The sequence below is a fragment of the Thamnophis elegans genome, chromosome 1 (assembly GCF_009769535.1).
Source record: "Thamnophis elegans isolate rThaEle1 chromosome 1, rThaEle1.pri, whole genome shotgun sequence".
Lineage (NCBI taxonomy): Eukaryota > Metazoa > Chordata > Lepidosauria > Squamata > Colubridae > Thamnophis > Thamnophis elegans.
The window spans coordinates 182502502-182554098 of NC_045541.1; the positions used below are offsets into that span (position 1 = coordinate 182502502).

General features: G+C 41.7%; 2 protein-coding genes across 2 annotated transcripts; both read left to right on the forward strand.

The window, feature by feature from the left end:
• The first annotated feature begins 2753 nt into the window (after positions 1 to 2753).
• LOC116506735 (vomeronasal type-2 receptor 26-like) lies at positions 2754 to 10023 on the forward strand. The gene is made up of 5 exons (XM_032214628.1): positions 2754 to 2965; positions 3712 to 4003; positions 4848 to 5558; positions 6584 to 6802; positions 9072 to 10023. The coding sequence occupies exons 1-5, from the start codon at positions 2754 to 2756 to the stop codon at positions 9927 to 9929; spliced, it is 2292 nt and encodes a 763-aa protein (XP_032070519.1). The 3' UTR covers positions 9930 to 10023.
• LOC116506741 (vomeronasal type-2 receptor 26-like) lies at positions 10005 to 32478 on the forward strand. Its single transcript, XM_032214639.1, has 9 exons — positions 10005 to 10010; positions 12181 to 12399; positions 19549 to 19622; positions 19750 to 19767; positions 21309 to 21600; positions 22207 to 22440; positions 24534 to 24752; positions 30834 to 30891; positions 31574 to 32478. Exons 1-9 carry the CDS (start codon positions 10005 to 10007, stop codon positions 32476 to 32478), a joined length of 2025 nt encoding a protein of 674 aa, XP_032070530.1.
• Positions 32479 to 51597: the final 19119 nt, after the last annotated feature.

The following is a 51597-nucleotide window of genomic DNA, read 5'->3' on the forward strand; positions in this document are numbered from 1 at the left end:
TATAGTCAAATAAAGGAGGGATAACGATGACAACCTATATACATATATATGAGTATAATATAAGGAAACTAGATGAAAATTGTCAACAGCGATTTGGAAAGGAGGATTAGAAAAGTCTGTTATTAAATATTATGGACGTTTAACTAGAACAGGACATAAAGATTCAGTGTTATTTGAGGATTTTAGAAATATTAAATGAAATGCCATTATTGGGTTATGTATTAAATTTTGGTATATTTTATGATGAAGGATGTTTAAATAATTATAGCCAAATATAAATGGAGGTACAAGGGTAACATGTATAAATATATGAGTTAAAATACTTGAGTTAATATGAATTATGCCTGATGACTGTGGAAGAGATGCATGAAAACCTTTTGTAACCAACTGATACAACTTTCTACAGTATGTAAGGAAGGAAGATTTTATGTGTTGTGTTTGTTTTGGAAAAAAATAAATATATAAAAAAATATCCAGATGCATCTTGAATACCTGAACACTATGCCCCATCTAACAAAATGAAATTCAACGTAGAGAAAAATAAATTCAATTCATTTCAATTTAATTTATTAGATTTATAGGCCGCCCAATCCCGGAGGACTCCGGGCGTAAGTGTAAAGTCTTACACTTAGGCAAGACAAACCAAAAATGCACATATAGACTGGGTGAAACCAGGATTAATAGCAGTAATTGTGAGAGGGATCTTGGAGTCTTACTGGACAACCAATTAAATATGAGCCAATGGTGTGTGGCAGCAGCAAAAGAAGCCAATGCAATCCTAAATTGCATTAACAGAGGGGTGCAATCAAGTGAGGTACTAATGGCACTCTATAAAGGCTTTCTAAGGCCATACCTAGAATACTGCATCCAGTTTTGGTCACTACACTATAAAAAGATGTTGAGATTCTAGAAAGATTGCAGAAAAGAGCAACCAAGATTATTAGGCGACTGGAGGCTAAAACATACATTGAACGATTGCAGGAACTGGACGTGGCTAGTCTAGTGAAGAGAAGGAACAGGGGAGGCATGATAGCAGTCGTCCAATATTTGTGGGGCTGCCACGGAGAGGACAGGTCAAGTAATTTTTCAAAGCACCTAAAAGCCAGACAAGGAATAATGGATGGAAACTGGACAAGGAGAGATTCAACCTAGAAATAAAGAGGAATTTCCTGACAGTGAGAGCAATCAACCCATGGAAGAGAAGTTGCTTTCAGATGTAGTGGGAGCTTCATCACTAGAGACTTTCTAGAAGAGACTGAACTGCCAATGGTCAGAAATGGTGTAGGGTCTCCTGCTTGGATGGGGGTTGGACTACATGACCTAAATGGTCCCTTCCAACTTTGTTAAGCTGTAATTTGTCTATGGAGATTCTCAGTCATCAAGGTCATGGTTTTACCAAACGTGGTTTTTCAAGAGACAGATGAACTTTCTGTTTTTTTCCTTTGAAGACATTTCCTTTCTCATCCAATAAGATTCTTCAACTCTGGATGGTGGAGAATGGAAGGTTCTATATCCTTGCATTGGATTCATATCTTTCCATTCCCTGCCATCCAGTCAGAGCTGAAGAAGCTTCTCTGATAAGAGAAGCCTCAAATGTCTTCAAAGAAAAACCCAGAAAGTCCAGTTGCCTCTTGAAAAAGCACCTTTAGGACATGAGTTCCTGCATGTGTTCATCTTAGTTTTCAGCCTCCAGCCATCTAATCTCTGCACTCTTTCTAGAGCTCCAGTATCTATTTTATGTGATAGCAAAGTTGGATGCAGTATTCCAAGTGTCTTCTTAACAAGGTATTATAAAGTGGTACTAATGCTTCGCATGGTCTTGATTCTATCCCAAAGATTGAAACCATCAGTGTCCCTCCCCATCCAACAGCCTTCGTCCATGAGGGCAAAACTGAACAACTGAATATCATCAGCATAAGAAAGATACCTGATGTCAACCGAGAAGGCCTTATTCATACACTCTGAAAGATGGTGGATTGGGCTCAATCTCTTCCCATTAACCAACACTGAATGGGTCCACCTTCGGATGAAGGAGAGAACCACATAACAGGATGCACAAATTCTCTGTTCCTCCCGCTTCTAATTTCATCTGCTACTCTGTGGTGACAAATAAACTAGTTATTCCCAGTTACAAAAGTATATGTGTCAACAAACCCCCCATTAGCACTCATACTAGCTGACCAACTATGGCCCAAGCCAAACTCCATCTTGTATGCAGGAGGTCAGTTTCATGGAGGTCAAATTCACAACTTCACCATGACTCCATCTGCTCTGTGCATTACAAGAAACACAAACATGCTGTTTTTTTTCATTCTGGTGTATGAGAAGCTATTGCTACTTGGGTAGAACAATTACTTTCCCTTGCAATTATCAGAAGTACAGTAATTCTTTGGGTATCCCCTGTGGATTTCTTGACACGCATTTATCTCTTCTAAGATAAAACCTGCTTTAAAATATATGTCTGAGTTCTCCAAGCGGGGGCAAAACATGTCACTTTAGCTGTCTTGGAAAGAGCTCACTCCTGGGTTTGAAGAGACTCACACGACGTTTTTTCCTCTATGGTCACAGCCCAAACACAGCTAAGAAGAAGCATTGTTGATATAAATTTGTCTTAGTGCCATTCAGGTGGCACAGGTGGTGACTGCTCTGCTAAAGGTCCAGTGAGATGTCAGAAGCAACCTTCAAATCAGTTTCTGCATAAACCCTGATTTCTGTTCTAGGAGGGAAGGTGATAAGAATGACAGGCAGGAGTCATGCTGATGCTGATGCTGATGCTCTTCTGGCTCCTGGCTCCAACTACACTGAAAAGGCTACGCACCATATGTGTCTGCAGGAGTTTTATCGGCTTAGATGAAAGCTACTATAGGCCTGGTGATCTCATTATTGGTGGGAATTTGCCCTTGGGAAGCATTTTAGAGTCTCCTGTCACAGACTTTAATACACTCAATCTTCTTTTCAATAATGCGTAAGTTTCAGCTGGAGGGAAAACATGCATGATAATTATTCTCTTTGCTTTAAATTTAGGGACTTCTTTTCAGAAATACTTCTAATATTTGTACTGTCCTGGTTTAGTGCACATGTTCTGCTTTTCTCAATAAATTACCAAGCTCTTAAAATCGGTTGGAATTCTCAGTCTCTTCATCAGGAAGATGATAAACCACAAAAATGAAGAGGGAAGCTGTGCTGGCCTAGTGAAGAAGTCAAATTATAATATTAATCTGAAGAGTAACTTGTGGTAGAAAATTCAAATAAAAGCTCAGCACTCTTCAAGTTTTGGGGAGTTGCAAAAATCCATCTCTGTTTGGAATCAGCCGTGCTGATGAATAAAAGCCTTCATTAAATCTATGAGGTGACCCCCCCACTGTAGTCCTGTGCTCAGCAATCCTTATCCCACCTGGAGAAGCTGCTCCAAGAGAGCAGCTTAAATAATTACGGTGAAAGGGGGCAATTGGAAAGGATTGCTGCCACTGCAGCAATGTGAATATAGCAGGGATGATCGAGACTATAAAACAATCCATAATATCCATATAAAGGCTTGTCTCCTTTCTCACAAAGTCATCCAACTTTAGCCAAAGGAAAAGCTTTGAAAAAATCCCCAACCAATAAAATTTGGGAGTTTCTTCCCCCAAAAGTCCCCCCAAACAGTGAAGCAAATTCTATAGCCATGCACAAGATTTCCTGTCATGTTCTCCAATGTTTTTCTCATTACAGGTACATCCACAGTTACTACCAGCAGTTCCTTGCATTGATGTTTGCTGTCTCTGAGGCCAATAAGGATTTTCTTCTGCTCCCCAACATCACCCTTGGCTTCCACATCTATGGCCATTACCAGAGGGAGATATATATTTCCTTAAACAGTCTCTCCATGCTCTCCTCACGAGGCCAAGGGGTTCCAGGTTACAAATGTGATCATCCGGACATTCTGCTGTCGGTCATTGGTGGTCTCAGTGCCAAATCCTCACAACTGATGGCCTCCATCTTCAGCATCTTTAAGGTCCCACAGGTAAGAGAGCTCTCTTGGATACAGTATGGAATAGACAAAGGTCAAAAGCACACAGAGAAGCCAAAGATGAAACTAAAGGTAATTTTGGGGGGGGGGGGGTTGGGGAGCATATAATGAACTTTAGACTCTTAAAGGGTAGCCATCATTTTAGTGTCATTTATTTGATGTATCGGGTTGTTGGTTTCTTCTCTTGTCTTCCAATGTATCACAACCAATGAAAATAGCTAAGAAGGAGAGCCAAAAAGAAAGGAAAAAAGATTAACAAGTCAATAGACCACTACAAAACTGGAAAATGTTTAAAAGATAGAAATATGAGATAGACTACACTAAATAAATATTATACAAAATGACTTAAATGTAGTAAAAAGTGTCATATATAGAATATATAGATTATTATATATAGAATGAAAACAATGTATGAAATAATGTAAATGCACAAATATACAAAGCTATAGTTATAAAAGGTTTACTTGTATAGATAAAAAAAATCACAACAGATATGTAAAAAAATGTAATGTGTTGCAAAGATATGAAGTTTGTACAAACAAAATAAAATATTTTTTTAAAAAATAGCTAAGAAGGAAAGAAGATTCAGTGTGACTGCGAGGGTCATGTGTCAGTGAGTCAGTGTGACTGCGAGGGCCATCAACTACACAAGGGTAACTACTAAAATCAGCATAAAACTTTTACTTTGTCTTTGAAAAAAGAATCTCCCTTTCTGCAGCTTGGTGTTGGCTTTGAGTTCTCTGAGGGAGAGAGAAGAGTTTATCCTTCCTTCTTCCGGATTAATCCCAAGGAATCTCTTCAGTGTGTGGGTTTAGTCCAGCTGCTCCTGCATTTCCAGTGGAACTGGGTTGGGCTTTTGGCCCCTGAAGATGACAATGGAGAACGTTTCATTTCAACTCTGACGCCGATGCTCCAGGAGAAGGAGATCTGCCTGGCCTTCACTATAATGCTGAAACTAGATGATGTTCAAATCACGATGAAAAAGTTTGTTCTCAATTTCCATACCTGGTCTAAAGCAGAAGTGTTTATTATGTTTGGAGACTTCACTATTACCAGTAATGTAGTAATGACGGTACATTATTTTGGAAAACTCAGAAAAGTGTCCTTAATTAAAGTTTATATCTTCACTTCACATTGGAAAATTGGCGTGGAAGAATCTGAAGAAACATTGCAATTTATAAAGACTTTGCATGGGGTCCTGCATTTTAGGGACCATTCTGGGGATGTCTCTGAATTCAGCAAGTTCCTCCTGTCTTTAGACCCCTTGAACCCCCAAGGAGACGTCTTTCTCCCTCAATGGTGGGAAAGAGTCTTTGGCTGCAAGATCCATAAATCAGGAAAGATCCCTCCAAAGGGGGAAAAACAATGTACAGGAAAGGAGAATCTGCAGAATATGCCCAATTACACTTTGGAAACAAGAATGACAGGTGAAAGTTACAATATCTACAATGCCATTTATGCTCTGGCACACGCTTTACATGCAATGCATGGATCCAGAGTCCGACCAATGAGGCTTGGAAAGAGGATCTCAGACATCCAGTCATGGCAGGTAGTTTCTGTGGCTTTTGACTCAGTCCGCTTAGTTCGGAAGCTCCCCATATGAATTTCTTCTGCTCCTGATTAAATGTCTTCATACTCTCATAGCAATTCATCTGAGACCCTGCCCTTTTTACCATTCGTTGTGCTACTCAGCTTGCTGTGTGAAAAGAGCTTCAGATTAACAACGGATGGAAATTAATCAAGGAGAGAAGCAACGTAGAACTAAGGGGAACTTTCTTAATGAACAATTTGCATTTAGAAGTCATGGGTGCCCCATTTCTGGAATCATTGAAGAAGAGGCAGGATTGCCACTTGTCTAAAACTGTAGAGGGTATGTTGCTTGAGCAGGGGGTTGGACTAGAAGACCTCCAATGTCCCTTCCAATACTGTTACTCTGTTTCTATGACAACCACAGCACAGAGCAAGATTCAAAGTGATCCTGATGGGTTCCTGGTCTGAAATTCATCAGAATTCCCTGCATAAAAGGCTAAAATGTTGGACCTCTCTGAATAGTAAAGTGACCAACCAGGTCAGATACTTCCTTCCACAGGGCCCAGTGGATCAAACCTGGTTCCAGCTGGATCCTTATTGCCTTTGACAATAAGCTGGAGAAAACCAGTGGAATTTTCTATGGTTCTAATAGAAATGATTTATTCATTTCAAACATTCATTCATCAGTTAACAAGTCCTTGGGCCAAGTAACTATTTGAAAGTCTACGTGGCCATGCCTCACAAGGGGAAAAGCCTAAAATTAAATTTAGATTGTGGAACTAAATTTTTTGTTTTTTGGTGAAATTGGAGATGGAAACCATGACAAAGGGGAAACTTTTAATTTCAGAGTTACATACACCTAATTCCTCAGATCACCATCAAGAGATGGAACTAATTTATCAAATATAAACCCATGTTCTCAAGATGGCCATCATGTTATGATAGAAGCCATGATGTCTCATTTGTAGAATCACAGTATTGAAATAGACATTGGAGGTCATCTATCCCAAATACTCCAATTTCTGAAAGTCTCCTTTCTTTCAGATTCTTGCCTATTTGAGGACCATCCAGTTCAACAACAGTGCTGGAGATGAAGTCTCCTTCTCAGAAGATGGACTGGGATCTGCTCGTTATGATCTTTTCAACTGGGTTCTCTTCCCCAATAGATCCTTTGTCCCCATAAGAGTTGGGCATGTAAATCCTGAGGCTCCCCCAGGTCAGAATTTCACCATTAAATCTGATGGAATCATTTGGGCCACCAAGGTGAGCTGAAAGGAAATGTTGTAAGTTCAGGGAAAGATTCATTCTCTTCCTGAGATGCAGAACATCTTCCTAACTTGAAAAATTATCAATTGAGTCAGAAATTATGGCAGTTGTTTGGTGAAAAATCTCCTATGCATGTAACACATTTAAGCTCTGATGAATGTCATTCCACAAAGGTTTAGGCTTGGGAACACTGTTTCCTTGAAACATAGGATTCAATTACAGCCAGCAACAATTATTTCCATGGACCACTGTTGTATCATCGCAGTTCTTTCTTTTAGAAATCCTCTCATCCCATCACAAGCCTTCCTGTGCAGGCAGAGACTCCCCATCCAATCTCCCACATCTATGGGTGTGTCAGGAATGCTCCTGGCCTGGTTACCCCAGGACTGTTCCTGATTTCTGATAGACAGTGGCAATGTATTTCTTTAGAAAAGATTCTGATCATAGAAGTAGGAATAAGGAAGGGAAATAGGAAAGGGAAAAGAATGGATGCAGCAGGTTCACGGCTTAGGTCATCTCAAGTATTTCTCTTTTCTCTTTCAGAAGGTGCCCTTTGCCAGGTGTGGCATGAAGAGGTGCCATGCAGGAGAGAGGAGAAGAGTTCCAGAGGGCCAACCGGTTTGCTGCTATCAGTGTGATGCTTGTCCAGAAGGGACCTTTTCTAATCAGACAGGTAGAGCAGACTTCAAATGTTCATCTTCCATAATCAAGGAAGGCATTCATTAAATCAATATATATATTTGTTATTGAATCATTTTTGATAAGATCGACAGGCACTCACACTTTTCAGTAGAACTTTCAGTTTAGAGATCTGTTCTGACCTGCTCCTCCATCCAGTAACGAATGCCGAGACAAGCATAACTGGAATGTACTTTAATAGCAAGAAACCAAAACCTTGGTGGCTGAAAGCCAAGCATAACAAACAGATAAGGACCTTGGCAGCAACTCAGACAAACCTTGGCAGCAATCCAGCCTGCCAAGCTAGTTACCAAAGTTCTCCAACTTTTAGTCAATGTGTTGACTTCTGCAAGAGGGGCGTGTGCCCCTCTTTTTATAGTCTGGAGAGGAGCCTAATGACCACCGGCTGGGTGCAATTACCTCCTGTACTTGCGCAACTGTTCCTGATGCCTATTAGCTCTTCTGTGCCGGGCATCCAGGAACAACTCACTGCTGGCATCCAGATCACTCTCCCTTGTCTCCTCCCAACTGGTCCAAGGTTCAGGCACCTCCTGATGGCCAACCAGCCTCTCTGCGCCCTTCTCAGAGTCGGAACCCTGTCCAGGGTCCTCCACATCCTCCAGAGCCGACTCATAGGGCCCCTCAGTGTCGGAGTCTGGTGGCAGCTCCAACAGCTCCTGCTGGGCCACAACAGAGATCTAAACTCCCCTGACCATAGAGACCACCTTTCCTGGCCCTCAGCAAGGGGAGTTTGAAGGCACAATTTATGAGTCCCCAACATGAATTTATTTTTCTACTTTCACATCCAATTGGGAAACCAACTTCCAATCTTTTCCTGAGGAAGTGGGGTGTATAGTCCACACTTTAATTTTTATTATTCAGAATATGCTTCTTCCTCAACACTACCAACCTCTGAGGAAATAGACCTGCCAGGGAAAGAGGACATTCAACAATCTATGTCCCTTTGATAGAGCAGGAGGGATCAAAAACATCTGAATGAACACATTTGAAGATTACAAATCTTCAGTTTACAAAGCAAAGAGGTTAAGGCAGGGGTAATGTACACATAAAGAAAACAACAGCATTCCTGGATAACAGATTTGTTCTTCTTCTGTGGGTTCCATTATGAGGACCCAGATTGTTGGGGGCAATATGCTGACTCTCTGTAAACCGCTTAGAGAGGCCTGAAAGGCCTATGAAGCGGTATATAAGTCTACTGCTATTGCTATTGCTATTATAAAGTGTGGGGGAAAAACAGGCAGTAATCTCAAACTAAAACCCACATTATTCATGGAAATGCAGTGGATGGATAGTTGGTACTGAAGGAATCCTTGTCTCTGGCTAATCTATCCCCAGGATCATCATAAAGAAAGGATGATTTGCTCTTTTTGATGCCCAATAAATTGCTCAGTGGATTCTTTCATCACTCCCTTTGTGGGTAGGTCATTAAGAGAAAGGCAACACTCGTATCATTTATGTGGGGGGGATAATGTGCATGGTAGTTGCTGAATAAATTCTTAGACAAAGATTTTTGATTTCAGATGCAGCTCACTGTGAAACCTGCCCAGAAGACCAACTTCCCAACAAGGACAAGGACCAATGCATTGCCAAGAAGGTCCACTTCCTTGCCTATCAAGACACCCTGGGATACATCTTAGTTTTTCTTGCTCTTTTTCTCTCAGTGATCACATCTGCAGTTCTGGTGATTTTCTATAAACACCATGACACACCAATTGTCAAGGCCAACAACCGAGACCTCACTTACATCCTCCTGGTCTCCCTATTGCTTTGCTTCCTCTGTTCCTTCCTCTTCATTGGTCAACCAGGGAAGGTCACCTGTCTCTTCCAACAATCTGCCTTTGCAATTCTCTTTTCCCTTGCAGTTTCCTCTGTGTTGGCAAAAACTGTCATGGTGGTTCTGGCTTTCATGGCCACCAAGCCAGGGAACAGGACAAGGAAACTCTTAGGAAAACCACTGACCAACTCCATTGTCTTAGCTTGTCCCCTGATTCAAGCAGTTCTTTGTGCCACCTGGCTGGGAACCTCTCCCCCTTTTCCTAACTTGGACTTCAACTCCCTATTTGGAGAAATCATCTTGGAATGCAAGGAAGGCTCAGCTTTAATGTTCTACATTGTCCTTGCCTACCTAGGTTTTTTGGCTTTCATCAGTTTCACAGTGGCATTTTTAGCTAGAAAATTGCCTGACAGTTTTAATGAAGCCAAATTCATTACTTTTAGCATGCTGGTCTTTTGCAGTGTTTGGATCACTTTCCTCCCCACCTACCTGAGCACCAAAGGGAAGTCCATGGTGGCTGTGGAGATCTTCTCCATTTTGGCATCTGGGGCTGCTCTCTTGGCTTGTATCTTTTCCCCAAAATGCTACATTATTCTACTGAGGCCGGATCTAAATTGTAGAGAAAATATAGTAAGGAACAAGAATTTCTAACTAATGCAACAATTGGCCTCATTTATGTTTTTGAGGCATATTTAGAATGTGATAAAATTTCTAAACTATGATAACATGGAGGTATGTGAGAAGGAGGGGGGGACCGAGGGAGAGAAAGGACGGGGAAGGAAAGGAGGAAAGGAGAAAAGAAAGGAGGGAAGGCAGGGGAGAAGGAAGTAAGGGGGGGAGGGAAGAAAAGAGGGAGGGAAAGATACCTAACCTTTGATGTTTATAATGATTTGATAGTATGGGAATATCTCGAAATGTAGTTGTATTGTTTGTTACAAGTTATGGATGTTGTATTTTCTTTTTACCAATAAAATCTTTAAAGGGAAAAAAAAAAAAGAAGATAACATGGAGGATGAATTTTTCCATTAAAATATTTCTATCAAGTGCTGTAACTAGTTGCAATATACCTGTGGTCAACAACAATCATTCAGCCTTTTTATTTTATACTTCCTTATTTTGTCTGGCCTCCAGAAAACCTCTTCCTTGTTTAACAATAAAGAAATCTCAAAAATATGATAGACTCAAAAAGAATCACTAGGCTGTGACTTTAAAAGAGTTTCTTTTAGCTAATAATAATCCCAGAAAGCGATTAAGAAATGAAAGTTTTGACTTAGTGTCCATTTGAAAAACAAATTCCAAAATGGCTGATTTTCCAACAATGAAGTGAGCGGCGCTCTGACTGCTTCAAAGCACAGCTCCTGAGGCTTCCTGCAGACCTCTGCTGTATGGAGGGTCATGTGGGGTGATTCTAGCACTCTCCCTAATGCAGGAGAGTCATAATAAAAGGAAGGAATGCCTTTTCCTTTTGTTAGTAAGTTGAAAACACCATAATCCAGAGAAAACCCCCTTAGGGAACCTCCCTGATCTAGTCATCAGTCAGCCAACTTCACCAGAAGTCCTGCTTTCCTACTGCCATCTGCACAGCTCTGCAAAAAGCTCAGAAGCTCTGGAAAATCCTCAAAAGATAAATGCACAAAGGGTGATGGAGGTAGGGAAGGGGCCCAACCCTTGTGGAAACTTGGGGAGCAATAAAAGTCCTGCAGGTACCTAGTATGGGGGGGAAAGACCCAGCAGACAAAGCAAGATCAAAAGATATGAGGGGGTTCCATGGGGGACAGGAAGCAGAGAACAGAGCGACTCGGAGTGAGGGAGGACTGGAAATCTTAGTTTTCTCTTTATTTATTTTCAGTCCTGCCACTTCTCCATATTCTTCTATTTTTTATTAATTTAGGCCGTTTCTTGTGGATCTTCCAAAATAAAAACTAAGTCATCTGCAAATGCCTGTAATTTATACTTTTCCTTTTTTTATTTCCATACCTTTTATCTCTGTATCTTGTCTGATATTTCTATTTAATACTGCCAGTGTCAATACAAATAATAGCGGAGTGAATTAGAGAGTCAGCATCTTGCCCCCAACAATCTGGGTCCTCATTTTATCGACCACAGAAGGATGGAAGGCAGAGTCAACCTGGAACCAGTCAGGATCAAACTCATGGCAGTGGGCAGAGTTTGCCTGAAATATTGCATTCCAACCACTGTGTTACTATGGCTCTGGTTCCTGCATTCTTCTTTCTTTGTCTATGATAAAAAGTCAGGGGAATTACACAACATTTTGAAAAAATCTTTTTTCCTTCTTTAATCTTTTTTAGTGTGTAGAATCAGGGCATCTGAATAAAGCAGAGAATTTGTTGGCTGGATGCCCTTCCTGATGCCTATGCAGAGTTCACAGCAGATATTTTCTCTTTGTGCCCTGATAGAGAAACATCTGTCGCTGCCTTGGATTGAACTCTCAACTTTGGGAGTGAGAGGCAAGCATCTTCACCTCTAGGCCACCATGCCACTCTCTTTTTAAAGTGATCATTGAATCATTCCTAAAATGTATTTATCAGTCGCAAGACAAATTTACATGCAAAGACTTTAAAACCTTTAGAGTCAAGTAAAACATGAAGAAAACCAAACAATGAAATTTGGAGTTTGGCATTAAAATCTTTATGTGTAGATACCACTTCAAAGTGGTTGAAGAAGCCATGATACAAATTCCCAGTTTCAAAGGCATTTTTTTCTTTTATTGAGGAAGTAGCACTTGGTGTTACCCCTGACTGCTCAAATCTCAAAGGTAGAACTTCTCAGACATAAACCCATCTGCTAGAATGAGGGCCATGATAGAATGGTGGGTGCCACGTTGTCTCATGTGTGGCTTTCAGCCAATTGCTCCAATTTCTGAAGATCCCCTTTGTTTCAGCTTCTTCCCTATTTGAGGAATGTCCGGTTCAACAACAGTGCTGGAGAAGAAATCTCACTCTCAGAAAATGGGCTGGGATCTGCTAGTTATGATATTCTCAACTGGGTTTCCATTCACAATAAATCAATGGCTCTGGTGAAAGTTGGGCAAATCGATCCTGGGGCTCCCCCAGGCCAAGTTTTCACTATTAACTCTGATGCAATCGTCTGGCCCACAAAGGTGAGTTGAAAGGCAACACTATAAAATCAAGGAAAGATTCGTTCTCTCCTCTCCTTGGGATGCGTAACGTCCTACTAACTTGAAAAATGGCTCTATTGGAAGATAAAATATGGCAGCCATTTGGTGAAAAATCTGATTTGCACATAACACATTTCAGCTCTGATTTGTGTGAGGTCGAGAAAGGATTGATATTGGGAAGAACTTCTTGAAGGTCAGGATGATTTCTGTGGACTATTCCCCCTGTGGAATCAAACACGAGACCCCCAAACCAAGAATCAAATCTCACTGCAGGATTTATCAGTATGCATCAAAGTAAACAATGGGAGAGACTCCTACTGACAGAAGGAGTCAAGTTACTTCTCTACCTTTTTGCTATTTCTGACCTCAAGAAAGAATTAATGTCTTAATAAAAAGAAGCATATCAGTTATATTGCCATAGAAATTTTGATAAAGTGTGCTGAGAATGAAGTACTTCAATGTTGCCTCAATTAGCAAACATTCCTCCTGTTTCTCTTTTGCTCACACGTTGCACTCCTCCACTGACTCCTCACGCTGTACAATTGGTTCCTCATCATTTACAATTTCACCAAAGACGTAGCTTAATGTCACAAACCCTCCTTTGCATGTGGAGGTCCCAGTTCCAATCTCCACCACCCACTGATGGGTCGGAATGCTGCTGGCCTCAATCACCCTGGAGCTGTTTTTTTGGTTTCAGGGGAATCATTTCCTTTGAATTCATATTTTTGATTGAAATAAAAATGTGTAATTGGACAAACAAAGCAGGTTCATTGCTTGTGGCAGCGAAACCATTTCCCTTTTTCTATTGTAGAAGGTGCCCTTTGCCAGGTGTGGCATGAAGAGGTGCCAGGGAGGAGAGAGGAGAAGAGTTGCAGAGGGCGAGCCTGTTTGCTGTTACCAATGTGCTCCTTGTCCAGAAGGGACCGTTTCTAATCAAACAGGTAGAGCACATATCAAATCAGATCTTCCAGGATGAAGAAAGTCAATCATTAAATCACAATTTTAACTTCATTGCTATTTTTATTAGCAATAGCTACAGCACTTAGACTTATATACCGCTTCATAGCACTTTGAACCCTCTCTAAGCAGTTTACAGAGTCAGCATATTGCCCCCAACAATCTGGGTCCTCATTTTTCCCACCTTGTAAGGATGGACGGCTGAGTCAACCTTGAGCCTGGTGAGATTTGAACTGCCAAATTGCAGTCAGCAGTCAGTCATCAGAAATAATACAGTACTCTAACCACTGAGGCTCCTATTAGGATCAGCATCTGTCAAAGTATTCATATTTTACAACAGAATCTCTCAGTTTATGGATATAATTTGTCCTGACCCCACAGGTCAACCAACCCTGTCATGCCACAAGAATTTCATGCAGGGTAGTGACACATACCAATGAGAAAACTAGATGCCACTGTTTTCCTGAAAAACTTGTGTTTCAGTTTGTTTTTTAACCTTTAGGGTATGCTTCCTCTATCAACACTGTCAATCACCTCTGAAATTGATAGACCCATCAGAGGAACAGGAGATACATCTATTCATGTATGTTAACCATATGATGAGCCATGGTGGCACAATGGTTAGAGTGCAGTACTGCTGGCTACTTCTGCTGACTGCTGGCTGCCTGTAATTTGACAATTCAAATCTCACCAGGCTCAATGTTGACTCAGCCTTCTGTTCTTCCAAGGTGGCTAAAAGGAGGACCCAGATTGTTGGGGGCAAGAGGCTGACTCTGTAAAAAACTTAGATAGGGCTGTAAAGAACTTTGGAGCAGAATATAAGTCTAAGTGCTATTGCTGTTGCTATTAACACTCTCCTACAAGAACAACAAAAATCAGAATCAACAGATTTGAACTACAAAGGACTCGAGTCAACAGTGCTACGGTACTTGTAGATCAGTGCTGTCAAAGTATCAGTCCATGGGCCAGAAGCATCACCTGCTGTCCATGACCATAACTGGTTTCAGAATGGGGGGGAAAGTCCCAAGACATCATGTGATGCCGCTGTGATGATGGGACTTTAACACTCCTGTTTTAGATCATTCTTTCCTCCTTCCCCACTGCAATCAAGAAATGGCAATCTCTCTCACACTGAAAGCCATAATAGTCATGGAAGTGCCCTATATATATGAACACTTCCTTGTCTCTGGCTAAACTAGCTGAAGCATCATCAATAACATAAACATAATTGCCTTGTTTCATCCATCATGAAATGCCCATCCATCCATCATGAAATGGGTTGTTCCATCACTTACTTCGTGGATTTGCGATAGCAGAATGGGGCTAGTCTTGCCATAGTAAAAGGGGCAAGGAATAACGAGGGTGAAATAATGCTCAAAAATTTCATTTCTTGAATCGCTGTGACCCCTGCCCAGAAGATCAGTATCCCAACAAGGACAAGGACCACTGCATTGCCAAGATGCTCCACTTCATTTCCTATCAAGAGACCCTGGGATACATTTTAGTGTCTCTCACTCTTTCTCTCTCCATGGTCACATTGGCAGTCCTAGCAGTTTTCATTAAGCATCGTGACACACCAATTGTGAAAGCCAATAACAGAGATCTCACCTACATCCTCCTGGTCTCTCTTCTGCTCTGCTTCCTCTGCTCCTTCCTCTTCATTGGTCAACCCAGGAAGCTCACCTGTCTCATCTGACAAATTACCTTTGCCATCCTCTTTTCCCTTGCAGTTTCCTTGGTGTTGGCAAAAACTATCATGGTGGTTCTGGCCTTCATGGCCACCAAGCCAGGGAACAAGTCAAGGAAACTCTTAGGAAAATCATTGACTAACTCCATTGTCTTAGTCTGTCCTCTGATCCAAGCAATTTTTTGTGTCACCTGGCTGATAATCTCTCCCCCATTTCCCAACTTGGATTTCCACTCCTTGGTAGGAGAGACCATCTTGGAATGTAATGAAGGTTCAGCTTCAATGTTTTATACTGTCCTTGCATACCTGGGTTTCCAGGCCCTTATGAGTTTCACAGTGGCCTTTATGGCAAGGAAATTGCCCGATAGCTTTAATGAAGCAAATTTCATAACTTTCAGCATGCTGATCTTTTGCAGTGTTTGGATCAGCTTCCTCCCCACTTACCTGAGCACCAAAGGGAAGTCCATGGTGGCCGTGGAGATCTTCTCCATCTTGATGTCTGGGGCTGGTCTCTTGGTTTGTATCTTTTTCCTCAAATGTTATATTATTCTGATATGAATCAGAGAGAAAATATAATGAGGCGCAAGAATCTCTGGTTTATGCAGGGATTGGAAACTTTAATTTTGATTTTTTTAATCACATTTGTCAAAAATAATGAATATTAAATAATTGGCAATCAAATGATTTGCCTGACCATAAAATATCAGATAATCATCTTTCATTTTTCATTTCCCCTTGTTGTCTTCAGTGAGGCTCCAGTGATCAACTTGGAAGTATACCTTGATAGAAAAGATGTATTACTTATGTTTTTTTAAATTTAAAACTATTGCTTTGTATAGCATGAAGTTTTTGTATTTCTAAGATCAGCAGATGGAAGAGCTTTATCAGCAGATGGAAGAGCCAAGGTGGCGCAGTGGTTAAATGCAGCACTGCAGGCTACTGCTAGATCAGCAGGTCAGCGGTTCAAATCTCACCGGCTCAGGGTTGACTCAGCCTTCCATCCTTCCGAGGTGGGTAAAATGAGGACCCAGATTGTTGGGGGCAATATGCTGACTCTATGTAAACCGCTTAGAGAGGCCTGAAAGGCCTATGAAGCGGTATATAAGTCTACTGCTATTTGTCTGTTCTGAATATCCTATCTAAAGTTGGGAAGGTGACATGACCTCACATCATCAATTATGCAACCCATGACTTTTCCTAAAGCTTCTAGGTGGGTCAGATGCAAAGGGGGGCGGAAGTGTTGGGGAGGATTTTTAAAAGTCCCCCATACAGATACCAGTCATCTCTTGTTTGAATAGTCCACCTGAGGCTACCCTTGAAAAATATCTGGAAGCTTCCTCTGGTGCCGAATGCAGCTTTCTGGCAACTTTGGGCACCGGATGAAGGGCACACATGAAACCTCTGTGGCACAAGCTTCACTGAGTTCCAATCTCCTTCAGGGTCCAAATCAAGGTGTTGGTTATGACCTTTAAAGTCCTACATGGCATTGGTCCAGGTTACCTATGAAACCATCTTCATCCCATTAGTGTAGCATCTCCCAATCCACATCAGCAGAGAAAGTATGTTTTTAATGTTTGATTTGTATACCACCCAGAGTCCCTCTGTGAGTCAGATGGGCCATTTAGCATTTGATCAATAAAACAAATGTCCCAAAGGTTGGGTTCCATAGCAGAAGTGTCCTGTCTCCTGGGTCTGAAGAGATGGAAGTCTTTTGCAGATGGGACCTGTTCTTTCCCCTCCTGCTGACCCAATGGGTGAAACCAGAGAGTGTGGATTCCTCAAAATAACCTGGTCCAATCCATGTAGGGTATTGAAGGTCAAAACTGTACCTTTCATTCCATCTGGAAACAAACCAGCAACCTATGCACTTCATAAGGCAGAGATGTGATGTGCTGTTCTGGGAGCACACATAACTTCCCGCGATGCTGTGTTTTGCACAAACTAAATGCTGTTCAAGATCAGCCCCATGGAGAATTCATTACAACCAGGGCATGAATAATTGTGAACAGACCCTCATGAACCAGGAACGGGTGCAACTGGCACCCAAACACACCTTTGTAAAGGATCTCCTAGATACAACTGCCAACTACACTTTGAGCAGGAGCCAGGAGTTATGAAGGACCTCAGATTATACACTGGACCTGTTTGGGGCAAAGGTGGTAAAATCTCATATCCAGCATTCCAAGTATCATGCAGAATTAAATCAGAGTCCAAGGCAAAATGATCCTTAAAGTTCCAATTTAATAAATCAGACATCTTGGTACATCTGTGGAATCCCAATTCTGGAAGTTACCTAGGATTCCCACACAGTTGAAAATTCATGATCTTGTCCCCACATCCACAAATCCATCACATGGTCCAATCTTCTTCTTCTACGCTGGCATCTCCACCCCCCCTGGTTCTGGGTCAGGTGCTGAGGTGTGGAGACAAAGAATAACCTTGAGCTTCTAGAAAGGAAAACAACACATTCTACCTCTTGCTATCCCCCCCTTTAATGAAAAGGCATACTAAAGATGAAGCTAGAAGAGAGAGTGTGGCAGGCCAAAGATTCTTAAAGGAACCGCTGCAGACCTGACACCCTGATTTCTTCCACCCATCCTGTCAGACCTGCCCTGACTTTAGTCAAGAAAGACCCTTGATTCATTCTGGAGTGAAAATGATACTTTTACTAAAAGCCAAGTGGATTTACAGTATAACAAAGCCAGAACTGACATCCACATAGTAAACTTTCCTGGTTAAATTTCCCTGTCCAGTTTCTCCCCTGGCTATTCCCCTACTGTCCAATTACATTGGAATAAATTGTTTTGTGAACATTCCCTTCAATAGCAGGCTGGTAGGTGAGTTGTTCCAATCCATTCCCAGGGCTTTGACCATTGGATGCCGTCTCTGAAAAGTATGATCAATAGCTCTCTTTCCCTACTCCCATCCGGCTGCCTCCCCCCATAGTTCATAGCAAACAGAGAGCTAGTGGAGGGCTATAAAGCACTGTAAAGTGGCATATGTCTAAGTGCTATTGCTATTGCTAGTGGATGCGAAACTCAAGCCTATGATGACAGCTGTGACACATATCACCAGGCCTCACAAAATGGGAGGTCCTTTGGCAGGCCCTAAAGCTGGGGTCCTTTTATACTGGGGTGCCCATATTGTAGAATCCTCTGCCCCTCCCCACTGCAAAATAACCTGGTTTTGTCACTCCTGAACTTTTAGAGGTCCCTCAAACCTGGTTATCCAGGGGAAGGATCAATCCCTGAAGTGGCTCCTTTACTATTAACTTACCTCCATCCTTGATTCTCTTTTTCTCTTTTTGGCTTGGTTTTATCATTTCCAATTCTTTGGAATAATTATTACATAATGGTTTTCACTAATGATTGTCTTCTTTATTGACCGTTTTTACTGGATTGTTGTACAATGTCCTGAGTCATTTTGTGTGAGATGGGTAACCATATAAATTTGAACAACCAACCAATTTCATCCTTTGCCTTGTGGGTGTAACTAAAACCAGTTTGTCAGACCTGCCCCCCAAAAAATCATTTAGGAAAGGACACCCTTGACTCCAACTGATTGAAGTGAAAATAACGTTTATTAAAGTTGTTGGTTGCAGGAAAGTGAAGTTGACTCTGAAGTCCCCATCACTGATATAAAGAGCCAAACCCATTTTTCCCTATACTGCCCCCCAATGTCCAGTCCGTTGCCACCCAATTCAGGATTACACTGATGTGGAAAACTCTGGGTTGTTTAGGCTGCTGCAATTTCACACCCAGGGCAAGCAGCCTTGAAGTTGCCTGGTGTAATCAGTATGAATAGTGCTGGTCTTCTTCACATGTCAACTCCCACTCCCCATTTTCCACCATTAGACACCCAGGTGTGGATATCCCCTAATGCCTCCCCCTCTCTTTCCCTTCAATGTCAGGACACCAGCAAGGAGACAGGCTGACAACGGAGATCCTGACCCAGTTAAAGTTCAATTTAAACTTTATTAAAGTTGTTGGTTGCAGGAAAGTGAGGTGGACTCTGAAGACCCCATCACTGATATAAAGAGCCAAACCCATCATTCCCTATTCTGCCCTCCAACGTCCAGTCCATTGACACCCAATTCAGGATTACAGTGATGTGGAAAACTCTGGGTTGTTTAGGGTGCTGCAATTTCACACCCAGGTCAAGCAGCCTTGAAGTTGCCTGGTGTAATCAGTATGAACAGTGCTGGTCTTCTTCACATGTCAACTCCCACTCCCCATTTTCCACCATTAGACACTCAGGTGTGGATATCCCCAAATGCCTCCCCCTCTCTTTCCCTTTGATGGCAGGACAGCAGCAAGGAGCCAGGCTGACAATGGAGATCCTGACCCAGTTAAAGCTCCATCTAAACTTTAGTATGATTATTCACACTTACTAGGATACAACTGATTGCCATGGGCCCTCATGGCCCATTAGCATTCATACTACTTAAACAAACTGTGCTCAGGCCAAACTCCATCTTGTTTGCATAGGTTCAGATTCATGGAAGTCAAAAACTCAACTTCAAAGTCCATCTTCTCTGTGGATTAACAATGAAAGACGTAGAGTAAATATGTTTTTCCCTATCTGGCCTGGAAACACAGTCTTAGTGCCAAGTGGGTAGGAGAATTACTTTTCCTTGCAATTACAAATTAAGAATAGTCATTCTTAATGTATCCCCTGTTGATTTCTAGCTACAAAAATCTTCCAAGGTAAAAACTAATTTAAAATATACACTCAGGGTTCTCCAGGTAAGGCAGGACCTGTCATCTTCCCTTGTCTTGCAATGAACTAATTCCTGGTTTGGTGAGACTCAGCTGGCCTTAGTTTTCTCTTTAGTCAAAATCCAAATGCAGGTACAAGAAAGCATGAATGATGATTTAAATTGGCCCCAAGATCAATCAGGCAGAATGGACTGTCTCTATTTTGTAAAACTCTGGTTAGATTCGGACAATTCAGCTTCTGCATAAGCCTTAATTTCTGATCTCGGAGAGAAAGAATGGCTGGGCTGTCTCTCCTGCTGCTGCTGCTGCTGCTGTTTTGCTTCCAATCTCCAGTGAATGCTAAAGGGATGCAAAGAATATGTTTGTTGAAACTGTCTTTCCAGATTAAGGAAATATGGGACTTTTACAGGCATGGTGATTTTATTATTGGTGGGAATTTACTCCTGGAAACTGTTATGGATTCCAGGGTCCCAAACTTTCAAAAAAACCCACGTTCACTTCATTTTACAACTTTGTAAGTTTCACTTGGAGGGGAAAGGATGCAGTTCATTGTTTGCTTTGATTTGTTCTAGTGACGTTCTCAATGTCCTAGTGTAGTTCATATCTTTGTCCAATAAAGAGCCAAACACAAAATAAAAATAGGATAGAATTCTTAGTCTTTCCAGAACTCTTCATCAGAAAGATGACAAACAACGTCAAAAGTGAGGCGGGACAAGCAATTCAAAACTGGGCCAACCTAGTGAAGAAGTTGACTTATGATATTAATTTTGACATAAAATCAATGGAGAAAACTCAAAGAATAGCAATAGCACTATAGCTTATATTCTGCTTTACAGTAACTGACAGCCCTCTCTAAGCAGTTTACAGAGTGAACATATTGCCCCCAACAATTTGGGTCCTCATTTTACCAGCCTCGGAAGGATGGAAAGCTGAGTCAACCTTAGAAAAGCTCAAGCCTTTTCCAGAATGTTATATTGTTCAAAAAACAGTTTTGGGATCAGCAGATCACATGAATAATGACTTTCAGTAAATCCATGCTATGATCCACTCTGGACTTCTTTACTCAGAAATAGTTACCAGACCTCAAAAAGCTGCTGAAAAAGAGAGACCCACATTTGACTAGGTTGCAAAAGGGGCATTTTGGAAATTGTTACAGCCACAGGAACAAAGTATAGAAGGAATGGATGATAAAGGAATATCATATGATCCATATGATCCAACTAACTAAACTAAACTAAACTAATATGATCCATTATGCCTGCCTGCCTGCCTGCCTGCCTGCCTGAATGCCTGCCTGAATGTATGTATGTATGTATGTATGTATGTATGTATGTATGTATGTATGAATGAATGAATGAATGAATGAATGTATATCTAAGCCATTTATGTTTAATTAAGGAACATTTATTAAGAAACTCAGTGAAACATGGTTCTCACTGTTGCAAACAACAATAAAATATGGCAAGACAAACTCCAACACTAGATATACCCCATCTGTAATATTTCTCAATGGTTTTTTCTAAATATAGACCTATATTAAAGAACTACCAGCAGTTCTTAGCCTTGATGTTTGCAGTTACAGAGGTCAACAAGGATCTGGTTCTCCTCCCCAACATCACACTTGGCTTCCAAGTCTATGAAAATAGTAAGATTCAAAAACACATTACATTTTATAGCCTTTCCCTTCTCTCTACACGAGGCCGCATGGTTCCAGGTTATAAATGTGACTGGCAAGACACTCTGTTATCTGTCATTGGAGGTGATAATGCCAAATCCTCAAGTATGATGGCCTCCATCTTCAGCATCCTGAAGGTCCCACAGGTAAGGGGGCTCCATTGGGTGAAGTGTGGAGAAGACAATTAAAAAAAAAACCACTCAGAAATCCTTGAAGAAAGCAAACACATCATGAGTTTGTGATTTAGAGAATCCATGCTATAATTGAATTCATTTTAAAATTTGCTTCAAGATATATTTTTATATAATCCCCAAAAGAGCATAAGAAAGTTCTGGAATGGTTTCTGGTTTTCTTTCCAATTTTCATAAAAGTATAATCAACCTTTCAGTGCAGTTTATTGTCTCTGACAGGTTGATATATATTGGCTATTGATATGTCACCGCCAGGCAAACTATGTTACTGGCAGCTCTTCCTAAGAAGTGAAAGAGGTTGAACCTGCCACTCAAAATGAGTCAGCTTGACTGGTAGGGCCAACAATCACACAATGATGAGCCCCAAAGTCACCACAAAACTTTACTTTTATTCTGACCCAGGATTCCTTAGATAGCAAGAAGCAAAGTCTTGGACTCTTATTTACACCTCTGTGAATTCCTTTAATTCACAGTGAGCAAGGCTTTAGCAAGCAGTCATACAGTTATGACCCCCCCCCCCCAAAATGTCACCACAAAACTTTATTTTATCTCATTCTCCAGCTTGGTGTTGGCTTTGAACTCACTCAGGGAGACAGAAGAGTTTATCCTTCCTTCTTCCGGATTAATCCCAAGGAATCTCCTCAGTACATGGGCTTAGTCCAGCTGCTCCTGTATTTCCAGTGGAACTGGGTTGGATTTTTGGCCTCTGAAAGTCTCTATGGAGAATCTTTCATCTCATCTCTGATGCCGATGCTCAAGGAGAAGGAGATCTGCCTGGCCTATGCAGAAATGTTGGCATATGATGCCCTTATGACTATAATGCACAAACTTAATTTATATTATAAAACATGGCTTAAAGCTGAAGTGATTATTTTATTTGTAGATTCTACTATTATTGCAAATTTGTTGTTATTTCTGTCTATTTACAAAAAACATGGCTTAATATCACTACGGAATGTTTGGATCCTATCTTCTCAATGGAAATTTACTATGATGGGGGATGTCTTGGAAAGCATAAAGACCATGCATGGGGCCTTGCATTTTAGGGACCACACTGGTGATGTCAGAGAATTCAATCAGTTCCTCCTGTCTTTAGACCCTTTGAATTCACAACTAGATACTTTTCTTCCAGAATGGTGGGAAAGGGTCTTTGGCTGCCATATCCCTAAACCAGGCAAGGTCCCTCCAAAATGGAAAAAACAATGTACAGGAAAGGAGAATTTACAGAATCTGCCATTTTTCATTTTTGAAACAAGCATGACAGGTGAGAGTTACAATATCTACAATGCTGTTTATGTTGTGGCCCATGCACTACATGCCATGTATGGATCAGGAAGGCGACCATCCATGATGAGGCATAGAAAGAAGATCTCAAATGTCCAGTCATGGCAGGTAATTTATCTGACTTCTTATTGGGTCCACAGACTCTTAAAGCTTTTCATATGGATTTCTTGATTATTGGTTAAATATGCATATGTTACCATATCACGATATCTCAGTAAATAAAAACAGAAATTATTAAAAAGCAATGTTATGAATGGAATATAATGTTAAGTTTGAAATGGGGGGGGGGAGATAACTGAGATCAATTGTGTGTGTTGTATTTGAGCTGATAAATAAATAAAGGGAGACTAGTATAGATCTATTTCAAGCTATTTAGCTCTCATCAGCTAGCCATACCCTTACTGGGATTTGAACCTGTGCTGTATTACATATTAAGCAGTTGTGTTAACCACCAAGACACAAGGTTCTCCTCCTTTATCAGCTGAGCCAGGGAAATAGGTATGTATTTAGTGTCACAACCCCTGGTATGCCCAAATATGGGAGGAAGCATACTGCTTCCTTTCTCTGTCTATCGGCTCATCACAAGAGACCATCCAGACAGAAAGCCAATATTTTTACTGTTGCCTTTGTTACATTTGTGTTGTATTTGAGCTGATAAATAAATAAAGGGGGACTAGTGTAGATCTATTTCAAGATATTTAGCTCTCATCAGCTAGCCATACCCTTACTGGGATTTGAACCTGTGCTGTACTACATATTAAGCAGTTGTTTTAACCACTAAGACAAATCCCAGTAAGGGTATGGCTAGCTGATGAGAGCTAAATAGCTTGAAATAGATCTATACTAGTCTCCCTTTATTTATTTATCAGCTCAAATACAACACAAATGTAACAAAGGCAACAGTAAAAATATTGGCTTTCTGTCTGGATGGTCTCTTGTGATGAGCTGATAGACAGAGAAAGGAAGCAGTAGGCTTCCTCCCATATTTTGGCATACCAGGGGTTGTGACACTAAATAAATAAATACATACATACATACATATATACACACACACACACATACATATACATACATATATATACATACACACGTACATACATACAGTGTGTGTGTGTGTGTGTGTGTGTGTATGCGTGAATGTATACACATTCACATCATAGAAATGCCTAGTGATAAAACAAAAAGCATTGTATTGTTGGTAAATGAATCAAATATTTGGTGTAACTCCTGATAGTTCAGATCTGCACTAAGATGTTATGAGGAGTCCTTGGTGCTCTTTGAGTTTGCTTGTTTTCTTTCAGACGTTTCATTACCCAAACTAGGTAACATCATCAGTGCTAGTTTGGGTAAGGAAACATCTGCAAGAAAACAAGCCAACTCAAAAAGGACCAAGGACTCCTCAGATCAACCCCGAGCTACACATATTCACTTTTATTTAGTGTTACTCTAGTTTGCTCAAGTCTCCACCTAAGGAAACTCTCTAGCTTCTCAGAGATACAGCCATCTACTAAGATGATGGCCATCACAGAATGATACAGGCTATGAGGTCTCATTTGTGGCTTTCAGCCAAGTGCCTCAATTTCTGAAGATCCCTTTTCTTTCAGATTCTTCCCTATTTGAGGAAGGTCCAATTCAACAACAGTGCTGGAGATGACGTCCAGCTCTCAGAAGATGGACTGGGATCTGCCCGTTATGATCTTCTCAACTGGGTTCTCCTCCCCAATGAATCACTTGTCTCTGTGAAAATTGAGCAAATAGATCCTGAAACTCCTCTAGGCCAGGATTTGAATATTAATTCTGATGCAATTGTCTGGGCCCCAAAGGTGAGCTAGAAGGAAATGTAAATTTGGGGAAAGAGTCAATCTCTCCTGAAGATGCAGAACACTTTCTAATTGGTAAATTAGTCTATGAAGTCTGGCAATAGGGCAGTTATTTGATGAAAAAACTGATTTTTTGCATAATATATTCGAGGTGTAAATTATAGTAGTCCCATGAAGATGTGGAATTGTGAAGGACTCCTGCTTGAAACCCAGGATGCAATTAGAGCAAGTAACAGTGATTTCCATGGATCATTCCTGCTCATTAGGGCCCACATGATTCTATTTTAGGGAAACGCTGTAGCTCAATGATATAAGGCCGGAGTTGCCATTTCCTGAATCCATTGATGGGTCAGGAGAGAAGCATGTTCATTTCTTAGGCCAACAAAAGCATTTCTTTTTTCTCTTTCAGAAGGTGCCATTTGCCAGGTGTGGCCTGAAGAGGTGCCAGGCAGGAGAGAGGAGAAGAGTTCCAGAGGGCCAGCCGGTTTGCTGCTACCAATGTGTCTCTTGTCCAGAAGGAGCCATTTCTAATCAGACAGGTAGAGTACCATTCAAATATAGATCTTCCAGGATTAAGATATCCATTCAGTAGATCACAATATTTGTTGTTGCTTTAGTTTTTGGTTTTATTTCAAAATATCCAGGTTTCTGCAGCACCTTTTGGTCATAGAATATAGAGTAATAGAGTTGAAAGGGACCGTGGAGGTCTTCTAATCCAATCCCCTGCTCTAGCAAAAGACCCTATACCATCTCACACAAATGGTTGTTCAGTCCCTTTTTGTAAATTTTCATTAATGGAGCACCCACAAGTCCTGAAGGCAGCCTATTCCATTGGTTGAGAGCTCTTACCATTAGGAAATCTCTCCTTAGTTCTAGGTTGCTTCTCTCCTTGGTTACTTTCCATCCATTGTTTCTCCTCTTGCTTCTGGTGTTTTAATTTAGTTTAATTTTTTTTCTTTGTTAAACAAGTAAAAAATGTGAAAGATAAAACGAAAAATAATTTGATCCTTTCATCTTTGTAGGAGCTCTTCAAATATTGGAACACTTCCATCCTGCAGCCTAGTCTATGGATCTCAACTGCGCTTCCTCCGACCCAATTCCATTTTTTCTAGTTAATGCAGGATAGTTTTAGGATAAATTTTACAGCTTCCCTATTAGCTTTTTCACTTCTATTGTCACATCTAATGGAGAAAACCAACTTTTATTTCTTATTTTATTTCTTATTTTTTATTTTTTTTATTTTTTAACAAATGTAACAAAAAGGCAACAGTAAAAATATTGGGTTTCTGCCTCGATGGCCTCTTGTGACGAGCCGAAGGACAGAGAATGGAAGTAGTGATCTTCCTCCCATATTTGGGCATACCAGGGGTTGTAAAAAATAAAATAAAATAAATCTAATAGATACCTTTCACCCTGGCTTCGCCTGGGTGAAATAAGAGCCGAGGTGGCGCAGTGGTTAAATGCAGCACTGCAGGCTACTTCAGCTGACTGCAGTTCTGCAGTTCGGCTGTTCAAATCTCACCGGCTCAGGGTTGACTCAGCCTTCCATCCTTCCGAGGTGGGTAAAATGAGGACCCGGATTGTTGTTGGGGGCAATATGCTGACTCTGTAAACCGCTTAGAGAGGGCTGAAAGCCCTATGAAGCGGTATATAAGTCTAACTGCTATTGCTATAAGAGCCTGTGGCCTAATGGCTAAGAGCCTGTGGCCTAATGGCTAAGATGTCTGCCTAAGTATGTAATATAGCCCAGGTTCAAATCCCAGTAAGGGTATGGCTAGCTGATGAGAGCTAAATAGCTTGAAATAGATCTATACTAGTCTCCCTTTATTTATTTATTTATTTATCAGCACAAATACAACAAAATGTAACAAAAAGGCAACAGTAAAAATATTGGGTTTCTGCCTCGATGGCCTCTTGTGACGAGCCGAAGGACAGAGAATGGAAGTAGTGATCTTCCTCCCATATTTGGGCATACCAGGGGTTGTAAAAAATAAAATAAAATAAATCTAATAGATACCTTTCACCCTGGCTTCGCCTGGGTGAAATAAGAGCCGAGGTGGCGCAGTGGTTAAATGCAGCACTGCAGGCTACTTCAGCTGACTGCAGTTCTGCAGTTCGGCTGTTCAAATCTCACCGGCTCAGGGTTGACTCAGCCTTCCATCCTTCCGAGGTGGGTAAAATGAGGACCCGGATTGTTGTTGGGGGCAATATGCTGACTCTGTAAACCGCTTAGAGAGGGCTGAAAGCCCTATGAAGCGGTATATAAGTCTAACTGCTATTGCTATAAGAGCCTGTGGCCTAATGGCTAAGAGCCTGTGGCCTAATGGCTAAGATGTCTGCCTAAGTATGTAATATAGCCCAGGTTCAAATCCCAGTAAGGGTATGGCTAGCTGATGAGAGCTAAATAGCTTGAAATAGATCTATACTAGTCTCCCTTTATTTATTTATTTATTTATCAGCACAAATACAACAAAATGTAACAAAAAGGCAACAGTAAAAATATTGGGTTTCTGCCTCGATGGCCTCTTGTGACGAGCCGAAGGACAGAGAATGGAAGTAGTGATCTTCCTCCCATATTTGGGCATACCAGGGGTTGTAAAAAATAAAATAAAAAAATCTAATAGATACCTTTCACCCTGGCTTCGCCTGGGTGAAATAAGAGCCGAGGTGGCGCAGTGGTTAAATGCAGCACTGCAGGCTACTTCAGCTGACTGCAGTTCTGCAGTTCGGCTGTTCAAATCTCACCGGCTCAGGGTTGACTCAGCCTTCCATCCTTCCGAGGTGGGTAAAATGAGGACCTGGATTGTTGTTGGGGGCAATATGCTGACTCTGTAAACCGCTTAGAGAGGGCTGAAAGCCCTATGAAGCGGTATATAAGTCTAACTGCTATTGCTATAAGAGCCTGTGGCCTAATGGCTAAGAGCCTGTGGCCTAATGGCTAAGATGTCTGCCTAAGTATGTAATATAGCCCAGGTTCAAATCCCAGTAAGGGTATGGCTAGCTGATGAGAGCTAAATAGCTTGAAATAGATCTATACTAGTCTCCCTTTATTTATTTATTTATTTATCAGCACAAATACAACAAAATGTAACAAAAAGGCAACAGTAAAAATATTGGGTTTCTGCCTGGATGGTCTCTTGTGATGAGCCGAAAGACAGAGAATGGAAGTAGTGATCTTCCTCCCATATTTGGGCATACCAGGGGTTGTAAAAAAAATCTAATATATATATATACACACACACATACACACACACACACACACACACACACACACACATGTTGTATTTGTGCTGATAAATAAATAAAGGGAGACTAGTATAGATCTATTTCAAGCTATTTAGCTCTCATCAGCTAGCCATACCCTTACTGGGATTTGAACCTGTGGTGTATTGCATCCTAGGCAGATGTGTTAACCACCAAGCCACAGAGCTCAACTCCTTATCAGCTGTGCCGGGGTGAAAGGTATCTATTTTAGAGTAGTGAATGGAAGGTTCGATTCCCAGTAAGGGTATGGCTAGCTGATGAGAGCTAAATAGCTTGAAATAGATCTATACTAGTCTCCCTTTATTTATTTATCAGCACAAATAAAAAACACATATATAACAAAGGCAACAGTAAAAATATTGGGTTTCTGTCGTGATGGACTTTTGTGACGAGCCGATTGACAGATGATGGAAGCAGTTAGCTTCCTCCCATAATTGGGGCTTACCAGGGGTTGTGACTCTAAATATATACCTTCTTCCCTGGCTTCAGCTGATAAGGAGGAGACCTGTGGCATAATGGCTAAGACGTTTGCCTAAGATGCAATACAGCACAGGTTCGAATCCCAGTAAGGGTATGGCTAGCTGATGAGAGCTAAATAGCTTGAAATAGATCTATACTAGTCTCCCTTTATTTATTTATTTATTTATCAGCACAAATACAACAAAATGTAACAAAAAGGCAACAGTAAAAATATTGGGTTTCTGCCTGGATGGTCTCTTGTGATGAGCCGAAAGACAGAGAATGGAAGTAGTGATCTTCCTCCCATATTTGGGCATACCAGGGGTTGTAAAAAAAATCTAATATATATATATATACACACACACATACACACACACACACACACACACACACACACATGTTGTATTTGTGCTGATAAATAAATAAAGGGAGACTAGTATAGATCTATTTCAAGCTATTTAGCTCTCATCAGCTAGCCATACCCTTACTGGGATTTGAACCTGTGGTGTATTGCATCCTAGGCAGATGTGTTAACCACCAAGCCACAGAGCTCAACTCCTTATCAGCTGTGCCGGGGTGAAAGGTATCTATTTTAGAGTAGTGAATGGAAGGTTCGATTCCCAGTAAGGGTATGGCTAGCTGATGAGAGCTAAATAGCTTGAAATAGATCTATACTAGTCTCCCTTTATTTATTTATCAGCACAAATAAAAAACACATATATAACAAAGGCAACAGTAAAAATATTGGGTTTCTGTCGTGATGGACTTTTGTGACGAGCCGATTGACAGATGATGGAAGCAGTTAGCTTCCTCCCATAATTGGGGCTTACCAGGGGTTGTGACTCTAAATATATACCTTCTTCCCTGGCTTCAGCTGATAAGGAGGAGACCTGTGGCATAATGGCTAAGACGTTTGCCTAAGATGCAATACAGCACAGGTTCGAATCCCAGTAAGGGTATGGCTAGCTGATGAGAGCTAAATAGCTTGAAATAGATCTATACTAGTCTCCCTTTATTTATTTATCAGCACAAATAAAACACAAATATAACAAAGGCAACAGTAAAAATATTGGGTCTCTGTCGTGATGGACTCTTGTGACGAGCCGATTGACAGATGATGGAAGCAGTTAGCTTCCTCCCATAATTGGGGCTTACCAGGGGTTGTGACTCTAAATATATACCTTCTTCCCTGGCTTCAGCTGATAAGGAGGAGACCTGTGGCATAATGGCTAAGACGTTTGCCTAAGATGCAATACAGCACAGGTTTGAATCCCAGTAAGGGTATGGCTAGCTGATGAGAGCTAAATAGCTTGAAATAGATCTATACTAGTCTCCCTTTATTTATTTATCAGCACAAATAAAACACAAATATAACAAAGGCAACAGTAAAAATATTGGGTCTCTGTCGTGATGGACTCTTGTGACGAGCCGATTGACAGATGATGTAAATATATAATGTATGTATGTATGTATGTATGTATGTATGTATGTATGTATATAATTTTTAAACAAACAAAAACAATAAAACACATACAACCTTCTTCCATTTCATATAGCGTGTTGTTTGGTTACAGGTTTTTGTGCATTCTTTCCATAATCATCATTTACTTAAATATCAAATCACAAATTATCCAATAAATAAACATAAGTACATTCTTATCATGATATATCAATTATTCAACTGTGATTGTTATACATCAAATTAAAACAAGACATTCTAAGTATTGGGTTCATACATACAACCTCATTATGCATCAATAGTTCAACACCAATTATTATTCCTTCTTTTTCAACAAATTATTCTATATATTGAAATCATACATACAAAGATTGTTCCATTACATCATTCTAGTCTATTTAACAACGCAAAACCATTATACTATTAGATATATTGCTCTATTGTTTTTAATATATAAAAAGTTCTCCAATGTTTTCCATTACCATAATTTTTTGTCTAACCAAATCTCAAACCTTGTAAAATTGTTCATATTCTTGTTCTCTAATTTCAAATGTCAATTTGCTCATTTCTGCACATTCCATTATTTTTTGAATAGTTTCCTCCTGCATTGGTATGTACGGATCTGAGCGATTTTATCCTGCAGATACTGAACAAATTCTTCAGCCCTACCCTGCAAGGGGTCTTCCCCAGCTCCTTGGTTAAGTAAGGAGCGGGTCACCCTAAACAGGGCAGCTGGGCAGTTATCTGCGGACGTGATAAGTGTGGAAAAATGTTGCCGTTTTGCTGCTTTTATCGCCACTAAGTAGGATTTAATATGAATTCTTATTAGTGTTTGATCAGATTCAGACCAGCTGGCCCTCCAACCACTCTCTAGGCATCTTTTCTGGCCTTTCATCTCCCAGAGCTCCTCGGTAAACCAGGGTGCTACCCGGGATCGCCACCGGGTCAGAGGCCGCAAAGGCACAACATTATCCAAAGCCCCAATAGCCGCCCTATCCCAGGCTTCCACTAGGGCTTCAGTTGAGTTGTGAGCAAGGGATTCAGGAAAAGCTCCATCAGGAACTTTGCAGGGTCCATCAGGCACCTGGGGCAGAACCATCTAGTCAGTTCCACCTCCCTGCGGTGAGGGATAGCAGTATGGAAGTCAAGCCTGATGAGGAAATGATCCAACCATGACAAGGGTTGGATAGAAATATCCCCTAAATCTAGATCATTCATCCACTGTCCAGAGACAAAAATCAGGTCGAGCATGTGTCTCCTGTTATGGGTGGGGTCTTGAATTAACTGAGTTAGGTCCATAGCAATCATGGAAGCCATTAACTCCCGAGCTGACTCGGATGTCTCGCCAATGGAAGGCAGATTGAAATCTCCCAGGATCATAAGCCTGTAGAAATCAACTGCCAATCCAGCTAACACATCCAGCAGCTCTGGCAGGGCCAATATAAAATAGCAGGGAGACAGGTACATAACAAAAAGGCCCACCTGAACTCCAAGGCCCCATTTCACAAAAAGGGACTTACACCCGCCTATCTGAGGCACAGTAACCTCCTGAGGTTATCATGTGGATTGGCCACAACAGAAATGGGATAGTCAGGGATGTGGCTCGCTCCTGAAATCCTTTGACAAAAACTCTTAATTTCAGATGCAGCTCACTGTGAACCCTGCCCAGAAGACCAATATCCCAATAAGGAGAAGGACCAATGCATTGCCAAGAAGATCCACTTCCTTGCCTATCAAGAGACCCTGGGATACACTTTGGCTTCTCTAGCTCTTTTCCTTTCTCTGATCACATCTGCAGTACTGGTGATTTTCCGTAAACATCATGACACACCAATAGTCAAGGCTAACAACCGAGATCTCACCTACATCCTCCTGGTCTCCCTTCTGCTCTGCTTCCTCTCTTCCTTCCTTTTCATTGGTCGACCTGGGAAGCTCACCTGTCTCTTTCAACAAGCTGCCTTTGCCATTCTCTTTTCCCTTGCAGTTTCCTCTGTCTTGGCAAAAACCGTCATGGTGGTTTTGGCATTCATGGCCACCAAGCCTGGAAACAGGACAAGGAAATTCTTAGGAAAATCACTCACCAACTCCATTGTCTTAGGCTGTCCCTTGGTCCAAGCACTTATTTGTACCATTTGGCTGAGAACGTCTCCCCCATTTCTCAACTTGGACTTCCACTCCTTGTTTGGAGAAATCATCTTAGAATGTAAAGAAGGCTCAGCTTTAATGTTTTACACTGTCCTTGGCTATCTGGGTTTTTTGGCCCTCAACAGTTTCACTGTAGCCTTTCTGGCTAGAAAATTGCCTGACAGCTTTAATGAAGCCAAATTCATTACTTTTAGCATGCTGGTCTTTTGCAGTGTTTGGATCACTTTCCTCCCCACCTACCTGAGTACCAAAGGGAAGTTCATGGTGGTTGTGGAGATCTTCTCTATCTTGGCCTCTGGGGCTGCTCTCTTGGCTTGTATCTTTTTCCCCAAATGCTACATTATTCTACTGAGGCCCCATCTTAACTGTAGGGAAAATATGATAAGAAACAAAAATATCTAACTAAATCATTGATAGGCCTTGGTTATATCTCTTTGTTAGTTATGCTAATATGTGATGATATTTCTAAAGCATGCTGACATGTAATGAAGGACCATCTTCTCTGTGGTTCTCCACAGAGTAGCTCAGGGTTGAACTGTGGGGTCCTTGGGTGCCCTCTGTGCTTGGTAGTTTCTGTGGAGATGTTTTGTTACCCAACTAGGAAACCTCATCAGTGGTACCCTTAGAGAGAAGTTGTTGTACTGCATTGCCATCTGAAATGGAGAAAATTGGAAGTCTGCTTTGTTTTATATTTATCTTATGCAATTTTTCTTTGTATCAATTTTTAATCTTTACCCCCTTCTTCTTTTTGCTTTTATGTTAGTTTGTACTTAATTTTTAAAAAATGAATAAAGAAAGCATTTTTATAATAATGTGTTATTGGTGCCTACTCATTTGTGCCTCAAGTGAGAATTCTGAGCTGAAGCCTTCAGTGATTACAAACACAAATGACATTTGGATTAGAAGTTCCAGAAGATTAGTACTCAAGACCCAGCATGGGGTCTGCAACACAAAGCTAATAAAGACCACAAAGTTGATCAAATTGATTTCCAGTTAGATCGATTAAGTGCTTCCATTCTGGTGCTCATTTTTTTACTTTCTGCAGCCGTCATTTAGGGTACACTGGTAAAAAGCCAAATATCAACCCAAAATTCTGGCCCATGGTTTTCACCCTGCCTTCAGGGATTTCTTAACTGCTGCTCATAATTTAACAAACCCTGCATGCCACAGGGCTAGGTTATTTGTGGGACTGCCTTGCCCTGAGGACATCTAGCCATCTTACCAGGTCAGGTAGGGTTAACAAGCTTCTAGTCCCTTCCCCTAAATGTTACTGTTTCATAAGAACTGGGGTAGAGTTCATATAATATGCACACCTTTCCCATGGTAGCACTTGACTTATGGAACTCTCTACCTATGAAGTTCAACAAACTGCTGCTAACTCAGATTTCCATAAAGCTTTGAAGATCTAAATAAAGAAAAAGAGCAAAAGGGATCTCCATGTCCTTCTTTTGTCATTGCACCAACTACTTCCAGCCTGAAGTATCTCCATCATGGCCCTAACTGACAATTCTTAAGGCCTTTTCAGAAGAATAGAAGGATGGGGGTGGACTTCACCTCTGGTGGCAGAATGTTCCAAAGTGTGGAGGGCACAGCGAAAAAGACTCTTCTTCTAGACCCCACCAACAGAAATTCATTGGATGGTGGGATCTGTAATAAACTTCTTCTGCCAGGATGCATGGGAAGAGGCAATCCCATTGTAGTGAGACACTTCTTCAGATATTCTGAATACACGATCAGCTTCCTTACAAGGGTAGACTCATGGTAAACTCACAATACTACATCCACCCTAGATTTTCTCACAACAATATTTTAACACCTGATTGGACAATGTGACCTACACAAATAGGTGGGGGGGAGATTCTATTCTTTAACTCTACAGAATACATGGGAATGAGTTAGAGCTGGTTTTGCTTTCATGCTGTGCTGAAATGATGTCCCCCACCCCCCATGGACATGTCATCTCCTTGTTCTATCTCCCCATGATGTCATCCCGTTTGGTTGATGCCACACTCTCCTTTAAGTAATACTGCAACAGAACTTTACTCCCTCCGGGAACTCCCCCTTTCCTGAGGATGGCCCTCTAGCCTATCAAGACCTTTCCTTAATGACGGATCTTGGGATCCCGAGAGATGGCATGTGAAGAAGTGATATCTTAGGGGTTTCTTACAGGGGGTTTTAAATCAAATTTTAAGAGGGGGGTGGGAGGTTGATTCGGATTGCTCAGACAGGCTTGGGGGGGAGACTGCCAGGGCACAGGCCAGAGCTAACTAATGGATGCGGGCCGGGAGTGCTGGGAAGGATTGGGATTCCGGGGGAGAGATTAAGCATTCTATGGGGGGTTCACCATCTTTACTGTTTGTGGGAGAGGCAGATATGATGGCCCTCATGTTTGGGGGATGCGGGTTCGCTGTTTAAGAGCGATTGTGCATTCCGACCCTTCTTACACCCCCGGGTGCTCGGGATTACAGGACCATGGTCTCTGGCTGGTGTCGCTTAATGCCAGGTCCATGGTACATAAGGCTCCCCTCATTTATGACCTCATACAAGAGGGTACAGTGGACCTGTCTTGCATTATGGAGACCTGGCAGGGCCATAAGGGTGGTGTTCCCCTTAGTGAACTATGCCCACCAGGCTTCTGGACGTTTCACCAGCCGAGAGCCCAGGGCAGGGGCGGGGGGTGGCGGTAGTTATTAGGGAAAGTCTCGGACCTCAGGAAGTCACTGTGCCTCAGATAAGCGGGTGTGACTCCCTTTTTGTGAAATGGGGCCTTGGAGTTCAGGTGGGCCTTTTTGTTATGTACCTGTCTCCCTGCTACATTTCATCGGCCCTGCCGGAGCTGCTCAACATGTAAGCTGGATTGTCGGTTGATTTCCCCAGGCTTATGATCCTGGGGGACATCTATCTGCCTTACATTGGCGAGACATCTGAGTCAGCTCGGGAGTTCATGGCTTCCATGATGGCTATGGACCTAACTCAGTTAATTCAAGATCCCACCCATAATAGGGGACACACGCTCAACCTGATTTTTGTCTCTGGACAGTGGATGAATGATCTAGATTTAGGGGATATTTCTATCCAACCCTTGTCATGGTCTGATCATTTCCTCATCAGGCTTGACTTCCATACTGCTACCCCTCACCGCAGGGAGGCGGAACCGACTAGATGGTTCCACCCCAGCACCTGATGGACCCTGAAAGGTTCCTGGTGGAGCTTGGGACTTTTCCTGAAACACTTGCTCACAACTTGAGCGAAGCCCTAGTGGAAGCCTGGGATAGGGCGGCCACTGGGGCCTTGGATTGCGCTGTGCCTTTGTGGCCTCTGACCCAGTGTCAATCCCGGTTGATCCCTGGTTTACCGAGGAGCTCCGGGAGATGAAACACCAGAAAAGATGCCTAGAGAGTGGTTGGAGGGCCAGCCAGTCTGAATCTGATCGTACACTAGTTAGAATTCATATTAAATCCTACTTAATGGTGATAAAAGCGGCAAAATGGACACATTTTTCTGCTCTTATCGCATCCGCAGATAACTGCCCATCCACCCTGTTTAGGGTGACCTGATCCTTACTTAACCAAGGAGCTTGGAAAGACCCCTTGTAGGGTAGGGCTGAAGTATTTGTTCAGTATCTGCAGGATAAAATCGCTCAGATACTGACAGACTTGGACTCTGACTGGGTAGATTCGGGCGAGTCAACGGGGATGAATCTTGTGGAGACCATCTGGGATGAGTTTGATCCTGTGACCCCCGAGGGCATGGACAGGATTATGGGGAGACTCAGTGCTGCCACTTGTGTGCTGGACCCGTGTCCCTTTTGGTTAGTCTCGGCTTCCCAGGAGGTGATACTAGGCTGGCTCCAGGTGATTACCAACGCTTCATTGAGAGAGGGGTTCTTTCCCACCACCTTGAAGGTGGCGATGGTGAGGCCCCTCCTTAAGAAGTCTTCCGTGGACCCAGCTTCTTTAGCCAACTATCATCCGGTCTCCAACCTTCGCTTTGTAGCGAAGGTTGTTGAGAATGTGGTAGCATGTCAGTTTCCCCAGTACCTGGATGAAGCTGTTTACCTGGATCTGTTTCAGTCAGGTTTCAGGCCTGGGTACAGCACAGAGACAGCATTGGTCATAGCAATAGCAATAGCAGTAGACTTATATACCGCTTCATAGGCCTTTCAGGCCTCTCTAAGCGGTTTACAGAGAGTCAGCATATTGCCCCCAACAATCTGGGTCCTCATTTTACCCACCTCGGAAGGATGGAAGGCTGAGTCAACCCTGAGCCGGTGAGATTTGAACCGCTGAACTGCTGATCTAGCAGTAGCCTGCAGTGCTGCATTTAACCACTGCGCCACCTTGGCTCTTATGGTCATGTTGGTCAATGATCTCTGGTGGGCCCAGGGCAGGGGCTGCTCCTCTGTCCTGGTCCTATTAGACCTCTCGGTGGCTTTTGATACCATTGACCATGGTATCCTACTGTGACGACTCGGGGGGTTGGGAGTCTGGGACACCATTTTACAGTGGTTCTCCTCCTACCTGTTGGATCGGTCACAGTTCCTGTTTACTGGAGGGCAGGGATCGACCCGAGGCACATCACTTGTGGGGTGCCCCTCCTGTTCAACATATATATGGAACCGCTGGGCAATATCATCCATGGTTTTGGGGTACAGTATCATCAATATGCTGATGATACCCAACTTTTCATCTCTACCCCAAACCACCCAAACGATGCCCTCGACGTGATGTCCCGATGCCTGGAGGCTGTGTGGATCTGGATTGGGAGGAATAGGCTCAAGCTCAATCCCTCCAAGACTGAGTGGCTGTGGTTTCCGTCATCCCGATTTGTGCATCTTGTTCCATCTTTGATGATAGGGGGAGAAATTTTAGCCTCCTCAGAGAGGGCCTGCAACCTGGGAAACCTCCTGGATACGCAGCTTAGTTTAGAAGAACACCTGATGGCCATGACCATGAGGGCCATTTACCAGGTTCACCTGGTACGTCAGTTGCACCCCTTCCTGGATCTGGATGCTCTGTGCACAGTCACTCATGCCCTCATCCTTTCTCGCCTGGACTACTGCAACGCTCTCTACATGGGGCTGCCATTGAAGAGCACCCGGAGGCTTCAGCTGGTCCAGAATGCAGCCATGCGGGTTATCATGGGGGTACCTAGGTGCTCCCATGTTACACCCATTTTTGGCGGCCTGCACTGGTTGGTGGTTGTTTTCCATGGCTTAGGCCCAGGGTACCTGCGAGACCACCTACTGCCACCAGTAGCCTCTCACCGTCCAGTGCTATTCCACAGAGTTGGTCTCCTCAGGGTGCCGTTGGCCAGACAGTGTCGGCTAGCAACCCCCTGGGGAGAGCCTTCTTTGTGGGAGTGCCTTCCCTCTGGAATGAGCTGCCCCCGTAGCTTTGCATAATTCCCGACCTCCAGTCCTTCCGATGCACCCTAAAAAGTTGGCTTTTCCAGCAAGCCGGCCTGGCCTGAACAAAATAAAATAGAGGATTGATCTAATTGTTAATTTTAATCGAATTTTTAAAATGTTGTTGTTAATATTAATTGGGTTTGTTTTGAGATACTCTTATCTAATTTCCTTTTAACTTTTGTAATATGTGGTTTTATTTAATGTTGTACACCGCCCTGAGTCCTTTGGGAGAAGGGCGGCATATAAATCCAATAAACAAACAAACAAACAAACAATAAAGTTTTGCATGAAGAGATCAGATCGTCTCAACTTTGCTGGCTTGATTGGGTTTCTCAGTTGGAACCTTCACATTAAACTAGCTCTCCAAAAGCCAACCAATTAATCTAGGAGTCTTGAGCTCCTGCTGCCGGTTACCTTCCAGTTACCACTGGAAGAGCTGTGAAGACACAGGGAAGATGGCTGGAGTGGAGCCCAAAGGAGAACAGGCAGCTAAATCCAGAGCATGAGTAATGAAGAGTTATGGTTAGGGTAAGAGAACATCATACCACCCTGTCTTCCTCCCTATTCAATAGTGAATGAGTCACACTGTATTCTATTCATTCCAAACAAACCTTCCTTTCTTTTCACTATTCATCTTCCTTCTTCATTGTAGTTGGAACGGATAAAATATTGTGAGAAAAGCACCACAAGGAAAATATTTATTAATACACATTTCATATGATTTATTTATTAATAAAATGTCTCTATCTGTTTAATAGAGAGTGAAAATATGGGTCATATAATTTGTAGGGAAAGATGTTAATAGTGGATTGAATAAAAATCCTAGTGGGAACTCAACAAAGCCTCAGGGAACTATAAAAACAAACATGAATAAAAATGCAAATAGTGAAGCCAATGCAACACATTAATTCTGATGAGCCACATCACTTGGTTTCCAAACTCACCTTTCTTATTTTGTCACTTTTAAGAGATTGGATTAAATACAAAAATTAAAATAAGAGTTCCCAACCCCCCCATAAATCAGCTATTCTAATGCCTCGTTATATTTTCTCTACAATTAAGATCTGGCCTCAGTAGAATAATGTAGCATTTGGGGGAAAAGATACAAGCCAAGAGACCAGCCCCAGAGGCCAAAATGGAGAAGATTTCCACAGTCACCATTAACTTCCCTTTGGTGCTCAAGTAAGTGGGGAGGAAGCTGATCCAAACACTGCAAAAGACCAACATGCTAAAAGTAATGAATTTGGCTTCGTTAAAACTATCGGGCAATTTCCTAGCCAGAAAGGCCACAATGAAACTAACAAGGGCCAAAAAACCTAGGTAACCAAGGACTGTGTAAAACATTAAAGCCGACCCTTCCTTACATTCCAAAATGATTTCTCCAAACAAGGAGTGGAAGTCCCAGCCAGGAAATGGGGGAGAAGTTCCCAGCCAGGTGGCACAAATCAGTGCTTGGACCAGAGGACAGGCTAAGGCAATGGAATTGGTCAGTGGTTTTCCTAATAGTTTCCTTGTCTTCTTCCCAGGCTTGGTGGCCATGAAAGCCAGAACCACCATGACAGTCTTTGCCAACACAGAGGAAACTGCAAGGGAAAAGAGAATGGCAAAGGCAGATTGTTGGAAGAGACAGGTGAGCTTCCCAGGTTTACCAATGAAAAGGAAGGAGCAAAGGAAGCAGAGCAGAAGGGAGACCAGAAGTATGTAGGTGAGATTTCGGTTGTTGGCCTTGACGATCGGTGTGTCATCATGTTTATAGAAAATCACCAGGACTGTAGATGTGGTCACAGAAAGAAAAAGAGTGAGAGAGATTAAAACATATGCCAGGGTCTCATCATAGGTAAGGAAGTGGATCTTCTTGGCAATGCTTTGGTCCTTGTCCTTGTTGGGATATTGGTCTTCTGGGCATGGATCACAATGAATTGCATCTGAAATCAAGAGTCATTATCTAAAATTTTAAGGGTACTTTCTCATGAACATTATCCCTCCCATAGTGATGGCAGAACTGTCCCCTTTCAATTGCAGCCAACTAACAAAGGGGATGATGTATGACCCTCTGTGTAATTTATGGGGTATCAAAAACAGCAATTCATCCTTCATTCATGATGATTTTGGAGATAGGTTAGTCAGAGAGAAGGATTTATTCAGATTCAGCTATCTGCTCCCTGGACACTTGTATGATTATTGTGTCCATCAATTTCATATTGTGGCCTGTTATTTTCCTCACTCTAAACTTTGAACACCACCAAAACTGATAGGTCAATGAGACAGGACTCCTGCTATTTTGCTTGTATGTACATTTCCTGTTGGTAATCCCTGCGTTACCTTCTATGCTTCCTACTTCAAATATGGTCTTTCAGACTTTTTCTTTTTTTGCTTCCTTCTGTTCTATTGAGAAGGCATAGATGGATTACTGCTTTCTCTCTCAGGTCTATTTAATCAGAGACTGATAGAGCTGAGTGAAGAAGCAAACTCTTAATAATAATAATTAACCACACAATGCGCTCTCCTTCAGGAAAAAAATGGAAGTTTGTTTTCCTAATTGAATGGAATGGAAATGCAATGATTTATATTGTGCCCTAAAACTAGCCTGCATGAAATTTCTGTGGATCGGGAAAGGTGGCTTCGGTGGCCAGGGTAGTTTAGATCCATCAACTGAAAGGTTGATGAAAAGTATGAGTGCATTCAATCTTATTAAAAATAACAACAATAATAAAAATATTTTTTTTAAAAAATGATATAATGAACGGCTTCCTTGATTCTGGAAGATCTACATTTGAAGAGTGCTTTACCTGTCTGATTAGAAATGGTCCCTTCTGGACAAGTGTCACATTGGTAGCAGCAAATTGGCTTGCCCTCTGGAACTCTTCTTCTCTTTCCTGCATGGCAGTTCTTCATGCCACACCTAGCAAAGGGCACCTTCTAAAAGAAAAATGACCTAAGCAATGGACAGGCTTCACTCCTATTTGCATTCCATATTCCTATTTCTATATTCAATATGTCATCGAAAGAATTGCTTAATCCCCACGTACACAGAGATGGTATTCAGCAGGTTCTGACCAGTTCTGGAGAACCGGTAGGGGAAATTTTGAGTAGTGTGAGAACTGGTAAATAAAACCTCTGACTAGCCCCTCCCCCATCTATTCTCTGACTCTCAAGTCCCAGCTGATCAGGAGGGATTTTGCAGGAACCTTCCCCTGGAGTGGGGAGGGAATGGAGAGTTTACAGTATCCTTCCCCTGCCACACCCATCAAGCCACAACCACCAAGCCATGCCATGCCCACCAAGCCATGCCCACAGAACTGGTAGTAAATTTTTTTGAATCCCACCATTGCCTGTACATGAAACCAGGAACAGCTCCCGGGGGATTCAGGCCAGTGGAGCACCCACCCCATCAATGGATGCCAGAAATTGGAACCGGGGTTTCATACTGCAGTGGCTTTCAGCTGCATCCTTTCTTAAAGAAAGAATCAATGGGATCCAACTGAATGGGACTGGCCCATGGAAATCCCTGTTGCCTGCTCTAATGGCACCCTGGGTTTCAGAAACAGAAGTTCCCTTCCCTTTCCCTGACCTTTGTGGATGGATACAAATCAAACCCCATATATACTATATGCAAAGCAGGTTTTTCATCAAATGATTGTCATATTCTGTGACTCAGTTGCCCATTTTTCAAGTTAGAAGGATGTTCTGGGTGCATCTTGTCTATAGAAAAGAAAGGACTAGGAGAGACATGATAGCAGTCTTTTAATATTTGAGGGGTTGTTCCAAAGCTGAGTGGGGTCAGACTATTTTCCAAAGCACCAAAAGGCAAAACAAGAAACAACTGATTGAAACTAACCAAGGAGGGAAATAATATAGAACTAAGGATAAATTTATTAATGGTGAGAGCAATCAACCAATGAAATAGCTTTCCTTCAGAAGTTATGAGTGCTTCATCAATGGAAGCTTTCAAAGAGAGCCTGAACAGCCATTCATCTGAAACATTATAGGGTCTCTTGCTAAAGCAGGGAGTTGGACTAGAAGACCTTTGTTGCCCCATCCATCTCTCTTATTCAATAATCCTATAATTCTGCATTCCAAATCTTTCCCTGAAGTTATAATGTCCCCTTGCAACTCACCTTAGTGGGCCAGACAATTGCATTGGAATTAATGGTGAAATCCTGTCCACGGGAAGCCCTGGGATCCATTTGCCCAACTTTCATGGGGTGAAAAGTTTCATTGGGGAGGAAAACCCAGTTGAGAAGATCAAAGCGAGGCGAACCCAATCCATTTCCCGAGAACGAAATTTCATCTCCAGCACTGTTGTTAAATCGGACATTCCTCAAATAGTAGAGAATCTGAAAGAAGAAAAAAACACCTCAAGTAATTTCTATCACAACCATTGGAAAATTCCAGTGACTTTCCATATTTCATTGTCAAAGACAGTAGAATGTAGGAACCAACTATGGCCAGGTGAGGCCATGTGGAAGGAAGCACCTGCCCTGGTTTGTCACTGCACTGTTCGTAGAAGTCCAACGTTTAGCCTTGGATGCTGAAAAATTTCATGAGTATCAGTGCAGGAGCCCATTTGAGTCCTGCTGTGTCTTTGAAGTGGACAAAGGCTCTTTTCACATAACAAGCCACATAGTGTAACAAATCACAAAATAAACAAATCTGGTAGGTAGCTGAAGTCAGTTCATAACTGCAGGGTCTACCACTTTCCCACAAAACATTATGCTTTGTTCACATTATAGTTCTAAATAATTGATGTTTCAATAACCAAGGTGCACTTACAGTATAAGGTAGCATTAGATATTTCATTATATGGCAACCTTCATCTCTAAGGATCTGTGAACTGGATAAAAAGTGACAGAAGTAAGCAGTGGAGTACCACAAGGTTCCCTCTTAGGCCCAGTACTCTTCAATATCTTCATAAATGACTTAGATGAGGGAATAGAAGGGGAACTTACCAAATTTGCAGATGATACTAAGCTGGCAGGAATAGCTAACAACCTAGAAGATAGGCTCAAGATCCAAATGGATCTGGACAGAATTGAACACTGTGCCCTGTCTAATAAAATGATATTCAATGTAGAGAAAAGTAAACTATTACACTTATGCAAGAAAAACCAAAAGGACATATAGAGACTGGGTGAAAACGGGCTTAATAGCAGTAAGAGGGATCTTGGAGTCTTAGTGGACAACCAGCTAAATATGAGTCAGCAGTGTGTAGCGGCAGCCAAAAAAGTCAATGCAATCCTAAATACAATCAAGATACAGGATACAATCAAGATCAAGGGAGGCACTAATAGCACTCTATAAAGCCTTTGTAAGACCATACCTAGAGTACTGCATCTAGTTTTGGTCACCATACTATAACAAATATGTTGAGACTCCAGAAAAAGTGCTTAGAAGAGCAACCAAGATGAATAGGGGACTGGAGACTGAAACATATGAATAGCAGTTGTAGGAACTGGACATGGCTAGTTTAGTGAAGAGAAGGACTGGGGATGATGTGATAGCAGTGTGCCAGTATTTGAGCAGCTGCCACAGAGAGGAAGGGATCAAGCTATTTTCCAAGGCATCTGAAGGCCAGACAAGGAATAATGGATGGAAACTGATCAAGGAGAGATTCAACCTAGAAATAAGGTGGAATGTTCCAACAGTAAGAGCAATCAACTAATGGAACAGAAATTGCCCTGAGAAGTTGTGGGAGCTTCATCACTGGAGGTTTTCAAGACGAGATTGGACTGCCATTTGTTAGAAATGGGGTAGGGTCTCCTGCTTTTGGTGGAGGTTGAACTAGATGACCTAAAAGATCCCTTCCAACTCTGTTCATGTGTTAAAATGTTACCTGCCATGACTGGACTTTTGAGACTCTCTTTCCAAGACCCATCTTATCTGATGGGGTTCCTGATCCATACATTGCCTGTAATGCATGCGCCAGAGCATACACAGCATTGTAGATACTGTAACTTTCACCCGTCATTGTTCTTTCAAAAGTGTAGGATTTCAGATGGTGTACATTCTCCTTTCCGGTACATTTTGCTTTCCAGCTTGGATAATTTTTTCCTGGTTTGTAGCTGGTACACCAAAAGACCCTTTCCCACCATTGCATGAGAGAGATGTCCACTTTTGAGTTGAAAGGGTCTAAAGACAGGAGGAAATGGCTGAATTCTGGGATATCCTCAGTGTCCCTAAAATGCAAAGCCCCATGGAAGGGCATTATAATTTTCAACATGGCTACAGGTTCCACCATGGTAACTTTCCAATGGTAAGTTAAGATCCAAACTTTAGAAGATGATGCCTTTGACTTTTTTTGGTCAGCATTCACTGCATGCAGCATATTTCCAAAATTAATGGTATCTCCAAACAGAATAATCACCTCAGCTTCAGACCAGGATTTGTAAATATTGATTAATCCCAACCATGTAATTGAAAAAAAGTCTGGTTTCAGCACTTCAGCGAAGGCCAGGCAGATCTCCTTCTCCTTAAGGATTGGCATCAGAGATGAGATGAAACGTTCTCCATTGTCATTTTCATGGGCCAGAAGCCCAACCCAGTTCCACTGGAAATACAGGAGCAGCTGGACTAAAGCCACATACTGAGGAAATTCACTGGGATTAATCCGGAGGAAGGAAGGATGAACTATTTTATATCCTCCAGTGAAATCAAAGGCAAAACCGAGCTGGAGAAAGTGAGATTGATCTTATAAAGACAAAATAAACTATTACGATGACTTTATAGTTCCCCATTGTGTTGTTTCTTGTCCCACCAATCAGGCTCTTTCACTTTGAATGGCAAGCTTAAATTTTTTCTCTTCAAATGAAGAGCCACTATTAAATATATTTTGCCTGTTGGTGACAACTCAGCATATTCCCATTAACAAGCAGAACATTTCAGAATTATCTCATTATCTATCTCTTTGAGGTTATCTTGATACATAAAATGTAGCATGCATTCTCTAAATCATTCTATTCATATGCCCCCCAAGACACCTTTGGTTTCAAATTTGGTTTTTGTCTGTGTTTCTGTGGTTCTTTCACTCCATACTGCATCCAATGGAGCCCCCTTACCTGCGGGACTTTGAAGATGCTGAAGATGGAGGCCATCTGGATTGAGGATTTGGAGTTGAAACCTCCAATGACAGAGAGCAGAGAGTCCTCCCTGCCACATTGATAACCTGGAATCTTATATCCTTGTGTGGAGAGAAGAGCAATGCTGGTTAAGGAAATCTTCGTCTCAAGTTGTTCATTGTCATAGATGTTGAAGCCGAGTGTGATGTTGGGCAGGAGAGCCAAATCCTTGTTGACCTCTCTGACTGCAAACACCAAAGCTAGGAATGGCTGGTATTTTTCAGTCAGGCGTCTACAGTGAAGGGAAAAAACAAACATTAGGGAACATTATAGGAGAGATTGCATATTCTTTTCAAGTTTTGTCTTTTCTTTTGTGCTGTTGTTTCGAGCAGGTCCCAGATTTCACTGGGTTTGTGTTTTTTTAAAGAATGTTCTTGATTAAACTGGGATGGTTTGCAAGAAAGGAGAAAAGACTTTTTGTCCAAACCATGGACTGTTTTATACCCCTCTATCATACCTCCCTTCTTCAGTTTGCTCCAGTGGCTGTAATCCTTCCCACCTGTTCCTCAAAACACAAATCAATTTGGGGCTGTTTTGGAGAAGCTTCTTCAGGTCTGGTAACCATTGCTGACCAAATGTCCTTATTTCTGAAGGTCTTTATTGATGATTGATGCTGATTCCAAAACTCTGCTTTGTTGTCTGTTTTCAGTATCCTATACTGAAAAAAGATTGACTTTTCTACCCCAACCTTCTGCCCAAATTAACATTAAAGTATGGTAAGACCACATTTGGAATTCTGCATCCAATTTTGGTCACCACGAGGTAAAATAAGAGAAAGATGTTGAGAGTTTAGAAAGTGTGCAGAGAAGAGAAACAAAGATGATTAGGAAACTGGAGGCTAAAACGTAAAAATAACAGTTGCTGGAATTGGGTATGTCTCATTGAATGAAAAGAAGGACTAGGGGTAACTTGATAGCAGTCTTCCAATATCTTAGGGGTTGCCACGAACAAGAGGAAGTCAACCTATTCTCCAAAGCACCTGAAGGTAGGACAAGAAGCAGTGGGTGGAAACTAATCAAGGAGAGAAGCGACTCTGTTTCTGTTCTGTTCTGTTCTGTTCTATGCTATTCCATTCCATTCCATTTCATTCCATTCTATTTCTGTTTCTGTTTCTTTTCCATACATTATGTCAATGATTTCTTATGTGTTGTCCCTCCTCACTTTTTGTTGTTTTTATTTATCATCTCCCTAATGAAGAATTCTGAAAAAAATCAAGAATTCTAGAGTAGAGTATAAAGTAAAGCAGTTTGGCTCTTTATTGAAAAAAAGCACAAAAATCTGAAATAGGACAATGCCAATAATACAAGGGTCAGTATTTCTGATAGGAACCCCTTAAACCCCAAAGAAAGCAAACAATTATCTACCTCTATCCCTTCCAGGTGATACTTACACCGTTGGTAAAACACGGAAGTGTTGGTTGTTACGAAAGTTTGGGCCATTGTTGAGAAAAACTGTGATTCCCAGAGCCAAATTCCCACTAATAATGACATCACCAGGCTTGTAATACTTCTCCAGAATAAACAAAGGCCATGTAATGAGACATCTGGTTTGCATCCTCTTCGCAGAGGTTGGAGGCAGGAGCCAGAAGAGCAGTAGCTGGAGGAGCAGAGGCAGCCAAGTCATTCTTGTCATCTCCCCACCTAGATCAGAAATCAAGGTTTGTGCAGAAGCTGAATTGCAGGTAGCACTTGAAATAGCAGCAGAGGTTAAGCACAATAGATACAACACATGACACTTGGACAGCCCCAGGGCAAAATTATATTGACAATGCTTCCTCTTACCTATGTTTGGGCTCTGACCAAAGAGGCAATGAAAACATGTGAGTCTCTTCAAACCCAGGAATTATATCTTTGCAAGACCAACTAAGGTTTCATATCCAGCCCCCACCTGGAGGACTCAGAGATAATTTTTAGTACAGGTTAAGCTTTTTGTGGGTAGAAATCCACAGGGAAATACATTAAGAATTACTGTTCTTCTGATAATTGCAAGGAACAGCCATCGTCCCATCCCCTTAGCAACAGCTTCTCTTCATACAGCAGAATGAGGAACATGTTTGTGTCTCTTGTTGCAATGCACAGAGCAAATGGGCTTGAGAGTCATAGTGGACTTGTGCATTTGACCTGTATGAAACTCACCTCCTGCACACAAGGTGGATTTTGGCATGTGCCATAGTTTGCTCCGATAGTATGAGAGCTAAAGGGCCATGGTGGCACATGGCTATTTATTTACTTATTTACTTATTAACTTATTTACTTACTATTTATTTTACATCACCGCCTATTCACACATGGCGACTCAAGGCGGTTTACAGAATATAAAGCCTCATTTAAAACAATAAAACTAATAAAAAAGAATCAAATAAATTAATATAATATCATATAATAAAATCTGCCCCGGCAACAGCTAATCACATGAGCCATTTAATGGGCTCCATCCCACTCTGGGTTCCCCAGGCTCGCTGGCAGAACCAGATTGTCAGCGCCTTCCATAAGAGTATTAGAGTGGGGACCATTTTTAATTTCTGTAGAATGATATTCCAGAAAGAGGGGGCCACTACAGAGAAGGCCCTTCTGCTGGGTCCCACCAGGTGTATTTCCTTCAGGGATGGGACCGGAAGCAGTCCCTGCCTCCCTGCTGTGATGGGTCAGGTAGATGTGACCGGCAAGAGACGGTCCCTCAGATAATCTGCTCCCAAGTCATGAAGGGCTTTAAAAGTGACAACCAGCATACCTCGAATTGCACATGGAAGCATATTGGCAGCCAATTGTCAGGCCTGCATTTATATTCCTTTTAGAATTTTGGCCTGCCCCACTTTCTCTTATTTCATTATGTTGTTTCTTTAAGTATAGTCAATGGGAGGGGGGATTAGAAGGAGTAGGATTTTGGAATGTATTGTTTTCATTCTTTGCTACAAGCCAAGGTCATCCTCTGTCTCCACACTTTCACACCTGACCGGAAGAAGCTGGGCATGGACGCCAGCCTGGAGGAAGAGAATTGGACCATGTGATGGATTGTGGGTGTGGGGACAAGATCATGAACTTTCAACTGGGTGGAATTCTGATGTCATTTCCAGTATTGGGATTAACACAGATGTGCCTAAGATGTCTGTCTTATTAAATTGGAACAAAAAGGATCGTTTTGCCATGAACTCTGATTTAATTCTGCATGATACTTGGAATGCTGACACCAATACAGCTCCCGCAGGAGAGGTGATACATGTGCACACTGGGGTTTCCACAAAACCATGTGGGTCACTGTTTTTGCACCAACTGGAGCTTCCGAATGCTCTTCAAAGGCAGCCTCATGTAGAGTGTGTTGCAATAGTCAATACAGGAAGTGACTGGGGCATGAGTGACTGTGATTGTTGGTCCAGGAAAGAGCCAAATAGTTATACCCCAATAAGTATGAGCAATCATGCCAATGCTTGGATAAAATGGCTGGTTTATTTATACAGGTAGTACTCTACTTAAGAACTGGTCACTTGGCTTCCGGGGCGGGACCTTGCTGATGGCAGCAGCTTAACGAACTGCCCCCGGGTTCCCGGCCGCGTTATCTGCCTAAATACCTGGTAGATAAACTCATTCTTCAGGCAAAAAAGAATGAGTGAGAGATCCAGCTGGCAAGAGTTTTTCTTTGAAGTTTGCAGCTTTTTTTTTGCTGCGAACGGAAGGGGGGGCCAACCGAATGCTGAATCACATCTCCGCGCCAGGAACTTCTGCCGTAATCACTATGGCGCAAAGTAAGGAACCCCCGCTTAGGACAATTTTTGATATATTTATTTGAGATTAACACACTTGGCACAAAGTTGCAGCTTCCATCCTCTATGCCCCCTACTGGAGATTTGCTAACGAAAGAACTTTTTTTTGAGACTCTTAGAGAATTTAGAGAGCAGAATTTAGAAACCCTCAGAGAATTCAGAGAGGAGATAAAGAAATGTAATGCAGATTTATATGATAAGCTTGATACTAGGATTGCTAAAACAAAGGATGATATGGTGGGACTTGTAACTGTATTGACAGAATATGTTTCTGGAATGGAAGATAAGCTAGAGGTTCTTGATGAAGCTAACACTAACTTGACATCCAAAATTGAAGTGGTGCAACAAAAAGTTGAAAATGCTGAAAAACAAATTGTTATGATACACTACAAACAGATGGAGCTTGCATTAAGAGTCAGGGGGCTGCGTGAAAACGAACAGGAGAATTTGAAGCAGATTTTCTCAGAGGCTTTTAACCATCTGGTGGGAAGACCGGGGATCAACTTTGACTAGCAGATCGAAAAAATTTACCGTACTAACTCTTGGATGGCAAAACAGAGGCAACTCCCTCGAGATGTAATTATATATTTTACTACAAGAGAGTTTAGAAACATGATACTACAAGAGTCTTATAATACAAGGCTTCAAATTGGCGGACAGGACTTGATTGTCTTCAAAGAAATACCACCCCAAATGCTAAGAGCCAGGAGAGATTATGCTTTTCTAGTGGAAGAACTCAGCAACCGTCAGATACAGTATAGATGGGATGTACCATTTGGTATCATAATTACATTTCATAAGCAAAAATATAGTCTCAACTCTGTAGGGGAAGCCCGAGATTTTTATCACAAGACCCTGAAGGTGGGACATCCTGAATTATCTGGATCTGGAGAAAGACTACGAGAAGGACAAGATAAACAGCAAATCACACAACTACCAGACAAAACGCACCATTTCCTCCTTCCGGAAGGGCAAGGGACCAGAGAATACAGATCTAGCCATATGACTACCAGACGAATGGGAAAACAAGGCATATTGCAACAACCTCAATAATCATCGGCCATTTATCAAGGAGTTATGGTCTGAACTCTGCACAGAAGAGAAAGAAAATATCTCACTATCTCAAACAGTTCGAGAACAATATAATTTGTCTGCAAGAAATTCATATCAAATCAACTGATCCAAAATATCTGTTCAACCCCGAACTTGGTCAATATTTTGTGACCTCTGCTACGGAAAAGAAAAATGGTATAGTTGTATACTTAAGAAAAGATATTAAGGCTGAGTTAATTGAAGCAGATCCCTTTGGAAGATATATCGCATTAGACCTAATTCTAGAAGGGAAAAAAGATTTGATGGACAACTTCGAATTGAGAAATGTTTGGCGAGAAAGAAACGCAGAGGCATATGACTTCACCCCCTTTTTTTGATGGACATCAATCTCTTTCAAGGATTGATTTTATACAAAACACTAATGATTTATTTTCTAGGGTGAAGAAGACAAAGATTGCGGCGAGGGTCCTCTTGGATCATAACCCAGTCTGGACGGAATTGGGAAGGGTAGTGCAGGCAAGAAGATCTTGGAGGTCGAATGAGAGTTTATTTAGATATGAAAAGTATATTAATGATTGTAAAAAATTGCCATCTGAATACTTTGTTCTGAATATGAATAAGGGTATATTCATGGAATTTGTAGGAGATGTAAGTATAGCATATATGAGAGGAGTACTGCTGAATATAAACAAAATACATAGACATAAACAAGGGCAAAAACGAAAAGAATTGGAAGAGGAAATCAAAAGAAAAATTTGAAATGTATCCAAATTGTGTTATAGAGGGAAGGAGGTACAAAGGGAACAAAATTAAGGGTTTAGATATAGACAGATACTTAGATAAAGAGATAATGCCCCTAGTTAGAGAAGAGTACAGGCAAAAGTTGAATCAACAAATAACCTCTGGGGAAATCCTGCAGGTAATCAAACAACTAAGATTAGGAACAATGTAAACTGCTTAAAGTTTGTGTAATGGTAAGAAGCTGAGTTCAACGCAGAGATTTTACTGATTATTATTTTTTTAAAAAATTTCCTTGATTTTAATATATCTTAGACTGTGCTTGATAAAAAGCTATACCGTGTACGGGCTCTGGGAAGTCGGGGGGGGGAGGTGGGGCCATAGGGGGGAGGGGGGAGGGGGGAAACGTAGTATGTGCCAGATTTTAAAGTAACATGATTGCACTTGTATACTGTTGCCTTTTTAATTCTAGTGTAAAAATAAGAAACTGAATATATTGATAGATAGTAGAAATACACCGAAGGGAGGAGCAGAGGGAAAGAAGAAAGAGGGGTAGAGAGGGTGGGAGAGAGGATCAGAAGGAGGGTATGGAAGTGAGGGAGTGTATTGGGAGAAAGGAGTGATAGAGGGGGAGGGGAAGTAGGAGAGGGGAATGTTGGAGGGGAGAAAGGAAAGTTGGAGGGGGGTGAAAGAAAGGGTGTATGGAGTGTTGAAGTGGTATATTGGTTTTGTATTTTGGGGAGTATTTTTGATAAGGATGTTGTGTTTATTGTTCAATGTTATATGGCCCCGGTCAGGCACAGTATATATGTGACTGTATGAAATGAAAATGAAAATAAAACATATATAGATTGAAGAACTGGTCACTTATAACTTCAAACTAAATTGTCCCCCTATGACCCAGTTTCAAAATTGTGGCTATTACAGTTCCCTCATTTTGCCCTTATGACCAAGAGCAGGAACATTCCGCACACATATCCCTCTGGGTTCCTGTAGCCATTTAGCCACCCGCAGCCTGCTCTGGCTAGGTGCAACATATGCAATGCTGGCTTTTAGTTTCTACCCACCCAGCAACTCAGACTTTTTGGACTCAACCTACTCCTGGGCCCAAGAGCATCCAACTTAACTGTCTGGGATTTTTGTTTGTTTTTGTCTTTGCCTTTTTTTTGCAGCATTTGAGTGTGGAGCCCAGCCTGATACAGGATCAGCTTCCTTACAAGGGTAGCCTCATGGTAAATTCACAATACTATATCCACCCTAGATTTTCTCACAACAACACTTTAACACCTGATTTGGCAATGTGACCTGCACTAATGGGAAGAGGGAAGAATCTATACTTTAACTCTACAGAATATGTCAGAATTAGTTAGAGCTGGTTTTGCTTTCATGCTGGGCCAAAATGATGTACTCAATAAAGTATGGCATTAACAGATTGGCTTGTCTCAATT

What these genes read in the sequence shown, in the direction of transcription:
- LOC116506735 (XM_032214628.1), top strand. Translation starts at nt 2,754, where the DNA reads ATGCTGATGCTGATGCTGATGCTCTTCTGGCTCCTGGCTCCAACTACA. An exon ending in AATCTTCTTTTCAATAATGC is followed by an intron (nt 2,966 to 3,711) that starts GTAAGTTTCAGC and finishes TTCTCATTACAG; the next exon opens with GTACATCCACAGTTACTACC. An exon ending in CAGACATCCAGTCATGGCAG is followed by an intron (nt 5,559 to 6,583) that starts GTAGTTTCTGTG and finishes CCTTTCTTTCAG; the next exon opens with ATTCTTGCCTATTTGAGGAC.
- LOC116506741 (XM_032214639.1), top strand. An exon ending in CAATTGTCTGGGCCCCAAAG is followed by an intron (nt 24,753 to 30,833) that starts GTGAGCTAGAAG and finishes TTCATCTCCCAG; the next exon opens with AGCTCCTCGGTAAACCAGGG. An exon ending in CCGGGTCAGAGGCCGCAAAG is followed by an intron (nt 30,892 to 31,573) that starts GCACAACATTAT and finishes TCTTAATTTCAG; the next exon opens with ATGCAGCTCACTGTGAACCC.